The 72089-nt window shown below is 43.1% G+C and overlaps 1 protein-coding gene across 1 annotated transcript; it reads left to right on the forward strand.

The window, feature by feature from the left end:
- Positions 1–10925: 10925 nt before the first annotated feature.
- On the forward strand, positions 10926–53655 carry LOC121399249 (receptor-type tyrosine-protein phosphatase F-like; the record flags this gene model as incomplete). Its single annotated transcript, XM_041579296.1, has 23 exons — positions 10926–11076; positions 15028–15138; positions 15426–15491; positions 15993–16053; positions 26067–26322; positions 28254–28293; positions 29860–29971; positions 31503–31570; positions 32956–33095; positions 33454–33541; positions 33651–33721; positions 34337–34373; positions 34738–34835; positions 35463–35579; positions 42778–42932; positions 43166–43301; positions 43739–43888; positions 45090–45183; positions 46533–46612; positions 47794–47928; positions 51789–51914; positions 53225–53373; positions 53640–53655. Coding segments are annotated over exons 1-23 (2358 nt in total), but the record flags the coding sequence as incomplete, so codon positions are not given.
- Positions 53656–72089: the final 18434 nt, after the last annotated feature.

Below are 72089 nucleotides of genomic sequence, written 5' to 3' on the forward strand. Positions count from 1 at the left end.
TGGATGTAGGATCTTATATATTTCTATATTATAATGAATATACCCTGTATATTATGAGTTTTCCCATAAATATTTTCTATATGAATATAAAATATAAGGGGAGATAACAAATGAGCTATTCCAGTATCACATGATTAATATTAATAGTGACTATCCCAGCTTGTCCATTTACAGTAGAATAAATGAATGTAAAACCAGGGAAGTTCTAAGTAAAATAAAGGGCCCCTCACCTTCCTTAGCAGGTTGGTTCTCCATTTCCCGCAGATGCTTTTTAATCTGGGCCCTGATGCTCTTGTTAGAGGGCAGCCCAGTAATAAATGGGTGTTTCAGTAGCTCTGCAGCACTCCACCTGGCTTTGGGGTTCTTTTGGAGGCAACATGTAATAAAGGACTGGAAATGTTCTGACCTGGAAAAGCAGAAAAGTGACTCTTAGCTCAGATTAATAAAGAAGTGATTTCCTCAATGGGATCTTGGAACCTTCATTTCCAACAGCCAAAATACACAGAGACCCATATAGAAAGGCCCCACCCATTGTGTACCCTGAATCACTTTCCCCCAAACTACACACAACTTCCCACCCAATGTATGGCTTCTGCTGCAAATACAAGTTTCGGGTCACTATACAGGGTGCCAATGTGACTATGGGCAACCATCAGTGAGTATGGGCAACCATCAGAGTAAGGAATGGCTAGGGGAGAAGGCCAGTTGCCTCAGGGCTACTGTTTAAGGAACAGTCTTTTCCATTGATAGCATTGGTGATGTATATACAGAAATGTGTCTGGATGACTATGACATTTAACATGTAGATAAAGTATTGGTAGTATGTGGCCTTTAAATCTGGATACGTATAAAAAGGCCATGCTGTGTGGCTGGAGAATAGGTGAGTTACTTGTAGCTGACAGTTAAATGATGCCCAGTGATAGTGAGCTGGGAAATAACTCACCAAGCCTTGGGTTTAAGTGCCGGCGCAGGGCTTTTTCGTATGAGCTCTGATGGACAGTCCACATTGGGGTGAGCTAAAAGGGAAAAGAGACATCAGGACCTGCAAACTGCTCATTATACACAGATTCATATGAGTGTTTTACTGATTGCCGCTTAGTACAGCTTGCCCAATCACTGCCCTGGCAAACACTCCTACGGCAGAGCTGGAAGTAGCGCTTACTTACGTGGTTCTCCCTCGGCCATTTCTATTGCGGTTATGCCCAGTGACCAGATGTCGCTCTGCAAAACAAACCAATAGGAGCAGTGTTAGCGGATGATTGACAGGCAGTGCCCGTGCTCTCCCAATGGCAATAAATGAAGTCGAGAAAAGACTCACTTTGGTGTCATATGCCACTGGGCTCCGCTTGATACTCGTGACCTCGGGCGCCATCCAATGGGGCGTGCCATCACACTCTCTGCACATGCCCGTTATTCCGTCTAGTTGGTGGCACAGACCGAAATCAACTGAAATGACAGATTATCCACATGAGGGACAAATTCAGTTTCCCAATAGGATCAAATAAAACGATGGAGAATTCATTTGTATGAAGCAACGGACTGAACTATGAATCCCTCTCAGTCCATATTGACACTTACTCAGTTTGACTTTGGCTTTGGAGCTCAGCATAATGTTCATACTCTTTATATCCCGGTGTATGACCCTGTTCTCATGTAGATGCTTGAGGCCCTGGGGAGATGGAGAAGGGAACGTTCATAAGAATAGAACCAACCAAAGGAAGACATTTAGCCAATAAGAGAAAAGTCCGATCCTAGCGGGGCTCAGAGTGGGTTAAGCTGGACTTACCTTCAGGGTCTCCTTGCAGATGTAACCAATCCAGTTCTCAGGTAGGGATTGGCCCTCGGTGTTCTCAATGAGGCTCTGCAAGGAGCCACCCCCACAGTACTGCAGGACTATCTGCAATAGAAAGAAAAGCTTTAGGAAATAAAGAAGCAGGTGGCACCCAGAATGGATATAATATCTCCTTGTAGATCTCTATGGTACCTGAGCACTTACTGCTGTACAACAAGTTCTTACCTCAAGCAGCTCACATGACATCTCTGTGGGCGGGGCTCTGTAATATGCGCCATAGAATGAGGCAAAGTTCTTATGTGTGGCGTATTTCTGGAGGAAATGGAGTTCACTCCATACGGACTCTTCGTCCTGAGGGAGAATAAGAGAAAAGAGTTCAGCTCCCATAAATCCCACACAAGGGAAAGAGAGGGAGAGAGAAACTAGAGAGATACGTTACCAGCGAGATGTTAACCACTTTGACCGCCACTTCGCCTCTTCGATGGTGGTGACCCTGTAATACAGACACAAAGGTTTGTTGGGGCTTCTCAGTGATTCAATATAAGATTACAATGACTGCTCCCAGGGCCGGATTTACATAGTAGGCGCCCCTAGGCCCACTGCGCTTTGTCGCCCCTGTCCCCTCCCCTTTTATCATCTGGACCGGAGCAATGGGGATTGGCGCACGGGAAATGTAACAAAATGATTGTTTTTGAATCAATGTGGGTGTGGTTGGACAGCATGCCGCCCCCCTAAAATCCTGCCACCCTTGGCCCGGGCCTAGGTGGCCTTTCCACAAATCCGGGCCTGACTGCTCCCTCTTAACAAAGGCCATTTGGCTCAATAAAGGGAATCTAATTCCACCCTGTACTTACTGACTGTCAACTGAGTCAAAAGTCTGGTATTAGCGGTCTAAACATGCAAATATCACTCAGCTTAAAACAGAAATGAATATAAACTGGAAAAGGGCTCAGAGAAACACCCTGAGTAAGTTCCCATGAATTCATTTTTGGGTTGAGATCCCCTTTAAAGTGCCCAGAAACATCTTCTCCTTCAATCTAGTTTGGTTCTTGGTGGCCCAGCAAGTTCCTTCTATTGGAGACCAGTCCCTGAAATGTGTAAATGAGGTGTAGGCCAAGAGTGTTTAGTGTATGAAATAAAAGGCAGTTGTTTTCCTTTAGTGCAAAGAACAAGCAGGATATTATGTTGGGAGGGAATCAGGTGCAGAGCAGGGACAGTGACAGCCCCCCATGTTGCACCATCCTCCCCCCAATCTCTAGCTATTTGGTTGGTCCCTTACCTTAAAAACATCACCGGAGCCTCCCTTGCCCAGGTGCTCTCCTTTGGAGACATGACCCTCAGGAGGCTGAAAAAGAAAACAGGGGGTGGTTAGAACTTCTATCAGTCAATTAGTAATTGCATTTTCCAGGGGGGGAAGGTTACAGGGGCTTTTGGGGAGGGTGAGAAATAGAGAGGTGCTATGATAGGAAGGAAAGGCAAGGCTTGGAGGTTCTTATAGATAGGTGGGGGTGGGGGGAGCAAAAACATTCCCTCCCATCTAGAAGCCCCTACTGTTGACCTTTTCTGCTCACCTTATAAAGCTGGGACAGGGTCTTGGCTTTCTTCCCCTGAAAGAAAAGAGAAAAATCTTCTAAGGTTAAAAGAACATGAGACAAGAGTAGCCCAGTAACACAATGGGAGCAGCAGGGGATGGGCATAGACTGGAGGGGGATTTCAGCTGTGCAAGGCTTGGCTCCTGTGCTTCATCATAATATATCAATGGTACAACACACTCAGTGTTACACATGAGCCCCCCCTTCATGTGAGGAGACACCTGGATATTGGAGCAAACTGGGTTTTCCTGCTCTGTAGCCATAGGGAGCCTGTGTTCTTACCTGTCGGAAGATGTCCCACAAAGGCATTGCGCCTAAACCTCGGGGCTCTTTAGTCACGTCAGCAGATGGGGTTTTAGACGTCACAAAATATGAAATGATGTTATTAGCAGATCTTATTGCTCTCAGTATAGTCTCGGATAAATAACTATATAATCGCTTGATATATCTCGGAGGCAAGTTCACTGTATGGGGAGAAAGAAAGAAGAGATTGTGAGCTCTCATGAGCCAGGCCCTCCCTGCCATTCACATCACTATATATTGGGGTGACCTGCATGTTCCCATAAATAACCAGCCATCAGTAGGGCCTTTAAGGTCAAGAACACTCAATAGAAGCTTTAGTTAATAAAAACTGATTGTGCCGGGAAAGAAATCTGCTCAATCCAACCCCTAGTCCAAAGTGTAGTGTTACATTGGGAATTAGGGAAATTAGGGGACCATCCCAAAGAAATTGACTTGGAATGGATGATGGTGTTCCCCAATTTCAAATTACTGTAGTAGTCAATGGCTTAACCGCTGAAGATCAAAGCTTGGACGGTAGCCGTAGCATTTGAGGCATCAAAGATCATGGAAACAAGACATTTCTCCTGTAAAACCCAACAAAATGTTGTAAGAAATGTAAGTGAACAATTTGATAAGATTTCTATTTGATTTAGATGAGAATTTCTGTTCATTTTGTATAAATATGTGTCCGTGCTCCACTTACCTCTGACAGCAGAAATAAACTGGCCAATGTGTGTTTGTGCCCAACCGACCAAGTCAACTCTGCTGATGATGTCACAATAGCGCCTCATTGTTATCCTGTAATGCTTCGGCCAATCAGAGCTAGCCTGGGATTGATGTCATAATACATAGCTCGTAGCATCACACGCTTGCTTCCTACTGAGCTGTGATTGGCTGCAAGGTTAGAGATATGCAAATGAGGCCAAATAACAGTTGGGAGTCAGTACTGGAAACATGGAAAAGAAACGGTTGAACAAGTCAACAAGATGAAGCCCCACACACACCATGTATCTGTATGTGCATCTGGGATCCTTAGCCTGGGCCCCTTGCTGTTTGCAGCACTATACATCATATGATTTAGGGGATGCTGGGAGTTATAGTATTGGGATAAGGCAGACAGGCAATGGGAACCAGTCAAAGCCATAGAACATGACTAAAATGAGATGGGGAGTCCAATGAGCAAATGATCTTTTATCCATCATTGTATCTATCCCTCCATATGTGCAACCTCCCCTGCTTCCCTACTCTCCCCTCCCAACCATGCTCAGGGTATTAGGAAAGAGCATGTGACCAGTCAAGGCCAATGGTCCAAAAACAAAATGACCAATGGCAGGGATGAAGGCCAGGCAGCACACAGGCAGTATGTTGACTTGTCAGAGGTGAGGCTTAGAGATGACACATATTATAACACACACACTCACACAACTGACACCCTCACTTGGGAGCTAGAGAAGGGCCCTAACCCTAAAGCTCCTTCTACTCATTGGTGTAAGTGTGAGCTATAATGTGTGTGCAGCTCTATAAAAGGCTCCCCCAAACATGCCGCAGAAAATCCCCCCTACACACTTATATAATATTATATGTTATATCAACCTTCACTGTGTCTCCTGCTCTTAATCAACCTCTTTGCACTCTCCCACCCACTCACCAACCACCCACTCCCACCCAGTCACCCACTCCCACACACTCCCACTCAGTCACCAACTCCCACCCACACCCACCCAGTCACCCACTCCCACCCACACCCATGAGTCACCCACTCCCTTGAGTCACCCACTCCCACCCACCCACTTCGTTGATAGGTTGATAAGGGCAAATCAGGGAACAGGAGTCTGGGGCTGGGCCTACAGGAAAGGGGGTTAAATAAAGAGAGAACTAAGAGGGAAGGGAAATTAGTGGGGCCAATATTATAGGAGGCAGCAGGAAGGGGTTAATAGGGTGATGCAGCAGCAGCAGGGAGACCCCCAGTGTCACAACAAGCTCCTCCCACCATCCTTTCCCACAAGCCATTGGCTTCAGGGGGATTCATAAAGAACAGTTCTAGGCAGAAGGCCCGCCCCAATGGAAGTGTGATTGGAGGATAGGGAAGAAGGTGTGGCCTGTGAAAGACAGGAAGTCGTGGTTGGTGGGTGGAGGAGACTGGAGTCACATGATTAAGTGGGTGTGTGTGAGACACAAGGGAGGAGCCTGTGTCTGTAGGAAGGTAAGGGGGGGACATAGAGGGACCCTGACGTGTTTCTATTATTTGCCTACAGCTCCCAGAATCCCTTGCTGCACGCTGTTTGGCCTCTTTAGCATTTTCTCTAGTAAATGGGCTGATCCCTTGCGTTTATTGCAACATTAAGACTTGGGGGCGGGGCAGTGTTAGGAAGGAGGAGTCACTTTATTGGCAATTGGGGGCTGGGAATATGTTTCATCCACAGAGGGAAATTTGTGCTGATGGGGGTAAAATGATCAGCAGGTCATTAGGGATCAACTTGTAAGAGGGAATAGGCCCAAATCTTCTTGCTTTGCTACTGGGAGGGGGAATAACATTTATAGTTCTGCCTTTATTGTACCAAATACAATTCTGTGGATCACACGCGCTGCTGCCATCAGCTGAGTTGACAAACCGGGGTCACTGACCCCATCTAAAAAACAAACACTCTGTAAGGCTACAAATGTTTTGTTATTGCTACTTTTATTCCTCATCTTTCTATTCAGGCCTCTCCTATTTATATTACAGTCTCTTATTCAAATCAATGCATGGTTGCTATGGGGATTTGGACCCTAGAAACTAGATGACTGAAATTACAAACTGGAGAGCTGCTGAATAAAAAGCTAAATAAGTTTTATATATATATATATACATACAAATTGTCACAGAATATCCCTCTCTGCATCATACTAACAGTTAATTTAAAGGGGAACAACCCCTGTAATATTAATATTGCTAATATTGCCACCCATGTGCTCAAACTGTTGTACAAAATATTAAAAAGGGAATGTGTAATGTAGTGCAGTTGTGGAGTTGGCCTGTAGATGACACTGCTTTATTTAGTGTTTCACAGGACACACTTGCTTGTTCCTATGATCACAAATCCTGCACTGGGAATAAAGCTCATTACAATTTGTTACAATGTTCTATTGCCCCCACACCAGTTTGATGTTGTAGAGTAAAGGTTTTGCTGAACTACACTTAGCAACACCCTAGACTGTTCCTTCCATGGTTTGAGCCATTCACTGCTTGAGCACAAGACTTCGGATCCTTCCCTTTAACCCTTCCAACTCTTTTCATATTTACTTTATGAGGCCCCTGTGTAGTGTTCCCAATGTCTACCCCATGAATGAAAGAAACCCCCCACTGCCCCCCACTGGCCATAGACCATGAAGCAGATGTGTGTTTAACCTGTACAGAGAAATCTGATGAAATACTGGGGGCACTGCTATTGTACTAAGCACAGTTAGGCACAAACACTTGTTATAGTTCAGCAGCTATTGGGGAGCACATGAAAATCACTAGTGATCTGAGTCTTTATCCAAACAGACAGGTGCATGATGATGATGATGTTGATCATGATGGTGATGATGATAATGATGATGATGATAATGATGATGATGATGGAGATGATGATGATGATGGTGATGATGATGTGGTGGTGGTGTTGATGGTGTTGATGGTGTTGATGGTGTTGATGGTGTTGATGGTGTTGATGGTGTTGATGATGATGATGATGATGATGATGATGGTGATGATGGTGATGATAATGATGATGGTGTTGATGATATTGATGATGGAGATGATGGCGATGTGGTGGTGGTGATGATGAAGATGATGGAGGTGATGTTGATGATAATAGAGATGATGATGATGGTGGTGGTGGTGGTGATGATGGTGGTGGTGATGATAATGATGATGAATACATATAGGGGCCTATATGTAAATATCTTCCTCCTGTAGCCTGAAATGTTTGGGGACAGGTTGAAGGCATTACTGGGAAATCCTATGAGTAGTAATGAATGAAACTCTTCATAACATTATCTTGATATCCCATCAGTAATAATCCAATGAAAGGACATAGATCCCCCCACCTTCACCCACATGTGTTTCTGTGACATTGTCCTGGGAATGAAGAAGAGGTGCAACATGTCAATGGACTATTTCATTTAGAAGTGGAAAACAGCTTCTCATCCTTGTGATCAGCCCTATTAATGATTCCTATACTTTCTTCAGCAGGGACTGTGCAATACATGAAGCTTTTACATTTATTGCAGGGACAAAAACAGAAATACAATTCTAAGATAAATAGAAAAAGTTGGAGTATTAAGAGCAATAGAGGGGGGTGAATAGGCAATTAATTCAGGGAGTTGGTATCTACAAAGTATTGTACCGTGGATTAACTAAATACCTATCAATTGCAATTTTAGGAAAAACTGTTGCTTAAAATAATGAATTATAAGGATTACACCTTCTCCTCAGAGATATAAGAGTATAGACTGTTACTTGGAGTCACAACTATGATGTCAATGAAAACGTCAGGACGACCCCTGATTCCCTGTGACCCCAACACTTGTTACCCTGCACTCAAATGACAGAAGAATTAATAGTTTTTACACAATAAAAGACAGTGACACTCAGGGTAACTAAAGCAGGATCTAACTGTCAGTGAATATCTGACACCCAACTGCCGCATGAAGAGAGAATGAAGAGAAACAGATGCTGAGAGAGGAATAGTGAACATAAACTTGATTATTTCAGAAACAATGCAGAATATTTAATTGATTATATTTCTTATTTCAGTATGATGAAGCTTATATTTCAATTTTCAGTACTTCCCCTTAACAAAGCTTTTACCCCAAAAATGGTGTCAGATTTAAGAACAATGTTGCAGTTGGTGAAACGTTGAATTTCAGATGAAGAAACATTCATGACACAACCCAAATTGTACCACTTGGGCCCCCAGTCCTATTCTCTCTGTTTAGAAGAAGAAGCCAATGGAAAATGTCAGTGTATGGGAATGGTTGTGCCTTTCATTGGCCCTGGTGGGGTGGGAGATATACAGTAATGGATGGATAGAGGGGTGGGTAAGTGATTGGGAAGGGGCTTCTAGTCACTTCTCCCCCTGACTTTGCTGGTTGTGGAAGTCTCTGCACATGACAGAAATAAGCAGCAAGAAGTGACAAGTTCAGGTCTATCTCCTGTAACAACAGCAGCAGGGGGTGAAAGTGCTCATCTTGCTTCTCTGAGTGTCAGTTCCTGTGTCAATGTCTCGTTTCTGCTCTCAGTCCCATCACTGGGGAGTCAGAACTGACTAAAACAAGAGCAATGGCTGAACCCTCAACCTACTCCCAGTTCTACTGGTCAGTCAGCAAATCCAAGAAGAAAGAGTCACCACCCCAACCTCTGGCACCAGGTTGGATCTGCCATATTGTTTCATGGTGGGGTTCTGGGAACAGCTGGTAGTACCTCAGGGGAGGAGTCAGGGAAATTCAGTGAGTTATAGCAGATCTAATGTAACAGGGATGTGAGCCTCAGCACTACTATATAAATGACACTATATACACACAGTACATACACGTAATAGTAACACAATCACTTAGTAACACAGTTTGGAAGTTGTGTTGGAAAAAGACACGTCCATCAAATTCATCCTTTTTACCTAAATGAAACCTGCGCAACTGCCAGTTTATCCCTTTTCCCATTTATTACCCCCCTGAGCCTTTCTTGTCCAATACAGAATATCCAACAACACAAGGGCCCCACTCAATCAGCTCATCTCTTTATATCAACATATTCAAACTGCTGTTTAACAAGACTGTCAGTGTATGAAATGTGGGGTCTCTGTTCAGCCCCTCTCACCCCAATTGCGATGTTTCTGCTGTTTCACTGCTCCCCAAGTTCTACCCCATTCATTTCCCTGAGCCAATATCTGCCACTGATGCCAGTTACACAGACGGACACTGTATGTGAGTTTGGCTCTAGGGCTTCTGGATACTTGGCCAGAGGGGAGATTCAGGAGATATTTGCATGTCTCCGCCCATAATTCCATATGTGACAGTTAAGCGTCTAATTTGTGGGTGTAAAGCAGAGCTAGGGGTGTAGCCTGGGTGTGTGATACTTCTATTAAAGCTCCACTGCAGCTTTAGTGACACTTATTGACTTTATTCAGTTGGCAACAAGCTTCTGATTTAGCTCATTTATATGCAAAACAGAGGGAATCCTGGGAATAGCCCATAGGCTGAACCTCATCCACTGGGACTTATTAGAGATATAAAGGATCCCCCATGGGTATGAATTCTAATAGCAGTGATTTGTATGGATTAGTGAGTGGCCCTACAAGAAACCAGAGGCAAATCAGTGGGGGTACAGCACACAAGCCCAGCCCCAGTAACACCAGTTGTTATTGATTATTGACTGATCTACAGATATTGGCCAATGGAGGGATTGGAGGGCAATGTGTTAGTTTTGTATAATGAGTGATGTTCCTCACATTGTGTCCAGCAGATATGGGCCCTTCTTGCCCATGTGGGGCTTTCAGAGTCAGGGTAAATACTAAAGGCAATTTGACATACGACTCCTCCACAACTCCCAGCAGTCTCACATAGGCCAATGGCAAGTGGGAGCTTTTCCTATATGTTGGGAGAGTCCATTGTAGCACTGGGGGGGAGGGGTATTATTATTTGGGCACCTTGGCGCTGAGCATGGCCAGTTGTTTCTGGTGAGTCCCAGGACTTGTGTATTAACCCCTCACAAACCATCAGTTGGAGATTGTTGGGTGGCACATGAATGGGCTCAGAGACCATCTGCAAAGCGACAAGAACCAACAATAATGTGACAATACCAAAAATAATAGTGACAATACCAATACAAAATAATAGTGACATAACATATAGCCAACAAATAATAGCGACAATACCAACATAGCACAACAATAATAGCGACAATACCAACAAATAATAGTGACAATACAACAAATAGGACAACCAACAAATAATAGTGACAATACCAACTATAATAGTGAACAAAAGTACCAAACAGATAATAGCGATAAAACCAATTAATAATAGTGAAGATGCTGTATCATTGGGCACCATGTTGGCACCATAGGGCAGTGCCCCCATACAGTCACTGTGTGTAGCGCCCCCATGTGGAAGGATTGTGTCACCCTATGTAAATGGGGAGCTGTGTTTTCGGGGACAGTTCTACACATGCTAATGCAGCCCCCCTGCTCCTCATGCAGAAATGAAGCTGATTGGCTGCTCGGTGCAATGAGGAAACGACTACTGAATATTTGTAGCTCAGAGCCACAAGTATAGAAATAGCAGCTCCACTTCCTCTCAGCACTGACACCAGTACTTTTGTCTCTCTGCACCAAAACATGTCTGATCCGTGTGACTTGGAGAAGGAGATCCGGCCTCTCCCCATATCAGGTACATTCAGGTACATTCCTTGGAAGGGCTGGGGGCCTCACGTTGGACTCTGGTGGGTGGGTGAGGGCTGACAGTTCACTCATTAGGGTGTTTGTTGGGCTGAAAAGGTCTTTCTGTAGGGTGACGGTGCCATTGTCAGTACAGTAGCTCAGTTGAATGTCCCTGGGCTTGTGTAAGAGAAGGCCATTCATACCCAGAGAACACGGACGCTACAAGAACTGCAACTATATGGCCATGACTTTCTCTATCAGACCTGCCAACTGGCCTGGTTTTCAGCTCCCAATATTGACAGTTCATCCCCCAGTCCCAGGTTGTTACTGAAATGTCTCGACTTTCTCTTTGATCTCCTGCACTGAACAGCCAGAAATAGATACAAAGTTTCTAAAACTTAATTGGCTTTTGGCAGAGAGCCCAGAATACGTCGCAGCTGCACTTAGATACATTTGTAATAATTTAAGATAAGCAAAAGAAACCATTGTAACAATTTAAGATAAGCAAAAGATACATTGTAATAATTTAAGATAAGCAAAAGAAAAATTGTAACAATTTAAGATAAGCCGGTCTCTTGGAGAAACTGTGACTTGCAGCTTAAAGAGCAATTCACCTTCATTAGCAAAACTGCAATAACACATAAAAACCACAGAAATGTGTTAAACTTTCATACCTGAAACTTTTGTAAAATGAACATGTAATTAGGGGTGTGGCCACAAAAAATGGGATGGCAAATCTTTTTTCCCCTTTTTCTATTTCCAAAATTTGGAGGTAAACTCTAGTGGCACAAGCTACAACTCTTCTGGTTTTATTGAGAGAATTGTGGACAAATAGATGAGCAATTGTGCTGATTCAATTTATAAACAAACAGGTGAGGCCCAATATACAGAAGCTTCTTCTTTGCCTTTAAATCCAGAGCCAAAGAATTGGTACAAGCTGGTGCCACACCCACTCCCAGCAGTGCACTGACACAAGCCACACCCTCTGCACCTACAAGTCACTACATGATTGGCCAGTTTGTTCCTCTTCACACCATGTGACACTGACTGATCCTAATGCTCAGGGACAGGTATTGAGTGTTATATATAATTACTATTAATAGGACACTCTACCCCTCCCTCCTTCCTCTTAGTCTTTTCACACCTTGTCACTATGGGACTATTTATACCTAATGCACCTCATAGTCACATCTTTACTCACTTGCTAAAAAAAGCATCCGACCCTTCCTTGTACCTAATGTATCAGCCTGTACCACTGATTCACTTCCCAGCTCTCCCTTACACCCCTTTCCCTCCTCTAATCTCATTGGCTCCCTCCTGTTTGCTGGGAGGAGCTACTGGTGAATAAAGCATCCGACCCTTCCTTTTACCTATCTAATGTATCAGCCTGTACCCTGATTCGCTTCCAGCTCTCCCTGTAACTCCCCTTTCCCTCTCTAATCTCATTGGCTCCCTCTGTCTGCTGGAGGAGCTACTGGTGAATAAAGCATCCGACCTTCCTTGTACCTATCTATGTATCAGCCGTAGCACTGATTCACTTCCTCAGCTCTCCCTGTAACACCCTTTCCCTCCTTTAATCTCATTGGCTCCCTCCTGTCTGCTGGGGAGCTACTGGTGAATAAAGCATCCGACCCTTCCTTATACCTATCTAATGTATCAGCCTGTACCCCTGATTCACTTCCCAGCTCTCCCTGTAACACCCCTTTCCCTCTTCTAATCTCATTGGCTCCTTCCTGTCTGCTGGGAGAGCTACTGGTGATAAAGCATCCGACCCTTCCTTTACCTATCTAATGTATCAGCCTGTACCTGATTCGCTTCCAGCTCTCCCTGTAACTCCCCTTTCCCTCTCTAATCTCATTGGCTCCCTCCTGTCTGCTGGGAGGAGTACTGGTGAATAAAGCATCCGACCCTTCCTGTAGTACCTATCTAATGTATCAGCCTGTACCCCTAATTCATTTCTCAGCTCTCCCTGTAACACCCCTTTCCTCCTCTAATCTCATTGGCTGCTTCCTGTCTGTCTGTCTATATTTATATTAAGTGTCTCTTCTCAGTATAACCAATCCCAACTTGCCTTTCCCGATAATTGATCCCTTCCATTCCCTTTATCAGCTTTGTTGCTCTTCACTGTACTTTCTCTATAGCAGGGTGAGTGTTACCCCAATGTTTCTATATATCTGTAACCTTGTTATGAGCTAAGGGGTCCAGTCTGAAGGTCAGTTAGGGGAGATTTGGGGTGAGTGCTTATTTGTACCCAGGGTACCCCTGGAACTATAGCAGGGTGACTGTTACCCCAATGTTTCTAGTATACTGTAACCTTGTTATGAGCTAAGGGGCCTAGTCTGAAGGCCAGTTAGGGGAGATTTGGGGTGAGTGTTATTTTACCCTGGGTACCCTGGAACTATAGCAGGGTGACACCCCAATGTTTCTATATATCTGTAACCTTGTTATGAGCTAAGGGCCCAGTCTGAACGTCAGTTAGGGGAGATTTGGGGTGAGTGTTTATTTGTACCCTGGGTACCCCTGGAACTATAGCAGGGTGACACCCCAATGTTCTATATATCTGTAACCTTGTTATGAGCTATAAGGGCCCAGTCTGAAGGTTCAGTTAGGGGAGATTTGGGTGAGTGTTTATTTGTACCCTGGTACCCTGAACTATAGCAGGGTGACACCCAATGTTTTATATATCTGTAACCTTGTTATGAGCTAAGGGGCCCAGTCTGAAGGTCGTTAGGGGAGATTTGGGGTGAGTGCTTATTTGTACCTGGGTACCCCTGGAACTATAGCAGGGTGATACCCCAATGTTTCTATATATCTGTAACCTTGTTATGAGCTAAGGGGCCCAGTCTGAGGTCAGTTAGGGGGAGATTTGGGGTGAGTGTTTTTATACCCGGGGTTTACCACTGGAACTATAGCAGGGTGACACCCCAATGTTTCTATATATCTGTAACCTTTGTTATGAGCTAAGGGGGCCCAGTCTGAAGGTCAGTTAGGGGAGATTTGGGGAGTGATTATTTGTACCCGGGGTACCCCTAGAACTATAGCAGGGTGACTGTTACCCCAATGTTTCTATATATCTGTACCTTGTTATGAGCTAAGGGGGCCCAGTCTGAAAGGTCAGTTAGGGGGAGATTTGGGGTGAGTGTTTATTTGTACCCTGGGTACCCTGGAACTATAGCAGGGTGACACCCCAATGTTTCTATATATCTGAACCCTTGTTATGAGCTGAGGAGCATTATGAACTCCGTGTAAATCATGATTTATTTATTTATAAAGTGTCAGCAAGTTACTCTGAACTTTACTTTGATTTATAAGGAACGGGGTCTTCCAATAATGTAACAAACAAGGGATACAGTAAAACATATCAGAGGGGCTGATCACATGAGAAGGAAGAGGGTTGAGTCCATGAGACATTAGATAGGGGAGACGTTCAGCTTGTTGTGCTTCTTTAGAGCACTATTGTTGTGCATGAGAAATGTCTCACTGTGAGTTTTCCATTCAGTAATTCAATCCCAAAACCCTCATAGAGTTCAGCAGTTCCACAGTGTGACCAGGTATATTCAGTAACATGTGCTGCACTTGATGGAATTGAACACATGTTACTGTATACAACTGGCCACACTGTGGAACTGCTGAACTCTATGGAGGTTTTGGGGATTAAATTGTTTGTCTTCGGTTGATTCACCTGGGGAAGGATTATTGAATAGGGAAACATCTCTCCTGTATAATAAACACTGTGTAAAGAAGCACGACAAGCTCTCGGGAGGTTTTTATTGTTTATTTTTGAATATTACAGAATCTCTACAGGTTTGGCAATGACAGTAAAAAGCTGACAGTTAGAAGATGACAGTGAGGAGAGGAGAATTAGTACTGACAATTGATATTGAGAGAATTATTGAGAGAATGTAGTTGTACGGTGCCATGTGTTGATATTAACTCAGCTCCATGTCTCCTTCTCCATCAGAAATCAAACATGATAGGGTGGAGCGTGTGACCACCATGTTGTTAGTCCTCCTGCTTCTCATCTGTGTCCTCCTGCAGCTGCTGAGTATTGGCCTGCGACTCACAATGACCAGTAAGTATCTGTTATGGCCACCATGGGCCTGTGCTAAACCTTACACGGGTCTAACAGGGACTAGGAATAATGGGGAGAATAAAGACTCACAGACTAAACATTGAGTATCGCTGTATAGCAGTGGCGCAGAATTCAGCTCACAATGTGATGCACCTGTGAAATGTTCTGTCACTGGCTGAGAACTTTGGCTTCTCTAGTGACATCTGGGCCTGTATTATCCAATCACAAGACTTGTCCTCATGCTGAATATCAGGGACCCAAAATAATATTTTGCTGTTTCTTAGCAGACCCAGAGCTGCTGGGAGAGAACAGACAAATCACAATGTGGCCCTTCTGCACAATAAACAGGACAGGTAAGTGCTACCTTGTTCCCATAGCCCATAGCTGGGACACCCGTGTTTGGGTGCTCTATCTTAAATATAGAGTCAGAGTCACTATACAGGGACACCATTGGGGAGAAGTTTGGGTGCTCTATCTTATATTGAGACAGAGTCACTATACAGGACACCCATGGGGAGAAGTTTGGGTGCTCTATCTTAATATGAGACAGAGTACTATACAGGACACCATGGGGAGAAGTTTGGGTGCTCTATCTTAATATTGAGACAGAGTCACTATACAGGGACACCCATGGGGAGAAGTTTGGGTGCTCTATCTTAATATAGAGACAGAGTCACTATACAGGGACACCATGGGGAGAAGTTTGGGTGCTCTATCTTAATTTGAGACAGAGTCACTATACAGGGACACCCATGGGGAGAAGTTTGGGTGCTCTATCTTAATATTGAGACAGAGTCACTATACAGGGACACCATGGGGAGAAGTTTTGGGTGCTCTATCTTATATTGAGACAGATCACTATCCCGGGACACCCATGGGAGAAGTTTGGGTGCTCTATCTTGATATAGAGTCAGAGTAACTATACAGGGACACCCATGGGGAGAAAGTTTGGGGGGCTCCATCTTAAAATGAGGCAGAGTACTATACAGGGACAACCCATGGGGGGAAGTTTGGGTGCCTCTATTCCCTCAGGAACCCTAAATTGGGAATATAGAGGGGAAATATACAGGGACACCCATGGGAGAAGTTTGGGGGCTCCATCTTAATATTGAGGCAGAGTTTACTATACAGGACACCCATGGGGAGAAGTTTGGGTGCTCTATCTTAATATAGAGACAGAGTGACTAATACAGGGACACCCATGGGAGAAGTTTTGGGTGTCTAAACTTAAAATTGAGACAGATTCACATACAGGGAACACCATGGGGAAAGTTTGGGTGCTCTATCTTAATATTAGAGACAGAGTACTATACAGGGACACCCATGGGGAGAAGTTTGGGTGGTCTATCTTAATATTGAGACAGATTCACTATCAGGGGGCACCCTGGGGAGAAGTTTGGGTGCTCTATCTTAATATAGAGTCAGAGTAAATATACAGGGGACACCCATGGGGAGAAGTTTGGGTGTCTATCTTAATAAGAGCAGAGTGACTATACAGGGACACCCATGGGAGAAGTTTGGGTGTCTATCTTAATATTGAGACAGATCACTATCAGACACCCATGGGGAAGTTTGGGTGCTCTATCTTAATTTTAGAGCAGAGTAACTATACGGGACCCCATGGAGAAGTTTGGGTGCTCCATTCTTATATATGAGCAGAGTCACTATACAGGGACACCCATGGGGAGAAGTTTGGGTGCTCTATCTTAATATTGAGACAGAGTACTATACAGGGACACCCATGGGGAGAAGTTTGGGTGTCTATCTAATTAGAGACAGATACTATACAGGAACACCCATGGGAGAAGTTTGGGTGCTCCTATCTTAATTAGAGCAGGTCCCATACAGGGACACCAGGGGAAAGTTTGGGTTTTTGAGTCTTTCTTAAAATATTTGGGCCAGATTCCTATACAGGGACACCCATGGGGGAGAAGTTTGGGGCTCTATTTTTAAAATATAGAAGGGTAGAAGTCCCTTTTTAAGGGAAAAACAACACCCATGGGGGAAGTTTGGGTGTCTATCTTAATATAGAGTCAGAGTGAACTATACAGGGACACCCATGGGAGAAGTTTGGGTCTATCTTAATATTGGACAGATTCACTATACAGGAACACCAGGGGAGATTTGGGTGCTCTATTTTTAATATGAGACAGAGTCATTTCAGGGACACCCATGGGGAATTGGGACTTTTAACAGGGGACACCCATGGGGGGGGGAAAAAAAAATTTGGGGGTTCCCCTCTTAATATAGAGTCAGAGTCACTATACCCCGGGGCAACCCATGGGGAAAAAGTTTGGGGTTTTTAGGGGTTTAATTAGGGTCAGAGTAAATATACAGGGACACCCCAGGGCCCGCCAAAATTAGAAATCACGGGGGGCCCTACAACAAAAATTTTTGGGGGGCCCCCGGGGCCCCCCCAACTGACGACCAAGCTCCCCCCATAATCCCGCCCACATCGGGGGTTAAAAAAACCAAAACAGACATCAAATGCTAAAAAAAAAAACCCCCCCCCCCCAAAAATTGTTTTTAAAACTATTGGAATTTTGGCAGGGCCCCCGTATAAAAAAAATTGGGGCCCCAAAAAAAAAAAAAGTTTTAAAAATTTTTTTTTTTTTTTTAAAAAACTTTGGGGGGGGAGGGGCCCCCTGTTAAAAAAAAATTGGGGGCCCCCAAAAAAAGAAAAAAACCTAAAAAAAATTTTTTAAAACCCCAAAATTGGTGGGAGGGCCCCCCAAAATTAAAAAACCCCAAAGGGGCCCCAAAAAAAAAATTTTTAAAAAAAATTAATTTTTTTTTGGGGAAAAAAAAAAAAAAACATTGGGGGAGGGGCCCCCCCTTAAAAAGTTAAAAACAAAATTGGGGGGCCCCAAAAAAAAAATTTTTAAAAAAAATTTTTTTTTTTTTTGAAAAAAAAAAAAAAAAACAATTTTTGGGGCAGGGGGCCCCCCTTTAAAAGTTTTAAAAACAAATTGGGGCCCCCCAAAAAAATTTAAAAAAAAAAAAATTGTTTTTTTTAAAAAAAAAAAAAACGGGGCAGGGGACCCCCTTTCAAGTTTAAAAAAAATTTTGGGCCCCCAAAAAGAAAATTTTAAATTTTTTTTTTTAAAAAAAAACCCCCCCAAAAAAAAAAAAAAAATGGCAAGGGCCCCCTTAACCCAGGTTTAAAAAAAAAATTGGGGCCCCAAAAAAACAAAGTTTTTTAAAAAAAAAAGAAATTTGGGGGCAGGGGGGCCTATAAAATTTTTAAAAATAAAATAATTTTTGGGTTTTGGCCCAGGGATTTAAAAAAAAAAAAAAAAAAACTGGTGTTAGTTTTAATTTAAAACATTTTGGTTCAGACTTCAACCCCTTGCCTCCCCCTTTTTGACTTTTGGGCTTTTTTTCGCCCTCGGGCTTTCCGGGCCCTTTTTCCCCGGCCCCCTTTCCGGGGTTCGGGCATGAAGGGCCAAAAATTTTGGGGCGGGCGGGGCTAAAAGGGGGGGCCCCGGGGCTTCAAAAAATGCAGCCTGCCCGGGGGCCCCCCTTATGCCCGGGCCCCGGTTTCGGGGTTTTCCCCCTGTCCCCCCCCCAAAGGGGCCCGGGGACACCCATGGGGGAAGTTTTTGGGGGTCTATCTTAAAAAAGAGTCAGATTCCCCCAAAACAGGGGGACCCATGGGGGGGAAATTTGGGTGCTCTATCTTAATATTGAGACAGAGTTTTTTTACAGGGCAAAACCCTGGGGGGAAATTTTTGGGCTCTATCTTTTTTTTTAGATCAAAAATTACTTTTTCAGGGGGACCCAGGGGAAGAAGTTTGGTTTTTCTATCTTAATATTGAGACAGAGTGACTATACAGGGACACCCATGGGGAGAAGTTTGGGTGCTGTGTTGGGCTATTGAGACTCTATAGGGGGAATTCACAAACGTGTCAGGAACGAAAAAATTTCTTTAAAATGTCGTAGAAAGTGTTGTAGACACAGCCGACAAATTCACAGAGCATTTCTCCGCCAATTTTCCGACATGTACGACACTTTTGAATTAGTGTAGTTAAAAGTGGGCGTGGTTTTTCGGCGCATCTTTTCCCGACATTTTTATGAATTACTCGTAAACTCATTTTTTTTTACCGACAATTTTTCAGACACTTTAGAAAAAATTGTCTTTTGAAAAGTCTTGGTAAATGTCGTTTGTACGATGAAAAGATAAACGAGATTTTAGAAAATTGTCGGACTTACGAGACATTCAGAGACGGTAACATCTGCCTTTGTGAATTTGCCGCTCGTACGACATTTTACGAATTTGTCGACCGCCACTTCTAGGGTGACTTATTTTACCGACACTTTTGTGAATTCCCCCCAAAGTCTCTTCTCACAGAGTTTGTGGCCCTTGGTTTCTCCATGAACTTGACCCACAGGCACATGAATGTGTTTATAGAACAGCCACTAGGGATGTCGCGGACTGTTCGCCCGCGAACTAATTCGCGCGAACATCAACTGTTCGCGTCCGCCGAATGTTCGCAAACGAAGCGCGACGTTCGCCAATTTGGGTTCGCCTTAGCTGGCGCTTATTTTTGACCTCTCACCCCAGACCAGCAGATACATGGCAGCCAATCAGGAAGCTCTCCCTCCTGGACCACCCCCACACCCCCTGGACCACTCCCCTTCCATATATAAACTGAAGCCCTGCAGCGTTTTTTCATTCTGCCTGTGTGTGCTTGGAAGAGCTAGTGTAGGGAGAGAGCTGTTAGTGATTTGAGGGACAGTTGATAGTAAGTTTGCTGGCTAGTAATCTACTTGATACTGCTCTGTATTGTAGGGACAGAACTCTGCAGGGATTTGAGGGACATTTTAGGTTAGTTAGCTTTGCTGGCTAGTAATCTACCTTCTACTGCAGTGCTCTGTATGTAGCTGCAGTGGGCACTGCTTCTGATCTCATCTGCTGACTGCTGTAATAACCCAATAGTCCTTGTAAGGACTGCTTTTATTTTCTTTTTTGTTTTTTACTTTGCTACTGTAAGAGCCCAGTGCTATTAGTCTAGCTGTGTTGGGAGTGGGACTGGTGTGCTGCTCCTAGTAGTTCAGCACCAACCAGAGTAATTTTTTTTTTAATATACATATATATATTTTTTTATTTTACTTATCTTACTGTTCTTTAACGTGTCCAGTGCTGTTTGCTGTTCTTCATAGTAGTGCACCAATAGTAGTGCACTTGCAGGCATTGTTTGCCCAGTGTGTTCTTCAAACAACTGCCACCTAGTTGTGTGAGCTTGTTCACATTCTGTCTAAATATCAATAATAATACCGTCTCCAGAAACACCACCTGAGTGACGTTTTCCAAGCAGCAATAATATATTCCGTATCCACTGCTGTAGTGTATACGTTGACCTTGCAGGCATTGTTTGCCCAGTGTGTTCTTCAAACAACTGCCACCTAGCTGTGTGAGCTTGTTCACATTCTGTCTAAATATCAATAATAATACCGTCTCCAGAAACACCACCTGAGTTGTTGTTGTTGTTTTAAAAAAAATGCCAGGCAAAGGCAGGCCGCCACGCAGAGGCACTAGGGGCCGTGCTGCTATGCTATCCTGTGGCCCTAGGAAATTGCCCAGTTTTACAAAGGCAATTACCCTGAACTCCCAAAATGCTGAAGAGGTAGTTGACTGGCTTACACAGCACACCCCATCCTCTACCGTTTCAACATCCTCATCCTCCTCTGCTATGGGCACCCCACGTAACACTTCCTCCACCACCGGCGCCCCTTCTTCACTGGAGTCAGAGGAGTTATTTTCACATGAGTTTCTTGAACTGAGTGATGCGCAACCATTATTGGCAGAAGAAGATGAAGGCGATGAGGACGTTACACCAGATTTAATTCTGGCAGAGAACACAACAGAGATGGACATAATGAGTGATGAGGAGGTCCCCGCTGCTGCTTCCTTCTGTGAGCTGTCAGAAGAAATTGATGCATCTGAGGAGAATGATGATGAGGAGATTGATGTTTTGTGGGTGCCCAGTAGAAGAGAGCAAGAGGAGCATAGTTCAGATGGAGAGACGGAGAGTCAGAGAGGCAGGAGGAGAATAAGACTTAGAAGAAGCAGGGAGGACAGCTCGCAGGGAACAGTAGGGCAACAACATGTATCGCCACCTGTGGTCAGCCGGCCAACGCACCCGCCATTGCCGCCAACTTCTACTGTTACCGCCAGATTGCCAGCTTCAAATAGGTCAGCAGGGTGGGATTTTTTTAATGTGTGTGCCTCTGAAAAAAGCGTTGTAATTTGCAATGAGTGCAGTCAGAAACGGAGTCTTGGGAAGCCCAACAGCCACATAGGTACAACTTCTATGCGAAGGCACATGAACGGCAAGCACAAAGCACTTTGGGAGCAACACCTCAAAGGCAACAGACAAACTAAAAGCCACACTCCTTCTGGTCCAGCATCTTACTGCTCTACCTCTGCTGTCCTTGACCCGTCTGAACCACCCTCCACTCCGCCTTCCACCTTGACCACCAGTTCCCATTCCCAGTCATCTGCCCCCAGCCAAGTTTCTGTGAGGGCCATGTTTGAGCGTAAGAAGCTAATGTCTGTGAGTCACCCCCTTGCCCGGCGTCTGACAGCTGGCTTGTCTGCACTCTTAGCCCGCCAGCTTTTACCATACCAGCTGGTGGACTCTGAGGCCTTCCGCAAATTTGTAGCAATTGGGACACCGCAGTGGAAGGTACCCAGCCGCAATTTTTTCTCCAAGAAGGGAATACCACACCTGTACCACCATGTGCAGAGCCAAGTCACCGCATCTCTGTCACTTAGTGTTGGGGCAAAGGTCCATATGACTACTGACGCATGGTCCTCCAAGCATGGTCAGGGCAGGTATGTCACCTACACTGCCCACTGGGTGAACTTGCTTATGGCTGGGAAGCAGGGAATGCGTGGCTCAACAACAACAGTGGAGTTGGTGTCACCGCCACGGATTGCACGCGGTTCTGCCACCACCTCTACTCCTCCTTCGCTCTCTACCTCGTCTTCTTCCTCTTCTTCGTCCTCTGCTGCTGGGTCCTCCTCCTCCACACCTGTGCACCCCCAGCTCCCCCTAGGCTATTCGACGTGCCAGGTACGCCGTTGTCATGCTGTCTTGGGGATGACGTGCCTGGAAAGCAGAAACCATAACGGATCTGTACTCCTGTCATCTCTGCAGTCACAGGCCGATCGGTGGCTGACCCCACACCAACTGAAGATCGGAAAAGTGGTGTGTGACAATGGAAGCAATCTGTTGGCAGCGTTGAGACTAGGCAATTTAACACATGTGCCCTGCATGGCACATGTGTTAAATTTAATAGTCCAACGTTTTGTCTCAAAGTACCCAGGATTCCAGGACGTTCTCAGGCAGTCCAGGAAGGTGTCGGCCCATTTCAGACGTTCCTACACAGCCATGGCACGCCTTGCTGACATTCAGCAGCGCTACAACATGCCAGTCAGGCGTTTGATTTGCGACAGCCAGACTCGCTGGGATTCAACGCTCCTCATGTTGGAACGTCTGCTGCAACAACAAAGAGCCGTCAACGAATACCTGTTTGAACTGGGTGGTAGGACTGGATCTGCAGAGCTGGGGATTTTTTTCCCCCGTTACTGGGTGCTTATGCGCGATGCCTGCAGGCTCATGCGCCCTTTTGAAGAGGTGACAAATATGGTCAGTCGCACCGAAGGCACCATCAGCGACCTAATACCCTTCGCTTTATTCCTGGAGCGTGCCGTGCGACGAGTGACAGATGAGGCTGTAGACCAGCGTGACGAGGAGCAGGAAGCGCACGATTTCTGGTCGGAATCACCAGAACGAACCCAGGCACCTGCTGCAACGCAGGGAGAGGTGTCAGAAGTGGAGTCAGAGGAGGAAGGTGGCTTTGTGGAGGAGGAGGACCAACAGGAGCAGGCTTCCCAGGGGGCTGGTGGTGACCTTTTGGGGACCCCTGGTCTTGTACGTGGCTGGGGGGGAGGAGACCGTGGATGATGCAGTCCTTGATAACGAGGAAGCGGAGATGGATACCTCTGCATCCAACCTTGTGAGAATGGGGTCTTTCATGCTGTCATGCCTGTTGAAGGACCCCCGTATCAAGAGGCTTAAGGAGAAGGACCTGTACTGGGTCGCAACTCTACTAGACCCTCGGTACAAGCATAAAGTGTCAGAAATGTTACCAACATACCACAAGTCCGAAAAGATGCGGCATTTACAAACCAGCCTGCAAAACATGTTGTACAATGCTTTTAAGGGTGATGTCACTTCAGGAACTCATCAACATTCCAGGGGCAGAGGTGCCAGTAATCCTGCCACGAGCACACCTGCAAGGACAAAGCCCTTTGGCCAGTCTGTAACGTCAGACATGCAAATGTTTTTCTGTCCAAGGCAGCGCCACAACCCTTCTGGATCCACCCTCAAAGAACGCCTCGACCGGCAGGTAGCGGACTACCTGGCATTAACTGCAGATATCGACACTCTGAGGAGCGATGAACCCCTGGACTACTGGGTGCGCAGGCTTGATCTGTGGCCAGAGCTGTCACAATTTGCCATGAACCTCTTGTCTTGCCCAGCCTCAAGTGTGCTCTCAGAAAGGACCTTCAGTGCAGCAGGAGGGATTGTAACTGAGAAGAGAACTCGCCTAGGTCACAAAAGTGTCGATTACCTGACCTTTATTAAAATGAATGAGGGGTGGATCTCGGAGGGTTACTGCACGCCGGAAGACTTGTTCTGAGTTTCTGACTCCCATGCAGCTGTCCTTCTCTGCACGCCTCATGACTCCACATACAGCTGTCCTTTAGCGTCCTCCTCCCTCCGCCACCGTTACAAACTAGGGTGCAAACCCTACTGGTTTCATTTGAATCCAGGTAAATCCTGAGTTTTTCTGGCCTCTGTGCTTCAGTGGCTGCGACAAAATTTTTTTATATTTTCAGCATTTATATGGCATATTTTTTCTGGCCTCTGTGCTTCAGTGGCTGCAACCAAAAAAAATCATATTTTCAGCATTTACATGGCATATTTTTTCTGGCCTCTGTGCTTCAGTGGCTGCGACAAAAAAAACATAATTTTTCAGGAAAGTACACATGCCTAATTTTTCAGGGTTCTGCAACAGTGGCAAAATCGCATCTTTTATGGTCACCGCAGGTGATCAATAAAGTAGACCAAAACTGGGCCCACACTGCAGAATGAGTGTTTTTTGGTTCACTTCACTGTACATTGAATTACCTCTGCCTGACAGTGCACGTGCGCACAAGCACGGTGACTGCTAAACACACCACTACAGAAATATTGCCACCAACAGGACGAACATCCTGGAGGTGACAAGCTCAACTAGTAATTAACAACTATTATTTGCTCACTTGACGGTATCATTCATAAAAATTGTTACAAAGTATCTTATTTGCACCTGTTAGCTGTTCTGAGCTCTCTGCCAAAAGCTAATTAAGTTAGAAACTGGTTTTTTCTGGCTGTTCAGTGCAGAGAAAAGAGGGACTTTCCAGTACAAAAGAGGGACAGGGGGTTGAGTGGTCAAAAGAAGGACAGTTGGGAGGTATGCAAGTGCCACCTAGCTGTGTGAGCTTTTTCACATTCCGTGTCCAGAAACATCACCTGAGTGACGTAGTGTGATTTCTGCCCTTTACAGCACAAAACGCAGCGCTGTGTCAACAATGGATTTTTTAGAAACATATTTGCCCTTGATCCCCCTCTGGCATGCCACTGTCCAGGTCGTTGCACCCTTTAAACAACTTTAAAATCATTTTTCTGGCCAGAAATGTCTTTTCTAGCTTTTAAAATTCGCCTTCCCATTGAAGTCTATGGGGTTCGCGAACATTTTTTCCGACGTTCGCTACATCCCTATTGGATAGACCCGAAAAGTCATAAAGTAACACTGCCACAGGTAACACTACATATAATAAGAATCATTTGGGGTAACACAGGACAACACTATGTAAAATCCTTTGTTTTGGGGGCTATTGAATTATACCCTATGTATAAATGCCTCTATCCCCCAGGGAACAAGTGTTGCTAAGGGGTGCAAAGCTGAGGTCATAAGTGCTACTCACCCCATCCAATCAGCAACTTTAAATATAAATATAGAAAAATGGTTTATATGGGTAATTCCAAAGGTGTTGTGTGTTGCTATTGGCTCCTGTTATTTTTATATTGCCAAAAAGTCACACATCACACTACCCAAATTATTGATCAGTCCCTGCCCCAATGGATCCCTATCAGGCCCAGACTGACAATCTGTGGGTTCTGGTAAATGACAGAGGTGCTGCTGTAAGATGCCATAGACATTCACTGTTTATTGGGCTGGTGGGGCCTGATTGGGCCTCTGTCTACTTGAAATGCCAGGGCCTATTTTGACTCCCAATCCAAACCTGGTTCCTTTTCCATTCCCATCTGTCTCTGTCCCAGTGAGCTTACAATCTAAGGTCCCTATCACATTCCCATCAGTCTCTGTCCCAGTGAGCTTACAATCTAAGGTCCCTATCACATTCCCATCAGTCCCTGCCCCAGTGAGCTTTCAATCTAAGGTCCTTATCACATTCCCATCAGTTCCTGCCCCAGTGAGCTTACAATCTAAGGTGTATATCACATTCACATCACTCCCTGCCCCAATGAGCTTACAATCTACATTACTTTGTCTGGTAGAGGAAAAGATCTATCTTCAAGGATACAAAAAGAATTGATTGAAAAGGGGGGTCTGACTTACATCAGTATGTACAATTTAATAAAGAAAGCAAAAGAACACCCCTTATTTATCAATTGTTAGTACTGTGTTTCTATTGAAAAGGTCTTGATAAAATATATTAAACAAGGCTGGCAGACTTGGGTTAGTGTTGTGAAGAGCCAATTAACCTTCCTTTATGTGTTTGGGGTGTGGGTGCTTCTGTTTTGCACCTCTGTCCTGTTGTTGCTACTCATTATATCTCATTCCCTCCCCAGTTCCTATGAGATAATCATCAGCAGGGGATGGAACGGGAGCTTGAGTCCTTTCTGCAGCAGTTACAGCAGCACAAGATACAACTCCAGCCATACCCCGAGTCTGTACACGGCACTGCTACTCCCAGCTGAGAATGTTACAGGGAGTAGGAGTCTGACCCTCGGGGATGGGCTGCACTATGGCAGCTTCTACAATGCTCCCCTGAGCCCACATCAGAACTACACGGTGTACCTGAGAGTCACCAGCACATGGAAGCAGGTAGATCTCTACTACACTGAGTTTATTCCAAGAGCTGCATTGGCTGATGTTCTGCTTCATTTTTATTCCCAGCCTTGGTCTCAGTGACTAGGAGCAAGTTCACTGGGTCAGAACCGACACTCGCTGATCACTCAGGCAAAGCTGGGAATGGAAGTGACCATAGAGGGAGCATCAACTGCCCAGCTCTGTACTTCATGAAACAGCTCATTTTGGAACTTTCAGCCCCCCCCCCAATGAAAAACCAGGGGTCACCAATATATTCACAGCCCTCCCCCATAGTCACAGGGTCTATCTCCTCTGGAGACTGGAGACAAGTGACCCCATTACTGCAACACTGACTCGATGGTACATGTAGTCAGAACCAGCAGTACAGAATAGAGAAAGGGACAGATACAATGGCGGTTAAGGTGGCCATACGTGTAAAGCGGGAGATGAGCTGATCAATATTGGCAGAAGATTTGGATATCGCTCGGCTCGTCAGTTGGGCTCCTTGTAACATTCTGATTGGGGCCTTGAAGGGACCTGAACATCGGCCATTGTTACTGCTGAATCATCAGATACAGATAGAATTCTATTGTTTTTATATGTTTTTATATGTATTTATTCAGCTCTACACGTGTGTATTGAAATGAATGATCTTTTATGGAAACATTGTCATTGTAACGTGTATGGCACCTTTACACTATAAACCCAGTGAGGATGGAAACGAAATTTAGAAGGTGATTAGAATTAGATTTGACTGAATTAGACAATATTCTCATTAGGAAATGTTTGTCACCAAATCTACATCTGATCTGAGCTGAGAGGATTGAGGACTGGGGTCTCTCTGATCTCTCTTCATCTTTTTCTTCTTTATAAAGATATAAAACTATGAGTAACCATGGAGTAGTGTCAATAATAATGTCCCAAACGTAAAGATCCCCAATAAACATCAGAGAGAAACATTACACTGTGGGGCACATTTACTATTGGTCGATATCAAGGGTTAATTAAGCCTACATATTCGACCCTTGAAGTTAAATCCTTCAACTTCGAATATCGAAGTCAAAGGATTTAGCGCAATTCGTTCCATCGAACCATCGAAGAAAAAATCATTTTGCTCGCTTGAACGATTAAATCGATTTAATCCATCGATCGAACGATTTTCCTTCGATCAGAAATTGGCTAGAAACCCTATAGGAACCTTCCCCATAGACTAACATTGGTGCTCGGTAGGTTTTAGGTGGAGAAGTAGGTGGTCGAAGTTTTTTTTAAAGAGACAGTACTTCGACTATCGATTCGTAGTCATAGTCGTAGTCGAAGGTCGAAGTATTCAATTTGATGGTCGAAGTAGCCAAAAAATACTTCGAAATTCGAAGTATTTTTTATTCTAACCCTTCACTCGAGCTAAGTAAATGTGCCCCTGTGTGTCTCGGTTAGGGAATCCACTATTTGGGATTTGGCCAAATCCTTTGTGAAAGATTTGACCGCATACTGAACCGAATCTGAATACTAATTTGCGTATGAAAATTAGGAGCAGGAAAGGAAAAAGTGTGAACATTTTTTTCACTTCCTTGTGTTGTGATAAAAAGTCACATGATTTCCCTCCCCCATCACTAATTTGCATATCCAAATTAGGATTCAGTTCGGCCGCATCTGAATTCTGCTGAAAAAGGACGAATCCTGAGCGAATCCCGAATCAAATCCAGTATTCGGCGCATCCCTAGTCTCTGTGAATCCTCTTGTAACTCGCTCCTCCCTGGAGTAAGGGGCAGCAATTAGAATTACAACTCCACTTCTGTTGGGCTTTAAAGGGCAACTGAACTTCCATTAGATAATTTGTTGATTTAAAATGATTTGGGAAATATCAGTTTTTATCAGCGTGTGTGAAATGGAGAAAAACGGAGATCATAATGTTCTCTATGAATTGATGTTTCCTTGTTCTTTGACAGGTGAATAAATCCTCCTGCACCAGATTTGATCCCTTCCTCAGTAAGTTGCTCCTCTACATTCTCCCAGTCTACTCACAGGCCAAAATATTCATATGGAAAAACACAAATCTTAAAAAATAAGAATCTCTACTGGTTTTACCCTTAATTTAATGAAATAATTCATTAATACATAATTCATCAGTAAATAAGCCATTCTTATAATTCATGAGACTAAAGTGCAATGTCAGCAGCTCATATATGTCCCCATCAATCTATATGAGGCCCACACACCTATAATGTGGTGAGTTGCAGTTCAGCAACAGTCTTTAATATGCAGCAACAGAGATGAATATCCACAGCGGACAATTTGTTAAATAGATTATACGGGAGGATATTATTAGGCTAACATTAGAGACTTCTTCGGAAGCAGTGTAAAAGCTTCAGGAGAAAGAAAGAGGCTGATGTTCTTCTGCTTAGGAAAGATGTGAGAAAGGTTTCTGATTTTATTCCTAAGCAGAAGAACATCAGCCTCTTTCTTTCTCCTGACAACTTCCTTGACTACTTGCTGGTCAGACTGGTGGGAAACTGACCAGCAGGTGGCGCTGTTGTAACACAATTCATTCATATTAACAGCACATGTATCCCTTAATATCTTGGAATAAAAACAATATAAATAATGAATGTAAATTACAAAAGTACTTAGAATAGACCCCTCATCAGTTTTACATTCACTTATTTTAAAGGTTTACTTACCCTTTAATGCTTACAATTACACATTTTAAGGCTATAAGTTGTTTAATAGCAGTAAGGACAACAGATATTACAATTTATAGTTAATATTATAAAAGGTATATTAGTGCATGAGACATACACTGTACATTAAAATCATCACAATATAAAATAAAAGAGAAAAACATAGAAAACCTGTACTTATACCTACAGTATACTAAATATAGACTTTCCTGGTTCTGGGGGCAAGGGGAAACCAATGGGATGAACTCTCAACAAAAACTGGTCCTCCAAAACAAATTTAGTTTTTGGGCAGAAGAGCTGACTATCTATTACAGATAAAGGGCATCAAGTAACTGGATAGGTAGTGGCAGAGCAGTTTGAGTGTTTTTATAACCTCTTGTGAGTATGATCAGGGGTAATAATATAATGACGATATATGGAACATAGAGAGAAATTAATATAATATATATTGACCGGTCATTGTTTTTGGTACTAGTTCCCTACAGACCAATATCTGTGTGACCTGCCCCACTGCCCACATATTCCTGACACCCCCAGTATCAAACCCAGTCATGTTTGGACTCCTTTGGAAGCTAATATTGTACTGAACCCATGAGCAGTTTGTAATACAGTTGGTACAACACGTATGGGGGTCTGGGATGATAAAAGTGTTGAGTTCCGTTATATTATGACCTACACATCACCTATAAAGGGTCTTGCAGTGAACTATGTCCCCCCTCCATGGGCTTCATTAGCTGAGCTTAGAGCAGGGCATGAAAGGCTGAGACCCCTTTATACACGGCTGATTCCAGACCTTAGTGAACACGTTCCTTCACCAGCACAATTTATTTATTTACATGACCTGTATCATGACGGCCTCTGTCTTTGTCTTTAGTCGCAGGAAACCAGCCCCTCCCACCTACACTGATTGGAGGACTTGCAGGGGGCGGGGCCCTACTGCTGCTCCTGGTGGTCCTGCTGGCCTTCTGCAAGCTGGGATTGGTCAGGTTGGTAGAGTTTTGTTCTAACAGTGAATAATAATAATATCACAGATGATGATTGAAGAGATAATTAGTAACAAACAAGGAGAGAACTGTGTGTTGCCCCCAGGTACCCTATGTGCTCTGAGCAACAAACTCTACCACCTTCCTCAGGACCCCAATAATGTTTCTGCTATCAGACAAGGTCAGAATTAGGGGGATCAGCCAGTTCTGTTGCTGAGTGACCTGCCCCAGGGATAGAGGGAAGTGACAGGTACTGGGGGGAGGTAAGAACAGTTTATTATTGTATTGTGCAACTATTGTTATAGCACCCCCAAAACAGGGTGAACATAGCACTTGAGTAGGGTCTTTACTGTCAGTACTGGGGACCCCTCCTGTATATAAAGGCAAAGCAAGGGAGGGGCAGTCTGTAGGGCCACTGTATTGGGCAGCCTTGGTGCTGCTATGGAGGTACCAAAGTAAAATACCCAGGTAATTCTGTTATTCAGATCCGTAGAACTGGCGATATACTGAGTAAGACTTGGGGTGTTGTACCTGGTGTGAGGATTTTGGATCACCTGTGTGAGATGAATCCACACCATGAATAGACTCACTGACCAATGATTGTGTCCCTGACAGATTTTATCAATTAATACTTTCCCACTAATCAATATTCCTGTGGGGGGGGTCAATAACAATGAATGTAACCTGAGAGTTCCTCTCATTTCTGGTTCTGTAGTTGGGGCACCCCAATAACCCACTCATGTCAGGCTCAATGTCTTCTCTTGCAAACTCAGTGCCTATAGGGGGCAGCACCTGCTCTAATGTCTAATGTCTGTCCCCAAAAGCAACTCAGTCATTGGATCAGAACCTATATAATATATGTATACTGTATAATACTATATAATACTATATAATACTATATAATACTATATAATATATGTATACTGTATAATACTGTATAATACTATATAATACTATATAATACTATATAATATATGTATACTGTATAATACTATATAATATATGTATACTGTATAATACTATATAATACTATATAATACTATATAATATATGTATACTGTATAATACTGTATAATACTATATAATACTGTATAATACTATATAATACTATATAATATATAGTTAATACTTTAATACTATAACTATATAATACTGTAACCTCCAATGTGACACCCACCCAGACAATGCAGAAGAAGAGCAGTACATGGACCTTCACTATAAATATCCCCAGATGATGTTCTAGTCCCTACACTGCCCCCTGTGGTAGGTGTACCTGTAAAATGGTATTAACCCTTAGATAAACAGGCGGCTGGCACTTTTATTAGCAGTTAAATTGTACTTATAATTCAGCCATTACTCCCTGTGTATGAGTATCCTGTACCTTCTCTAGTTCTGTTGGGGCCCCTTGGGCCATATCTTGTTATTTAAATAAGAACTGTCTGTCAATTTGATACTCTCAGCCCCTTCTCCCAAGAGCTTACACTGGGTCTTCCCTTTATATTTATACTAATTATGTATGTCATTGATAATTCAGATCTGCAATGTGTCAGTCTTCTTTTGGCATGTCCAATTGGATCCCAATGGGCAACAGAAATGCTCATGGTGAGTGAGTTCAAACAGCACTTACATCTGCTATAAGTATCCATACTGTAACCTACTAATAGCTATACTCTTTACCCATACCCTCATCTGGTTGTATCCATACTCTCATCTAGTTGTACCCATACCCTCATCTAGCTGTACCCATACTCACATCTAGTTGTGCCCATACTCTCATCTAGTTGTATCCATACTCTCATCTAGTTGTACCCATAATCTCATCTAGTTGTACCCTACTCTCATCTAGTTGTATCCATACTCTCATCAAGTTGTACCCATACTCTCATCTAGTTGTATCCATACTCTCATCTAGTTGTACCCATACCCTCATCTAATTGTACCCATACCCTCATCTGGTTGTATCCATACTCTCATCTAGTTGTACCCATACTCTCATCTGGTTGTATCCATACTCTCATCTAGTTGTACCCATACCCTCATCTAGTTGTACCCATACTCTCATCTGGTTGTATCCATACTCTCATCTAGTTGTACCCATACCCTCATCTAGTTGTACCCATACTCTCATCTGGTTGTATCCATACTCTCATCTAGTTGTACCCATATTCTCATCTAATTGTATCCATACTTTCATCTAGTTGTGCCTATACCCTCATCTATTTATACCCATACTCTCATCTAGTTGTATCCATACTTTCATCTAGTTGTATCCATACTCTCATCTAGTTGTATCCATACTCTCATCTAGTTGTACCCATATCCTCATCTAATTGTACCCATACTCTCATCTAGTTGTATCCATACTCTCATCTAGTTGTATCCATACTCTCATCTAGTTGTGCCCATATCCTCATCTAGTTGTACCCATACTCTCATCTAGTTGTACCGATACTCTCATCTAGTTGTACCCATACCCTCATCTAGTTGTAACCATACTCACATCTAGTTGTGCCCATACTCTCATCTAGTTGTGCCCATGCTCTCATCTAGTTGTATCCATACTCTCATCTAGTTGTATCCATACTCTCATCTAGTTGTACCCATACTCTCATCTAGTTGTACCCATACTCTCATCTAGTTGTATCCATACTCTCATCTAGTTGTACCCAATACATAAGTAAAACCTGTAATACCCAATACATCTATATAACCCTAACCCCAATAACCCTGCTTAGTACCCATACTCCCATCTGTTTGTACCCGCATAAATCTCATCTGCTAGTATGTATACTGTTATGTGTTTTTAGCTATACTGTAACCTGCTAGTAGCAGTACTCCCATCATATCTTTGTTGCTGTATAAACCCTTCCAGAGACTAATTAAATAAAGGGTGAGTAAAACTGTCACATCTTACAGCTGTGATCCATTTCTTCTCCTCCATGGAAACTTATTTGTGGAGTTCTTGCCTGTGTCTCTGATCTGTACAGGTAAGAAGAAGAGAGACATTCCAGTCGACGATCTACTTGAGGTTGTAAAAAGGTTTCGGAATGAGGAGCTGTTGGTCAATAAAGAGGGTGATGAGGAGAATTCCAACATGTTACCTGTGGGGCGTCCCAAGGAATACAAGGTGTGTAGGACAAGCTTTTCCTAGGTGTTTCCCTAAAGTTACTCTTCATACTGACCTTATATAAAAAGGGAATTGTGACTTGGTATAAAGGGGTCAAATGAGCAGATTTCTTTCCTAGGGCCCAGAGATCACATCTCAACGCTGATACGGTCCTCCATCCAACGGGAGTTCTAATCCTACCCAATCAACATCTGCCCGATTTCTGGCCAGATATTGATCGTGGAAGCCCATCTGGGGCCCCATACACTGGGCTGACTTTGTCTATAGGCAGCTTCTCTCAGCCTGTATATGGTCTCCTTAAGTGTTGTCTGGGATTTGTACTCTCAGCTTTATTTGTGATATTTGCCTACATTTCCAGGAACTGCCCTCGGGCCCCTTGTACCCCTGTGCCGCTGCCTCATCTGAGCAGAACAAAACTAAGGACCGATACAAAAATGTTATCCCTTGTAAGTACAACTATGTGTAATGTGAAATAGTAGGGTAATTATCATAGATCTGTAACTCTGTGGTACCCAGAATGCTCAGCAGCTCTCATGCTCTGTGTTTGCTCCTCAGATGATAACTGCCGTGTGATTCTGCGATCAAACCCCTCAGGGTCGGATTATATCAATGCCTCGTACATAGATGTGAGTACAGTGATCCCTTGATACACAACCTCAGTACCAGACTGACCCCTCGCTCTACTCATAGTAACAACACTCTGCTCAGCCCAATGTCTTTTTGTACAGTATTTGTTCTATTAAGAATGTTACTTCAGCAACAGAGTCTTGTCCCACACACCTGCCTGTGTCTTATTCCCAATATAAAGTTATGAGTATAGATCACCCTGCCTGCCCAATGTTCCTAACCCAAGGGGGTGGATATAAAGTTGCTCCTCTGTTTACTGCTACAATTGACCCTACTCTTCTGGGAAGATCCCACTAGATGTTTTTGCTGGGAGTTGCTGCTGGGAGTTGCTTCCACTAGTGAGTCGGGACTCAGCTCTGCCGCTGAATTGTTGTTGATCATGGAGTGTAGGCCACAGACTGTCCAAACTCATTGACAAACACCCCTGGGAACTGAACTTGTTTCTTCTCTCTCCACCTTTAGTGCCAAACTCATTGTCAGACAAGGAATTGGATCTCCAATTGGTGCAATTAAACATCTGATTCCTCTATATAGTCTTTATTATTTGTATTGTTTCCATTGTTGTATATCCACAGCAAATACATTTCCCTCATGCCACATTCTATTCATTTCAGGGATACAAAGAGCCCAAATTCTTCATAGCTACCCAAGGTAAGTCTCTTCCCAACCTCAGCCTTGAACTTAGACTTTTATAATGATTTGGCCAACGCTACAGCCTGAGTCTCTGATACATTATATCTTTATAAAACACACGTTTTAGTTGTGGTCACACATTATAGTCACACATTATGGGAACAGTTATTGTGGGTAAAAACCATGACAATGGGTTATTAATGAGCCCATTAGTTATTGTGTAGGGACACCATGAGTACAATAAACTTCCTCCTGAGCTTAGTGATGAGGTTCATCTGACCAGTAGGAGTTGGGGTGAAGGAGAGGGGTTTAATCCTGGCACAGGTTTATCTGCAAATAATGTGGGGTTCAGTAACATGAGGGGTGCATGTGTTGGTCCCAGGTCCCCTCCCAGAGACGTTGGCAGATTTCTGGCACATGGTTTGGCAGGAGAAGAGCTCAGTCATTGTGATGCTGACGGCTTTAGAGGAGCAGAACAAGGTGAGGAGATACTGGACTTTCTGCAAATGTGCTGCTTTGTGGTTGGTACCAGTTTTATGGGATTTTCCTTTGGCCAATTGTGGATGTTTGGCTCAACAATAGACACAAGGGCAAATATGTCTCATCATCAGAAAATCTGTTTCTTCCTATTGGATCACCCAGAGTGTTGGAAGGATGTGGCCCTGAAAGGGATTTAGTGGCCCGTAGCCTGATCCAGGAGTCCAGCGACTTGCTTGGGTCACATCGTAATCTCAATAGGAATTCTGGGAACATGTATATTGAATAATCTTCTCACTAGATGGGAAAAGTGGGGAGGAGAATCCATACATTTTTGACTTCTTCAAATGTTTCCTAAAAGGTATTTTTCCATATTGTGACCAGTCAGTGTAAAGTTCCTTCCCATAGGAAATACAAGGAGAGTCATGGTGCTGGCTGGGAATTCAGGCCAATAGATAAAGACAAGAGTCAGCCCTAGCCAGGGGCCACTGGTGCTCCCCCAGTATGTGTCTGTATAACTGTTACTTTCTGGGGGGCTTCCTAGATAAAGTAAAGAACCAGCTCCAGCCAGGGGCCACTTGTGCACCCCAATATCACTCTGTGTAACTGTTACTTTTTTGGGGGTTCCAGGTAAAATGTGAGCGTTATTGGCCAGAAGAGATCCAGACATATGGAGACATCAGAGTTTCAATAGAAAGTACGAGCCAGACAGGAGCTTTCATTAGCCGCAGCTTCACCCTACAGAAGGTACAGTATTCTGGGTTAGTACATATGGACAGACATGGACAGACACTGAGCTTTACCACTGCCTTTAGCAATAATTACCCTAAATGCCAGTAAGATCACTGCAGAAATGCATTATGAGCATTAAAGTAGTTCTTCACCTTTAAATTAACTGTTAGTATGATGTAGAGAGGGATATTCTGAGACAATTTGCAATTGGACCATTTTTAATTATTTTTGGTTTTTGACTTATTTTGCTCTTTATTCAGCAGCTCTCCAGGTTGCAAGTTCGGAAGTCTGGTTGCTAGGGTCTAAATTCCCCTAGCAATGTAAATAAGAGACTGGAATATGAATAGGAGAGGCCTGAATAGAAAGAGGAGTAATAAAAAGTAGCAATAACAATACATTTGTTTTTTAGATGGGGTCAGTGACCCCCATTTGAAAGCAGGAAAGAGTCAGAAGAAAAAGCAAACAAAAAAACAAATACAATACTATTAAAAAGAAAAAAAATGTACGTCAATTGAAAAGTTGTTCAGATTTAGCCATTCTATAACAAACGAAAAGGGTAAGGGCACACGGGCAGATTCGGGGAGATTAGTCGCCCCAGCAATAAATCGCCTCTTCTTCGGGGGAACAATTTCCCAGAAATACCTTCCCCTACCTTCCCGCCGGCTATAATGAAACATCACCACTAGGATGGCACTCGCGGCCCAATGTTGCCTCACACTTCGGGCGACCTCACAAAACGAAGCACCGCGAGTGCCATCCCGCTGGCGATTATTCATTATAGCCGGGGGGAAGGTAGGGGAAGGCAGTCCTTAAATAAGGACAGACGGGCAGATTCGGGGAGATTAGCCGCCCCCGCGACAAATCACCTCTTCTTCGGGGCGACTAATCTCACCAAATCTGCTCGTGTTTCCTTAACCCTAAAGGTGAACCACCCCTTTAACTAAATCCAGACATGGCAGTAAGATCACTGCAATAATGGACAAAAAACAAATCAACCCCAAATATGTCAGTTAGATGATTGCAGAAAAAGGAGAGACTGAAAGCATTTGCTGGCAGAATATAAGAGCCTTCTTTCTTAGTGCTGCCATACTGCTTGCTGGCTCCTGCCTCCTGCAGAGCTCAAACTCCCTAAATGATTCAAGATGGACGTCAGTTCCACAGTGGAACACACGGCCATCTTTAAACCATTTCATCCTAAGGAGAGAGTTTTTGGGCAGTGAGCAGCCAGCAGGGCCCAACAGAACCAAGAGAGATGAGGGAGTGTCACGATCGCCGCCCGGAGCAGGACCAGGAGCTCCGGGCGGCGCAACTACCTCTTCCGACGCCGCTCCCAAAATGGCGGCGCCCATGGCCGCCACGTGGGTAGCGGCGCAGAGACGCCTGCGCGCAAGTGCGCAGGCGTGAAGACATCACAACGGCGCGACGGACGCAGGCGCAGCGCTTCGGTCGCAGACGTGCTGACGCCGACGCAAGGGCGCCAAAAATCCCCTTTAAAAGGACGCCTGAGGCGCCAAGATGGCGCCCGAAAATAGGATCTTGTTCCTGAGTAGATTCCTGGGTTCCCTGTTGCTATTGCTGTTATCCCTGAGGATATTCTTGATTGATCTCTTGTTGTTGACCCCCTGCCTGGACTTTGGACTCTGTTTGTATTCTGCCTGCCTTTTGACCTGTTGCCTGAACTCTATTACCCCTTCTGCTTAATCCCTGGATACCACGATCCTGATCCCTCCTGAGGGGCTTCCTCCTAGATCCAGACAACCTCCCCAGAGGGAACTCCAAGTTCCCTGACATTATTTTCGGGCCATGGATCCCACTGAGGAAGCTCAGCCTGATTTCGGCAGGGCCTTTCGGGGCCTGCATTCCTGCATGGAGGCGTATGAAGCCCGGCAGAATTACGTGGGACACACGCTGGAGGCGATCCTGGAAAAGCTCTCCTTGTTGACACCAGCGACCCCCCTGCCGGCACCTCCTCCGCAAGCGGCTGCTGCCATGGCTACCCAGTCTTCCACTTCTGGTGCACATACTCCTGCTCCGCCTCTCTACGATGGCGATCCTCAAGCCTGTCGAGGATTCGTGAATCAGTGCCAGATTCGATTTGCCCTACACCCCACTGAATTTGACTCTGAACGTGCCAAGGTGGGGTTTGTGATTACTCGTCTGGCAGGGAAAGCTCTCGAGTGGGCATCTCCACACTGGGAGAAGCAGTCCCCACTGATGGATGACGCAGAAGCATTTCTCAAAGAATTTCAAAAAATTTTGATGCTCCCGGCCGGGTGACATCCGCTGCTTCCCGTCTGTTCCAAATCCGCCAAGGGAGTCGCAGTGTAGCGGAGTATGCTATTGAATTCCGTACACTTGCTGCTGAGACTCGTTGGAACAACGACGCATACCATACTGCATTTTATAATGGTCTCTCCCTCCGCATCAAAGATGACCTGGTCTCCCGTGAATTACCCACGCAAGTTGAAGACCTCATCGCCTTGGCTGTTAAGGTGGACACTCTTCTGAGAGAGCATCAAACCCTGAGAGATCGTGTCAGGAAGTTTCAACCCACGTTGGCACCCCGCTTCCAGAGGCCTCTCCTGCAGGCTCCTGTCACCCCGCCTGCCCAAGCATCCATTTCTCTCCAGGAGGAACCCATGCAAGTGGGAAGAACTCGCCTCACTGAACAAGAGAGACTCCGCAGACGGATGTCAGGCCTGTGTCTGTATTGTGGCGGACATTCCCACTTCGCCAATGCCTGTCCTGCAAAGGCTAAGAGTTTTGTACCCCGAGGTATGTCTATGGTAACTCATGTAGGGGGCACTACTCAAAAGTCTCAGGGGAAGACCCAAGGAAACTCACACAGGTTTCTCCTTCCCTTCCAGATTCGTCTGACTGATAAGACCGTCTTCGGGAATGCTTTCCTCGATTCCGGAGCCGGGGGTAACTTCATGGACGCTCTCTTTGCTAAGTACATGGGAATCCCCCTATTTCCGTTGCCTTCTCCCATGAGGATTGTCGCCATAGATGATAAACCCCTGGAGTCTGTACTCACGATGACCACTGGCGAACTACTTGTGCAGGTTGGGACCCTGCATAAAGAGAGACTTTCGTTTCTTATTATCTCTTGTCCCGCTGTTCCTGTTGTTTTGGGTCTCCCCTGGCTGCGCCTGCACAATCCCACCATAGACTGGTCCACAGGGCAGGTTTCTCGTTGGAGCCCATTCTGCCTACAGCATTGCCTTCCTGCTAAACCCCTCAAGAAGGTAACTATCTCCTCAACCGAGTTAAAGTCTCTTCCCTCCTGTTATAAAGAATTCTCCGATGTGTTCTGTAAGAAGTCTGCGGAATTCCTTCCTCCACATCGCTCTTACGACTGTCCTGTCGAACTCCTGCCAGGAGCCATGCCCCCCAGAGGCCGCACTTACCCTCTCTCTCCTGCTGAGACTACCGCAATGAAGGAATACATCCAAGAAAATCTCCAGCGGGGGTTTATCCGCCCTTCTACCTCTCCTGCAGGGGCTAGGTTTTTCTTCGTGGAGAAGAAGGACGGAGGCCTTCGACCATGCATAGACTACCGGGGCCTGAATAAAATCACTGTAAAAAACAGGTACCCTCTGCCCTTGATCGTAGAGCTCTTCGACCAGCTGAAGGGGGCGAAGATATTCTCTAAGTTGGATCTCCGGGGGGCGTACAACCTCATTCGCATCCGTGAGGGTGATGAATGGAAGACGGCTTTCAACACTCGTGACGGGCACTATGAATATCTCGTTATGCCCTTCGGCCTTTGCAATGCCCCTGCCGTCTTCCAGGAGTTTGTTAACGATGTGTTCCGGGATCTCCTAGGAAGGTTCGTAGTCGTGTACCTGGACGACATCCTGATCTTTTCTAAAGACCTAGAAAGCCATCGCTCCCAGGTGAAGGAGGTACTCTCTCGTCTGAGGAAGAACTCTCTCTTCGCCAAGTTGGAGAAGTGCGTCTTCGAGGTGTCCAAGATCCCCTTCCGAGGATACATTATCTCTCCTGAGGGATTTGAGATGGATCCCGTGAAAGTGTCTGCCATCCAGGAGTGGCCTCTCCCGCTGAGTACCAAGGCAATCCAGAGATTTATTGGATTTGCTAACTACTATCGGCAGTTCATCCGGGGGTTCTCTTCCCGCATTGCACCTATCCTGGCCCTCATCCGGAAAGGGGGTAAACCCAGCTTGTGGCCTCCATCTGCCATTGAAGCTTTTCAGTCCTTGAAAGAGGCCTTCACGTCCGCTTCTGTCCTCCGACACCCCAATCCCGAACTACCCTTCTGCATCGAAGTTGATGCTTCTGAAGTCGGAGCCGGAGCCATCCTGTCTCAGAGACACCCCGCTGATGGGAAGTTGCACCCCTGTGCTTATTTCTCCAAGAAGTTCTCGTCCGCAGAGCAGAACTACGATGTCGGGAACCGAGAACTCTTGGCTGTTAAACTTGCCCTTGAAGAGTGGCGTCACCTCCTGGAGGGTTCTCTGATTCCTGTTCAGATTTACACCGATCATAAGAATCTCGAGTTCATCCAGTCCCTCAAGAGGCTAAACCCCAGACAAGCAAGGTGGGCTCTCTTCTTCTCTCGATTTAATTTTATCTTGTCTTATCGCCCAGGCTCCAAGAATCAGAAGGCCGATGCCTTGTCTCGTAGCTTCACTCCGGTGGACCGCTCTCCTGAGAGACAAGAGCCAATCATCCCTCCAGTCAAGATTATTGCCTCCCTGTATCCACAGTTTGCCGACCAAATCCTTGCTGGTCAGTCTTCTGCTCCTTCTGATACACCCATTGGAATGGCATTTGTTCCTCCTGAGCTGCGTCTGCCTATCCTGCAACAGACCCATTGCTCCAGGCAAGCCGGACACCCTGGCCCAGCTAAGACTCTTGAACTCTTACGACGCCTGGTTTGGTGGCCTGATATCCGCAAAGATGTGAAGGACTTTGTTGCTGCTTGTAATGTTTGTGCCACATCTAAGTCAAGCCACTCTCGCCCCAGTGGGTTACTACAGCCTTTGCCGGTTCCTTCCCATCCCTGGACCCACCTGTCCATGGACTTCATTGTCGAACTTCCTCCCTCTTGTGGGAACACTGTGATCTGGGTTGTCATTGATCGATTCTCCAAAATGGCCCATTTCATCCCCCTGAAGAAGTTGCCCTCTGCGGTGGAGTTGTCCCAGCTATTTATCCAGTACATTGTTTATCCAGTCCGCCTGCATGGTTTCCCGGTGGAGATCGTCTCCGATAGAGGCACCCAGTTTACTGCCAAATTCTGGCGTTCACTATGCAAAGACTTGGGAATTGTTCTTCAGTTTTCATCTGCATACCATCCGCAGACGAATGGGGCAGCTGAACGTGTCAACCAAGCCCTGGAACAGTTCCTGAGGAACCACGTATCCCTCTGCCAGGATGACTGGTCTGATCTCCTCCCATGGGTGGAATTCGCTCATAATAATGCTTGTCATTCCTCTACAGGAAGATCTCCGTTCATGTCGGTGTATGGGCAGCATCCTCAAGCTTTTCCCCAAGACTTTGTGCTATCTGACGTCCCGGCTGCTGACGATTCCGCAGCCCATATGTCTGCTATTTGGGCTGCTACTAAGTTGAACCTAGAGAAGAGCGCTCTTGTTCATAAGACTTTCGCGGATCGTCGTCGAAGATCCTCTCCTCCCTACAAGGTGGGTGATAATGTCTGGCTCTCTTCCAGGAATATCCGGTTGAAGATACCATCTCCCAAGTTGGGTCCAAAATTCGTGGGTCCATTTCCCATCTTGGAGATAATCAACCCTGTGGCTGTCAGACTCCAGCTTCCACCAGAGATAAGAATCCCCAACGTGTTCCACGTGTCTCTGGTGAAACCCGCCATCACCAACCGGTTCTCTGGCGGTCAATCTCCTCCTCCTGCCATCTCTGTGGAGGGTCAACTCGAGTACGAGGTGGAGAAAATCCTAGACTCCAGGATCTCCAGAGGGTCCCTTCAGTACCTCATTCAGTGGAGGGGCTTTGGCCCTGAAGAATGCTCCTGGGAAGGACACCGTGATGTTCACGCTCCTCGTCTGGTGAGGGATTTTCACGCCAAGTTTCCCCAGAAGCCTTGTCCCGGTGGTCCTGAGGCCCCCCGTGAGGGGGGGGTACTGTCACGATCGCCGCCCGGAGCAGGACCAGGAGCTCCGGGCGGCGCAACTACCTCTTCCGACGCCGCTCCCAAAATGGCGGCGCCCATGGCCGCCACGTGGGTAGCGGCGCCGGCGCAGAGACGCCTGCGCGCAAGTGCGCAGGCGCGAAGACATCACAACGGCGCGACGGACGCAGGCGCAGCGCGTCGGTCGCAGACGTGCTGACGCCGACGCAAGGGCGCCAAAAATCCCCTTTAAAAGGACGCCTGAGGCGCCAAGATGGCGCCCGAAAATAGGATCTTGTTCCTGAGTAGATTCCTGGGTTCCCTGTTGCTATTGCTGTTATCCCTGAGGATATTCTTGATTGATCTCTTGTTGTTGACCCCCTGCCTGGACTTTGGACTCTGTTTGTATTCTGCCTGCCTTTTGACCTGTTGCCTGAACTCTATTACCCCTTCTGCTTAATCCCTGGATACCACGATCCTGATCCCTCCTGAGGGGCTTCCTCCTAGATCCAGACAACCTCCCCAGAGGGAACTCCAAGTTCCCTGACAGGGAGCATCAACAGTCCAGTATAGGAGCCAGTGAGTGGGGTCACCTGTTTGACGACAGGATTTTACCTCCCAAAATTTGAACATTTTCTGTGGCGGGAAGTACAGCAAAGATTTATTGGCCACATCCACTTTGTGGAAATAACCCTTTATACCACACCATATATTTATCCCAAAATGTTACCAGATGTGCCAGTATATTTACTACAGAAAATGAGTAACAAGTCCATTAACCCCAGACATGCCAATATAATTACTAGAAAAAATAATTAATCATTTCATTTGTCGATGCCCATGCTTATCTGTCCCACATAGGGTTGCCAAATGGACATTTTTAAGGGGCTGTCGGGTTCAAAACCTCCTGCTTGGTTTTAAAGTGTTAAAAACCAATGAAACATTAGCAAGTGATAGTGAGTAATATGTCCCAGCCCTGCTCTCTGACATTACCAACATCAGGAGAAGCTGCAACTCTGGTCCCACCTCTAATCACTGACTGGCACAGGTAGAATGAGATACACTGTCTCTTTAACCCAAATCTCCCACATTCGGCAGGTGGGAGACTCAGCCCAAAGGACAGTAGAGCATCTGCATTACCTGCAATGGCCGGACCATGGAGTTCCCAGTAAGCCATCTGGGCTTCTGCAGCTGATGGACCAGATGAATAAGTGCAAGCTTCCCGGGTCAGGCCCAGTTATAGTGCATTGCAGGTAAGATCCCATGTTCATTGGGGCTATAGACAGGGTTCTATTCTGGATGATTTGAAGCTGACAAATAGGAAACCCCTTTATAAATACCCTTTAAATGTTACCTAGTGATGTTATTGGACATTATGTGGATTGTAAGCTCTCCGGGGCAAGAATGTCCTCCTTCTGCTGTCTCTACACACTGAGCATTCTGTATGTTCTGTGCATAGTGAAAGTGTTTTGGGTTAAATTTGCAGTGCAGGGATTGGTCGGACGGGGACGCTGCTGGCGCTGGACATATTGCTGAAGAGGGCACGGGCCGAGGGCAAGGTGAATGTCTATGACTGTGCCCTCCAGATGCGCAGGAGACGACCCAATATGATACAGAACCAGGTAAACTGACAGCTTTGTACCTTGTGAGAAGAGAGAAACTATAACAATTAACCCCATGTAACCAAACTGGAAGCTCCTCTGCCCCTTTTATCTGCCAGTGTCACTTATTCCTCTTCTTTTCTTCCCAGTTTAAATGAATCTCCTTGTCACATGATGTCCCCAAACCTCTTCCCCATTACTCTGTGCAGTGACTGAGACGTTTCATTCAGTAAATTAAATCATTGTGGTTCCAAAAATAAACCTTTTAGTTGAGCCTGTAGGACTGGCCAGCCAAGTGCATGGGAACAACTCTTGTACTTCTTGCAGGAGTCGCATTCAGCTGTATCATCGTTTATTTTCTTTTTCCCACATTTGAAAATGCAAATTAGGTTTCAGGTTGAGTTGTGTATTTAGGCAAAGGCCAATGAGTTGAGAGTCTCTTTGGTTACACATTGCAGGGTCAGTACATGTTCCTGTATGACGTGTTGCTGGAGACACTTGTGTGCAGTTCCACCAGTCTGCCAGTAGAGGGAGTCCTGACTCACATGCGCCACATGCAGACCCTGGATCCTGGAACCAACACATCCGGCTTCACCAGGGAATTCCAGGTTGGTAGATCCTTCATTTGCTATTTCTCATTGGCCCCTGTGCCCCACCCCCTATACTTACTGTGTCAGATGGGGGCGCTGTGCAGAGATACCTCTGTTTTTCTTTTTCACTTGTTCCAACTGTAGCTAGAAACTTATTACATTCTTGAGAGGTACCTCGAGATACACACACATACCTGGGATGTACCTCAAGATACACACCCAACATATACTATGGAAGTACCTCTGATACCCACCCAACATATACTATGGAAGTACCTCTGATACCCACCCAACATATAGTATGGAAGTACCTCTAGATACCCACCCAACATATACTATGGAAGTACCTCTAGATACCCACCCAACATATACTATGGAAGTACCTCTAGATACCCACCCAACATATACTATGGAAGTACCTCTAGATACCCATCCAACATATACTATGGAAGTACCTCTAGATACCCACCCAACATATACTATGGAAGTACCTCTAGATACCCACCCAACATATACTATTGAAGTACCCCTAGATACCCACCCAACATATACTATTGAAGTACCCCTAGATACCCACCCAATATAGACTATTGAAGTACCTCTAGATACCCACCCAACATATACTATGGAAGTACCTCTAGATACCCACCCAACATATACTATGGAAGTACCTCTAGATACCCACCCAACATATACTATGGAAGTACCTCTAGATACCCACCCAACATATACTATGGAAGTACCTCTAGATACCCACCCAACATATACTATGGAAGTACCTCTAGATACCCACCCAACATATACTATGGAAGTACCTCTAGATACCCACCCAACATATACTATGGAAGTACCTCTAGATACCCACCCAACATATACTATGGAAGTACCTCTAGATACCCATCCAACATATACTATGGAAGTACCTCTAGATACTCACCCAACATATACTATGGAAGTACCTCTGATACCGACCCATATACAGGGGGGGTATTAGAGTCAGAAATGGGCACTAATTTAATAATATATATATTTATATTTATAACAACATTTCAGAAGCCTCACACATTTTGTGCCGGGTGCATCAGTGGCCTTGTGCCCATTTCCCATCATTGTGACTTTCCATGTGAGGGGCACCTGGACAACATCTGTAATTTGGGGGGGGGTTGTACCTACTTCCTGGCTCCCCACTGTTTTGTTCATCACATGTTAACCCTTTCAGGCTGTGGAGAAACTAACAGAACTGTATAGAATCTGCTCGTACAGAGAAGCCCATGAGAATCACTGCAAGAATCTTCATCCCGACATCATTCCAGGTCATTCCATTAGTCTTGATCCCTATAATCCTTACAGTGGTACCCCAACTTTGTCTTTCTCTTGTAGGCACTGAAATGCAGCACTTTATGTAGAAACCCTCAGTACAGCTGCCCCACTGCGCCCCTAGTTCTCTAATGTCAATGCCCCAAACAAATCATTACTGATGCAACTGACCAATGAGAATGCTGCTTCCCAGCGGCCATCTTGCTCTTATGCTACATGGGGAGATGTGGCCCCAAGATATGACATTGGAATGAGGCATCAGAAGGGACGACACTCTGCTGTTTACTTGTTCTGGGATAAAGAAGCCACGTTTAACCCTTCGAGTTGCAGGAACAAAGAACAGATTCACACAGATCAGCTGGAATTCTAATTGGAGGGTTCCTTTCCATATTAATAGCGACACTGACCCTGGAGAGACGGGGAAACGTTTTATTAAAGGGTTGTTCACCTTTGAGTTAACTGTTAGTATGATGTAGAGAGGGATATTCTGAGACAATTTGTAATTGGTTTTCATTTTTTATTATTTGTGCATTTTGAGTTGTTTAGATTTTTATTCAGCAGCTCTCCAGTTCCATCAATTCCATCAATCTGGTTGCTAGGGTGCAAATTCCCCTAGCAACCATGCACTGATTTATTAAGAGACCAGAATATGAATAGGAGAGGCCTGAATAGAAAGATGAGTAATACAATTTAGCAATTACAATATATTTGTAGCCTTACAGAGCATTTGTTTATAGATGGGGTCAGTGACCCCCATTTGAAAGCTGGACAGAGTCAGAATAAGAAGCCAAATAATTAAAAAACTATTAAAAATAAATAATGAAGACAAATTAAAAAGTTGATTAGAATTGGCCATTCTATAACATACTAAAAGTTAACTTGAAGGTGAACCACCCCTTTAATCAATATTTACAACATGAATGGTGCTGAACTACAGCTCCCAACATTCCTTAACCTTGATAAAATGTTAAATATATTGTGGTTTTGGCAGTGCAAGAATAATGGGTAAAGTATGGGGGAACAGCAGTGTTTATCTTCCCTTTAATGGGTAGGTAAATGGGTAGGTCAATAGGTAGGTTAATGGGTAGTTCAAAATTTATAAACAGCCCTATAAAATTGGGGTGTGACTGTATTTCACCTAAATAAAAAATCCCATTATACTGTGCTGCCTAAGGGAAACCATATGGCAGCTCCAACCCAAATCTATGTCTATAGATACTGAAGGAAGGAATGTTCCATGTACAGGATAATCTCCTCCCTCTCCCTGTACCATTCTGGGTGTGGCCTGTTTGTATCAGTTCCTGATTGGCTGTCACGTATATAACAATAACTTCTGCACCCTCAGGTGATCACTGTCGTCCAATCCTAATGTCTGTGATGGACCAACATGGCGCCCCTGGTTACATCAATGCTGTGTTTATAAATGTAAGTATATTGTACAGTTATTATATTCTATATAATGTCCCGCCCCAGAGGGACCCTAAATACCCACGTATTCATTTGTCCCCCTGCCAATAGCCTCTGGGACAGACAAGAAGTGCCCCTGGGGTGGGATAAACCAGACACAGCCTCCAATAAACCAAATAACTTGTTATCTAGTGAAAGAGAAAGTTAAACCAGACACAATAGGAGTTATTTTCTTCAGGGAAATATTCCCAGTGGCCTCCAGTTCTACTTCCTGGACCCCATTATAGTAGTAATCTTACTGGTATGTCTGTGGCTAATGTGCTCACAATCCATGTACTGCAGTCATCTTACTGGTATGTCTGGGCTTATAGTGGCCCACAGGGGCCCAGGTAGCCTAGTCCAACACTGGCCACTGACCTCCAGGCTCCCACATCATGTCCTGTTATGACCAACTCATGCCCCATTGGCCAAGACTCCGCTCCATTACTCACTGATCACACCCCTTGCTCAGCCTTATAGTTACTCGCCCCATTTAACAGTAATAACGAGTATTCCCAGAAATAAGTTTAGGGTCACTAACGACCATCTGGAAGAATGGAAATATTCTGTATTGTGGGTAGATAATAGGGCGACTCTGCTATAATATATATATTTATGTCCCTATAACCTTCTATACTGGGGCCTTCACTTCTCATGGGCCTGTCCATTGGTTCTGGTGACCAGTCATGTGACACTGTGCTGTATTTATAAGTTATATATTATATTGTTTGTCTGGTACATAATACTGATCACACGGATGTATAAAGTGCTGTTAAGGAGTCACATAAAATGCATAAAAGTACAATATACTGTAAATGACAGTACAATATACTATAACAGTAGAATATATAAAAGTACACAATAAATACAATAAATATACACAGTACACAGAACTCATATAAGGACACAGAGCTTAAGTGTTATGGGGTAAGGGACACAGTAGCAAGTAGGTCCCTACCCAATAGAGCTTACAGTCTAAGTGTTTAAGTCACATGTTTGAGAACCCCTGGTGCCCATATATGTGTTTTAGGGGGCACCCCAGAACCTAATGCACAACCATCTCTGGATGGACCCTGGGGGCATCTGTACCAATGTTCTGTCTTTCCCTTGAAACCCCGTGTTCCTTGCGTGTTCCTTTCATGTTCCCCATTTTCCCCCAGTCCAACAGCCAAGAGGATCAGTTCATTGTCACTCAGCTCCCCAAATTGGAGACACTGCCGGATCTCTGGTCCCTGGTGTGGGATTACAGATGCACCTCCATCATTGTGATGCACCCGGCGCAGGACATACGGCGGGTTAGTGGCACCTTCAGTTTATACAGAAGAGTTTATATACAGTTTATACAGAGTTTCTATACAGTTTATACAGAGTTTATATTATACAGTTTATATAGAAGAGTTTCTATACAGTTTATACAGAGTTTCTATACAGTTTATATAGAAGAGTTTCTATACAGTTTATACAGAGTTTATATTATACAGTTTATATAGAAGAGTTTATATACAGTTTATACAGAGTTTATATTATACAGTTTATACAGAGTTTATATTATACAGTTTATACAGAAGAGTTTATATACAGTTTATACAGAGTTTATATTATACAGTTTATACAGAGTTTATATACAGTTAATACAGAGTTTCTATACAGTTTATACAGAGTTTATATTATACAGTTTATACAGAGTTTCTATACAGTTTATACAGAGTTTCTATACAGTTTATACAGAGTTTATATACAGTTTATACAGAGTTTCTATACAGTTTATACAGAGTTTCTATACAGTTTATACAGAGTTTCTATACAGTTTATACAGAGTTTCTATACAGTTTATACAGAGTTTCTATACAGTTTATACAGAGTTTCTATTATACAGTTAATACAGAGTTTATATACAGTTTATACAGAGTTTCTATACAGTTAATACAGAGTTTATATACAGTTTATACAGAGTTTATATACAGTTTATACAGAGTTTCTATACAGTTTATACAGAGTTTCTATACAGTTTATACAGAGTTTATATACAGTTAATACAGAGTTTATATACAGTTTATACAGAGTTTATATACAGTTTATACAGAGTTTATATTATACAGTTTATACAGAGTTTATATACAGTTTATACAGAGTTTCTATACAGTTTATACAGAGTTTATATACAGTTTATATACAGTTTATATACAGTTTATACAGAGTTTATATTATACAGTTTATACAGAGTTTCTATACAGTTTATACAGAGTTTATATACAGTTTATACAGAGTTTATATTGTACAGTTTATACAGAGTTTCTATACAGTTTATACAGAGTTTCTATACAGTTTATACAGAGTTTCTATACAGTTTATACAGAGTTTATATTGTACAGTTTATACAGAGTTTCTATACAGTTTATACAGAGTTTCTATACAGTTTATACAGAGTTTATATACAGTTTATACAGAGTTTATATACAGTTTATACAGAGTTTCTATACAGTTTATACAGAGTTTCTATACAGTTTATACAGAGTTTATATACAGTTTATACAGAGTTTCTATACAGTTTATATTATACAGTTTATACAGAGTTTATATACAGTTTATACAGAGTTTCTATACAGTTTATACAGAGTTTATATACAGTTTATACAGAGTTTCTATACAGTTTATACAGAGTTTCTATACAGTTTATACAGAGTTTCTATACAGTTTACAGTTTCTATACAGTTTATACAGAGTTTCTATACAGTTTATACAGAGTTTCTATTATACAGTTAATACAGAGTTTATATACAGTTTATACAGAGTTTCTATACAGTTAATACAGAGTTTATATACAGTTTATACAGAGTTTATATACAGTTTATACAGAGTTTCTATACAGTTTATACAGAGTTTCTATACAGTTTATACAGAGTTTATATACAGTTAATACAGAGTTTATATACAGTTTATACAGAGTTTATATACAGTTTATACAGAGTTTATATTATACAGTTTATACAGAGTTTATATACAGTTTATACAGAGTTTCTATACAGTTTATACAGAGTTTATATACAGTTTATATACAGTTTATATACAGTTTATACAGAGTTTATATTATACAGTTTATACAGAGTTTATATTATACAGTTTATACAGAGTTTATATACAGTTTATACAGAGTTTATATTGTACAGTTTATACAGAGTTTCTATACAGTTTATACAGAGTTTCTATACAGTTTATACAGAGTTTCTATACAGTTTATACAGAGTTTATATTGTACAGTTTATACAGAGTTTCTATACAGTTTATACAGAGTTTCTATACAGTTTATACAGAGTTTATATACAGTTTATACAGAGTTTATATACAGTTTATACAGAGTTTCTATACAGTTTATACAGAGTTTCTATACAGTTTATACAGAGTTTATATACAGTTTATACAGAGTTTCTATACAGTTTATACAGAGTTTCTATACAGTTTATACAGAGTTTCTATACAGTTTATACAGAGTTTCTATACAGTTTATACAGAGTTTCTATTATACAGTTAATACAGAGTTTATATACAGTTTATACAGAGTTTCTATACAGTTAATACAGAGTTTATATACAGTTTATACAGAGTTTATATACAGTTTATACAGAGTTTCTATACAGTTTATACAGAGTTTATATACAGTTTATACAGAGTTTATATTATACAGTTTATACAGAGTTTATATACAGTTTATACAGAGTTTCTATACAGTTTATACAGAGTTTATATACAGTTTATATACAGATTATATACAGTTTATACAGAGTTTATATTATACAGTTTATACAGAGTTTCTATACAGTTTATACAGAGTTTATATACAGTTTATACAGAGTTTCTATACAGTTTATACAGAGTTTATATTGTACAGTTTATACAGAGTTTCTATACAGTTTATACAGAGTTTATATACAGTTTATACAGAGTTTCTATACAGTTTATACAGAGTTTATATTGTACAGTTTATACAGAGTTTCTATACAGTTTATACAGAGTTTCTATACAGTTTATACAGAGTTTCTATACAGTTTATACAGAGTTTATATACAGTTTATACAGAGTTTCTATACAGTTTATACAGAGTTTCTATACAGTTTATACAGAGTTTATATACAGTTTATACAGAGTTTCTATACAGTTTATACAGAGTTTCTATACAGTTTATACAGAGTTTCTATACAGTTTATACAGAGTTTCTATTATACAGTTAATACAGAGTTTATATACAGTTTATACAGAGTTTCTATACAGTTAATACAGAGTTTATATACAGTTTATACAGAGTTTATATACAGTTTATACAGAGTTTCTATACAGTTTATACAGAGTTTATATACAGTTTATACAGAGTTTATATACAGTTTATACAGAGTTTATATACAGTTTATACAGAGTTTATATACAGTTTATACAGAGTTTATATACAGTTTATACAGAGTTTCTATACAGTTTATACAGAGTTTCTATACAGTTTATACAGAGTTTCTATACAGTTTATACAGAGTTTCTATTATACAGTTAATACAGAGTTTATATACAGTTTATACAGAGTTTCTATACAGTTAATACAGAGTTTTATACAGTTTATACAGAGTTTATATACAGTTTATACAGAGTTTCTATACAGTTTATACAGAGTTTATATACAGTTTATACAGAGTTTATATACAGTTAATACAGAGTTTCTATACAGTTAATACAGAGTTTATATACAGTTTATACAGAGTTTATATACAGTTTATACAGAGTTTCTATACAGTTTATACAGAGTTTATATACAGTTAATACAGAGTTTCTATACAGTTAATACAGAGTTTATATTATACAGTTAATACAGAGTTTCTATTATACAGTTAATACAGAGTTTCTATTATACAGTTAATACAGAGTTTCTATTATACAGTTAATACAGAGTTTCTATTATACAGCACATAGTTACACAGTAGTTTAGGTTGAAGAAAGACACAAGTGAGATGTGTGTAACTGTAGTGGATCCAGAGGAAGGAGACAGAAAACAACAGATGCCTCATTACACTGGGATACAGGTGTGTCTGTGAGCGCCAGATGCATCAATTCAACTCTTCTGTCCCCAGTTATTATTGGTCACACACATGTATCTCTGACATCTCTTTCCCCACAGCTTTGTCCGCACTTCTGGCCGGTGTCTGGGGAATCAACTTACAGCAACTTCCAGGTCAAGAAGATTTCCAGCCTAAGAGACAGCGGCTTCTCTGGGGCGACACTTCACTTGCAGCATAAGAAAGAGGTGAGCGGTGCAAACAAAGAATGGGGATGGGGGTATATGGGGTAACGGGTATATATACAGTATACAGCAGTACTTATATACACAGCACCAGGGTGAGGAAGTCAAATTGCCATCAATGTCTCTGTGCCGAGTACAAAACAAAAACTGTGGGACCGTGTTAGCCAATAGCACAAATAACAAATAAATACAAAAATGATACCTATGTAGCGCTGTAATACATTGAGTGGAACCGTCTCTATAATCAGCTTACTTTCAAATATATTTGTGCCACGGTTGAGACGGATTTTCTCAGGTGCAAGCCCTCGCAACAGTGTGGAGGCAGGGTGTAGTGCAACTGTAACAATGTGCTAATGCACAAGAAATGGGCGCCAGTGGTTTACAGCACAATCCACAATGGAGTTCATAGGACATATAGTACATATAGTACAAAGGATAGCACATATACTCACAGCACTAAAGAACAGCTAGATCCCTGCAGGCAAGGGGAAGTTACAGCAGTAGTTAAGCAGCAATTGAGAAGCTACTCCCAGCTTTCAGCCTGTACCCTAAGTGGAACCCAGGAGAAATTCTATCATCCCTAAGTCTATGCACTTCGTTCCTACTTCTGGGTTATCAGTATGCGGGATCTGAATCCCTTGTCGGAGTATAGCTATCCACTTTACTAGGGCCTAAGCTCCTAGGTTCCACTGCCCATTCCCTACCTGCCTGCTGGGTAAGGGCTAAAGCAATGGACCCAGAGCACATGGTTTCCTAGACCTTTATACTGTAGCACAGTGCCATCTACAGTACACTGTGAGAACTACAGGGGCTTACATAAGCAGAGCAAGGGCACAAGTCCCCATCAGGACCCATTTAGGTATCTAGAACCTTAAGGATGTGCCTGCCAATATTATGTGAGGGTGTCTAAATTGTCACATCCCTGCACCTATATGGGCTACCAATAAAAATACATTGCAAGCCACTCAGCAGAGACATTACAGGGAGTTGCTGTAGGTTTTGCGCACTTTAGTTTATTTCAGCAGGAAAATGTAAAGTTAGTGTGTCTCACAATGTAAGTGCGGCGGTGCCATGTAGTGTTGGGTAGTTTGTTCAACTGAACTGCAGAACTGCAGCTCCCATACTGTAAGTACAGTCTTTGTGTAAGAGCGTTGCATGCTGGGAATAAGTTTATTATGCTGGGAATAAGTTTATTATGCTGGGGACCCGGTACCATATCATGGTGGGGTTTCCTATTCTAGTGAACAGTAGGCAACATTGAGGGAGAGGGATACCCTGTGCCACCTAAAACTGTCACTCCTGCTCTCTGTCAGCCCATCCTTGAGGTGCAGCTGTGGCATCTGGACTCTTGGCCTAAAGACAAACCTGTTCCACAGAACCCGGGGGCCATCATTAGCCTCATTGGCAAAGTGGAGCGGCTGCAGCAGCAGGACAAAGAGAGTCATGTACTTGTGATCTGTAGGTAAGTACCCCAGCAGGGGGCAAGAGAGGTTTATTCTAGTGATCTGCAAGTACCACAGGGAATAGAGAGCTGAATCACATTTTTGGATGGCAACCATAAGCCAGAGCCACTGATGCCCCCTCCTACTGCAGTCAATAGAAAATGACCTGCAATACTCACTATATATTCTAAATGCCCCATATATTCTGGTCATTATGTGAAAATATTTAGTAACTAATGAGGATTGTCATGGAGGCGAATAACATCCCATCTCTATATATTCCCAGTGATGGGGCAACCCGGTCGGGGCATTTTCTGTGCTGGAGTTTAATATGTGACCAGATCCGCAGCGATGGATTCCTGGATGTTTCCCAATCAGTGAGATCCCTCAAGAAACGGAGAAGACAACTTATTCCTAATGTAGTAAGTACATACTGTATATATGTGTCCCCTGTATAACCCACCCTGCAGCCTTGTGCCTTTATATGGTCACAGAACAACCCCTATATCCTTATCATTTACAGTAGGGGGTACATTATCCCTTATAATACATGAGTGATACTCAGAGTTCCCTGTATAACTCAGCCTGCAGCCTTGTGCCTTTATATGGTCACAGAACAACCCCTCAGTGACTTCTAATATCCTTATCATTTACAGTAGGGGGTACATTATCCCTTATAATACATGAGTGATACTCAGAGTTCCCTGTATCACTCAGCCTGCAGCCTTGTGCCTTTATATGGTCACAGAACAACCCCTCAGTGACTTCTAATATCCTTATCATTTACAGTAGGGGGTACATTATCCCTTATAATACATGAGTGATACTCAGAGTTCCCTGTATAACTCAGCCTGCAGCTTGTGCCTTTATATGGTCACAGAACAACCCCTCAGTGACTTCTAATATCCTTATCATTTACAAGTAGGGGGTACATTATCCCTTATAATACATGAGTGATACTCAGAGTTCCCTGTATCACTCAGCCTGCAGCCTTGTGCCTTTATATGGTCACAGAACAACCCCTCAGTGACTTCTAATATCCTTATCAATTTACAGTAGGGGTACATTATCCCTTATAATACATGAGTGATACTCAGAGTTCCCTGTAATAACTCAGCCTGCAGCCTTGTGCCTTTATATGGTCACGAGAACAACCCCTCAGTGACTTCCTGAATAATCCTTATCATTTACAGTAGGGGGTATGTATTGTCCCTTATAATACATGAGTGATACTCAGAGTTCCTGTATAACTCAGGCCTGCAGCCTTGTGCCTTTATATGGTCACAGAACACCCCGTCAGTGACTTCTAATATCCTTATCATTTACAGTAGGGGGGTACATTATCCCTTATAATACATGAGTGATACTCAGAGTTCCTGTATCACTCAGCCTGCAGCCTTGTGCTTTATATGGTCACAGACAACCCCTCAGTGACTTCTAATATCCTTATCATTTACAGTAGGGGGTACATTATCCCTTATAATACATGAGTGATACTCAGAGTTCCCTGTATAACTCAGCCTGCAGCCTTGTGCCTTTATATGGTCACAGAACAACCCCTCAGTGACTTCTAATATCCTTATCATTTACAGTAGGGGGTACATGATCCCTTATAATACATGAGTGATAGTATAATTTATAAATAGAACAGTGTATATAAGTGCAGGTCAGTACACACAGTGAATGTATAATGTTCTGCAGGATCAGTACTCGTTCTGTTACTCACTGGCTAAGACTTATTTGGACTCCTTTGAGACCTATGGGAATTTCCAGTAGAATTCCGGAGCTGTTGGACATGGGAGAGAACCAGGAACTGCCGGTCAGTCTGACCTGAGCCGCACTGCTGACATTTAGTTCTGTATATCTAAAATGTTCTGTATATTTCTAACCAATAAGAAATAATATTTCAGAAAATAAAGACATTAAATTATAATAAAGTTATTTTATGGATTTAATTATAAGATGTTGTTAAAGTCTTTAACTAATCAGTGTAATTGTCTCATTAATTCTGTTACATGAACCTTTGATTAAATGAACAGAACCAGATCCAATGGCTGCAGTTCTTCCATATGAATTCTATGAATCCCCCTTATTTATTTATATATAGTGATATATTATAATATCCCCTTATATATTTATATAGTGATCATATCCCCCTTATATATTTATATATAGTGATCATATCCCCTTATATATTTATATATAGTGATCATATCCCATATCCCCTTATATATTTATATATAGTGATCATATCCCCTTATATTTATATATAGTGATCATATCCCCTTATATATTTTATATATAGTGATCATATCCCCTTATATATTTATATATAGTGATCATATCCCCTTATATATTTATATATAGTGATCATATCCCCCTTATATATTATATATAGTGATCATATCCCCCTTATATATTTATATATAGTGATCATATCCCTTATATATTTATATATAGTGATCATATCCCTTATATATTTATATATAGTGATCATATCCCCCTTATATATTTATATATAGTGATCATATCCCTTATATATTTATATATAGTGATCATATCCCCTTATATATTTATATATAGTGATCATATCCCCTTATATATTTATATATAGTGATCATATCCCCTATATATATATATTATATATATAGTGATCATATCCCCTTATATATTTATATATAGTGATATATAGTGATCATATCCCTTATATTTATATATAGTGATCATATCCCCTTATATATTTATATATAGTGATCATATCCCCTTATATATTTATATATAGTGATCATATCCCCCTTATATATTTATATATAATATATATATATATAGTGATCATATCCCCTTATATATTTATATATAGTGATCATATCCCCCTTATATATTTATATATAGTGATCATATCCCCTTATATATTTATATATAGTGATCATATCCCCTTATATATTTATATATAGTGATCATATCCCCTTATATATTTATATATAGTGATCATATCCCCTTATATATTTATATATAGTGATCATATCCCCTTATATATTTATATATAGTGATCATATCCCCTTATATATTTATATATAGTGATCATATCCCTTATATATTTATATATAGTGATATATATATTTATATATAGTGATCATATCCCCTTATATATTTATATATAGTGATCATATCCCCTTATATATTTATATATATAGTGATCATATCCCCTTATATATTTATATATAGTGATCCTATCCCCCTCTGTTTCATTACAAGTGATAGAGGAAAGTCAGATAAAGGAACAATAAGTGGAAGGTTTAGTTTTATTGTCGGCTCAACTCAGTACAAATACACAGTGAGAAGGAATCATGAAGCAATAACAAGACACGTTACATCTCTGTGTGGATAATAAAATATTGCTGATTATCTTTATCAAACTGATTCGGTTCAACCATTACAGATGAATTTATATGTGGAACAAACCAAACACTTGAGATTTGCACTTAGACTCGGCTCAGGGAAAGACCAAGAAACGTGTTTTCAAACGGGGTCCTACTGTTTAACCCTAATTGCTCTTTCCAACGGAGATTTCACAGGGATACAGAGTCCTTTTACAGACATTAGTGGCAGCAGTAAATTGGGACATTAAGTTAGAGAATATGTTATATTGAGTCTTAGACTGCACTTGCAATACCCCCTGTAGAGAAGCAAGATTAAAGGGGAAGCAAACCTTTAAAATAAGTGAATATAAAGCATTTTTGTCATTTACATCCATTATTTATTTTGTTTTTATTCCAAGATATTAAGGGATACATGTACTGTTAATATGAATGAATTTTGTTACAACAGCGCCACCTGCTGGTCAGTTTCCCACCATTCATATGTGTAAGAGATTATCATGGAGTGGAAACACGGCAGAGAAACATAAGGGAGCCATTAAAATGCAGCAAAGTCTCCTTCCATTCTGCAAATGCTGTTAAATACTGTACCTGTGTATCTTCATTTATTGGTCTTACTGAGCTAATCGCATGGGAATGGTGCTTATTAAAGGGGTTGCTGGCCCTTTAACTGGTTCTCTGTGTGTGGCTGAGACATTTACAGGTGATCCTAATGCTCCTGGACTTGAGATTTGCTCCATTACACTGGGTCTCCAACCTCATAGATACACTCCTCTGGGGCATCAGCCTCTGCCTCTGACTTCTCTTCCCATCCCTGAAATACAACAGAAATACATTTGCCCTGACATTATACACTCACATTATAGGGGGCAGTGCTGGGAGGGGCTTATATAGGAGAGCGGAGAGGTGATTGGCTGGCACAGCTAAGCAGGGGTGGAGAGAAGGCAACTCAGGGGAGGAGCTGATGAGACCATGTGACACAGGTGAGGTAGAGCCCCTCCCCTCGGGCCTCCTATCACTATATATAACCCCCCCGGCTTTGATATTTCCAATCTCACATTTGAATCGAGGTGAAACTACAAAACCTCAACTCTAGAGCAGTATATTTTTTATTCACTAATATTTTTTAATCAATTTATTAGAACTTGCGCTTTATTTTTGTTGCTGAATGATTTAATCACCTTAATCTCATAAAGGAAATTGTGAATCGGGTAATGAATTCGATTTTTGCCTAAATGTGAAAAAAAGAACTAGCAGTTTAGATTGAGGCACCAATTATCTTTATTTGCTGATGAATTTAGGTAAAAATTTGTAAGAATTGGGAATTGTTCTCTCCTTTTTCTTGACGGTGTAAATGTTAAGAGGCCCTTAGTTTTTGTTGAACTACACAGTTAAGGGCAGTTTCTGACTGTACAGTTCAACTACACCTCATGTGGGGGTAGAGAGCAGTAAAGAAAGACTGAAGCTTTTTTGGAGCACAAGTCACATGAATGAGGCACTTGGGAAAGTGAGAAAATAAAACTTTCAATTAAATATGAAAAAATCTGTTTGTTTTTTTGAAACTGATTTCAGTGCTGGAATCTGTGGGAGAAGCCTCATTAACAGATGCATTTGTGATAAACATGTGAGGAGGGGCAGTAAGTGCCATATAAGAATAATAAATGGGAAAGGACTTACCTGTCGATACACATTAGAGACTGCGCCTTCTCTCTCAACCTTTCCCACACACCTGTATATAGTGAATATTGTACATCAGAAACACTGTATATACTGTATATACCCCAGTCATGTCTCTTATATACACCTGTTTATAGTGAATATTATCAGAAACACTGTATATACTGGTTTATAGTGAATATTATCAGAAACACTGTATATACTGTATATACCCAGTCACATCTCTTATATAACCTGTTTATAGTGAATAATCAGAAACACTGTATATACTGTATATACCCCAGTCACGTCTCTTATATACACCTGTTTATAGTGAATATTATCAGAAACACTGTATATACTGTATATACCCAGTCACATCTCTTATATACACCTGTTTATAGTGAATATTATCAGAAACACTGTATATACTGTATATACCCCAGTCTTATATACCTGTTTATAGTGAATATTATCAGAAACACTGTATATACTGTATATACCCCAGTCACGTCTCTTATATACACCTGTTTATAGTGAATATTATCAGAAACACTGTATATACTGTCATGTCTCTTATATACACCTGTTTATAGTGAATAATCAGAAACACTGTATATACTGTATATACCCCAGTCATGTCTCTTATATACACCTGTTTATAGTGAATATTGTACATCAGAAACACTGTATATACTGTATATACCCCAGTCACGTCTCTTATATACACCTGTTTATAGTGAATATCATCAGAAACACTGTATATACTGTATATACCCCAGTCATGTCTCTTATATACACCTGTTTATAGTGAATATTATCAGAAACACTGTATATACTGTATATACCCCAGTCACGTCTCTTATATACACCTGTTTATAGTGAATATTATCAGAAACACTGTATATACTGTATATACCCCAGTCACGTCTCTTATATACACCTGTTTATAGTGAATATTTATCAGAAACACTGTATATACTGTATATACCCCAGTCATGTCTCTTATATACACCTGTTTATAGTGAATATTATCAGAAACACTGTATATACTGTATATACCCCAGTCACGTCTCTTATATACACCTGTTTATAGTGAATATTGGAGATCAGAAGGTCCCAGGCATCTTATATACAGGGAGGAATCATTACCCACAACTGCCGCTTCTGTTTAAATAATCAGACTTATCACTGGGTCGATCCCCTCAGGTAAAAACCTTTCCCATCTCAAAAAGGAACCCCTGTACCCCACATGCAAGGAATGCCCCAGGGCCCGGCTACTAAATGCCCCATGGGGGGAAACAGATGCCAATAGTAAATGTGCTGGTGGCACTCAGTAGAGTTGCTGATAAGGCCACATTGCAGGGCAGTGCCAGGGAGTCCCTATGGATCCTGGGAGTTGTAGTGATCTATTGGGAGGGTTTAGTGCAGCCATGAATGTTTCAGTACATGAGATATACAGACTGCAGGTAGGTACCTTGCTCCTCAGTGGAACTGCATCTCCCCGTGTCACACAGGAGTTTCCCACCCATGGGAATGAATATCAGGAACTTCAGGAATATTCCGGGCAGGAGGCCGATGGTCAAAGAAGCCAAACTGAAGCTGCCAAAGAAAGGGATCTTCATCATTTCCTGCACATTGTAACTGAGTGTCAGCTCATGGGCCCAAAACCCCTCATACTGATAAGGTACCACTGCCCTTGTGTATCAGTAGCCCATACAGATCCAGATTGTCTTCTTCTCACAGGTCTATAGGTCTCTGCTCAGCATTAGCCCAACTTCTAGGCCTCAGCTTGGAACTTGTTCTATTTATTGTCTGATTATATTAAGAGAATTGGTTTATTTTACCCTAAGACTAGAGGGAGAAGAGGGGTTCCCTCAAAATAACAGCCCCCCACACCAACAAGTGCAGAGTTATCTTCCTCCCATTTACTGGATCTGAGAGCAGAAGTGGAGCTGAACTGTATAAATAGGGGCCAGAGAGTAACATTAGTAGGTGCTGTGCCCCTCAGTAAGGCTGAATAGGTAAGTGCCTAGGAATCATTAGTACTTACCTCCATAAAGAACATCCAATTGAGTTAATGGACGTGAGGTTAAATTCGGCTGTGGAGAGAGATGTAGTTGGGTTACTGTGTTGCTATGGGGGGAGATGTAGTTGGGCTACTGTGTTGCTATGGGGGGAGATGCAGTTGTATTACTATGTTGCTATGGGGAGAGATGCAGTTGGATTACTGTGTTGCTATGGGGGGAGATGCAGTTGGGTTACTGTGTTGCTATGGGGAGAGATGCAGTTGGTTACTGTGTTGCTATGGGGGGAGATGCAGTTGGGTTACTGTGTTGCTATGGGAGAGATGCAGTTGGGCTACTGTGTTGCTATGGGGGGAGATGCAGTTGTATTACTATGTTGCTATGGGGAGAGATGCAGTTGGATTACTGTGTTGCTATGGGGGGAGATGCAGTTGGGTTACTGTGTTGCTATGGGGAGAGATGCAGTTGGTTACTGTGTTGCTATGGGGGGAGATGCAGTTGGGTTACTGTGTTGCTATGGGGAGAGATGCAGTTGGTGTGTTGCTATGGGAGAGATGCAGTTGGATTACTGTGTTGCTATGAGGGGAGATGCAGTTGGGTTACTGTGTTGCTATGGGGGGGAGCTACTAACAAAACAAACACAATACCACCCACAACTAAAGGCAAAGTAATGCCCCGCAATATGTAAAGACTTTTTTGGGGACACTCCTCATTTTCCTCTTTCATATTTGCCCTTTACAATAGAATAAGGGAGACAATGGGGCTTCATAGAGACAAGTAGCCCCCAAGTCTCCTCTTATTGCCCCGTATTCAGCTGCACAAACAGAAGCCCCCGGGGGAGACGTAGGACTGAGTGACGTCTGTGGCTCTTCCCTGACACCAAAGTTCATTTTATTTCTCCCCTTTACAATTGTGTAAAATCCTTTAGTAGAGACAATTCTCAGTGTTGCCCACGGCAGGGAATTCCCTGGAGTTTTGTGGCCTCAGCAAGTCCTGGGCAACAAGTGGCCCCCGTGTGGCTTTGGCCTAAAACAAATGATTTGTGTCACCAGCAGAAAATGCAGGAGAAAGGGGGGGGGGGTCAGTGTTTGATTCATAAGTTTTATCCGCAGAGATTCACTGACACCAACACAAGAGAAATGTCGGGGGGTTTGTTGCACTCGTTTCCCCAATGAGCCGTGACACTAAATGGGAGGTTTCCCCACTCGCTATCACACAGTCGGTACCAGCAGTGATATTGGCCCAAAGCAGAGCAGCATAGAGACTGTCCCAAAAGCGGGAGCTGCCATACAGCTATAAGCCCACTGGTGTCGGCCCCTCAGTCTATGGTTCTTGCTCAGCTGAAGCTCTAACTGCCCCGGGGGGGGGCTGATTCTGGGCAGTTCTGGGGAGTGTGTGAAACCCAAAGGGCTAAAAGGAGAGGCTGTGGGTTTGTGGGTGACGGGGGGCTGAGCTTTCCCCACTTCTCTCTCATGAGACACAACACTGACTCCCGTATCAGCTGAAATTCACTCACCACTTACAGGAAATGCAAAAACCTAAAAATATATTTCATTTAAAAAACCTACAGCCTCAAAAAGAGTCTGAGTATTAAGTGAGTATTTTATATATTGTACTTAGTGCCCCAGTAATGACCCAGGACTTTGCCCCAGCAGCTCCCCATCATGGATCTTGTTAGGCGTCATTTGTGGGTCAGCGGCACTGCACATGCTCAGTAGGCTCTGGGGTCGTGTGAAATCATCCAGCACAGAGTAACATTCTCTGTCATAAAAGCTGATTATTATATTCTGGTGCAGACTGCGCTGGATCCTATGCTGCCATGTAATGTGAATGTGAAGTTGTTACTAATCAGCCTTGTATTGTGACATTTACAGTGGGAGTCATTTACAAACACTGGGCACATTTGCACCTGGGCAGTAACCCATGACAACCAATCAGATGATTGCTTTCAGTGCTCAACCTGCAGCTGGCTGAAAACAAGCTAATTACTGACTGGTTGCTATAGGTTACTGCACAGGTGCAAATTTGGCCAGTATTTATGAATCAGCCCCGTCTGATACTGTATATGGTGAGTTCAGGTAAGTGACAGCAGCCCAGAGTATGTGCAGTGAATCAGCAGAAATGTACCTATTGGGGCACAGATGTTCCCTGCTAAAACCTACTTCAGTAGGGAATCCCACCCCTTCCCATTGCGCAGTTCACCCCTTCCCATGCTGATAATAAACCGCCGTTCCTCAGCAGTTTGAGCCTTACTTTGGGAAGGGCCGAGGGGCTCACAGGACACCTGGGTGACATTCCAGCTGCTCGTGTTCTTGTCCCTTATACACTGAATGATGGAGTCGTTGGGTTTATATCCCGCAGGACACGACAGCTCCACCAACTCATCTGGCCCATAATATTCTTCATCTGGATTAAACGTCAGATCCGGATCCCACTGATCAACTTTTTTGCATTTCTCTGTAAGTAAAAAAAACAGTAGATGGAGGCAACTCATAGGCAACAAGTTGGGGTCTTTCCCTTGTAGTTTTGTGATGGAGACAGTGACAGAAGGGGTATAAGGTGGGAGGAAGTTTAGGGGGGCTGTGGCTGGAGATCAGTGACCTCTTCTTGGGTTTTGGTGCTTCTGTTAATCATCTGCCTTATCCATCCATTGGTAATTAAATCACATACAAACGTTCCCTCGCGCAGGGTTTTCAGGCTGAACTCTTTGGTTGCCTTAAGGTCATCTCTTCTCCAGGTACGAGACCTTCCTCCACCTCAGCTTTGTATTATTTTTTAGTAAGACAACATGCGCTCAACCTGATGGACCCCTTGAATCCCCTACAACCCTCATAGCTCATTCTTATGAAGGAATAGGAATTTGAAAGAGTAAGAATGAGAAGAAAGAAGAATAAGGAAGATGCCAATGGCCAATCATATCACATGACAAGTAGATGTCACCCAGATGTTCCTCACCTACACAAGTTGTCTCCTCAGACCGTGAGAAAAGCTGGAATTCATGGGATACCTGTCTGCACTCCAGCCTGAATGTCTTCTCCACAAACTGCTTCCGGCACGAGACAGTCACCAGATCCTTCTCTTTAACAAATATAAAGTTTTCTGGAAAGTCCACCATTTCCACCCAAGGAGCAGTCTCCCTACAGACACCTGGAAGACAATCCCACCCGGACAGTAATGTGTAAACATTTACTTCTATGTCTGCTGGAAAGTTGCTGATTATTGTTATTAAAGGTGAGTTTTATGCAATCCCTTCTTTATTAAATATAATACAGAGACTCTAGGTGCATGGCCATATGGGTATAAAATCTCACCAGTGTATATGTGGGGTCTGGGTGCACTTGCCCCAGATCTACAGCTCCAGGTGGAGGTATCAAACCAAATGACAAGCACTCACAGATCCCAAAGAGAAGTACAGAAAATGCAGATTTTAATTAGGAAAACAATAGATGTTCAGAAAACCTTACGCATTTCATGCACTTGGACACTTAATCATAGGCCTATGAATCAAAATGACTCTCTTCCCTCAACACAGTTTGCTATAACATACCATATCCTTGCCGGTAAGAGTGCCAGTACCTGGTAGAACAGTGACAGTGATAGGGTGCATGGCATCATTGCCAGTAAACTCGATGCCACACTGATATATATCAGAATCCTGGGGCTTCATCCCGGCCATTGTAATGGAGAAGCTGGTCATATTGTCTTCTATAGAGAATCTCCCATCAATCACCTTCATTGTCCCATCTGAAGAGATGAGTATGTGGCAAGATTTCCTCCCTGCCCCTTTACACAGGTACTTCTTATAGCTGCTGTAGCCCCTGTAGTAGCCACACGTCACTGTTAAGGCTTCACCATGACGCACATCCACTTGGCTTGGAGAATTAAATCCAAATTACAGCTGGATAACCCATAAAACACAAGCCCATTATAGACACTAAAGAAGAAGAAGAGCAGAAAAGACCAAAAAAAGTAAAAGCTTTAGAAAGTCTCTGGGTTCCACCCTGGGGCCACAACATTTAGCTACAGAGGAATGAAGCTTCAGCCACACTATATGTTCCCCAACATGATGAGGAACCTCTGCCATATCAGCAGCGATGGAGACTTACATCAACAACCATTGTTTAGGGTTTTAGGAAACTACAGATGTGGGTGGTCTTGGGGAGCCAATCAGGGTGAATGCCTATAGGGCTACTGGCCAAATGAGTGAAATGCCAAGATAAACCATCCGGCTCAAACTATAGACTGGCACCTCCAGCCAAAAAATTGGTCTTGGAAAAGTGTCTCCTGAGCAGTACATTGGCATTGGCCTACACATTGGCCCTACACATTGGCCCTACACATTGGCCCTACACATTGGCCCTACACATTGGCCCTACACATTGGCCCTATGATCTTCCCCAAATATGGCTCTGAGTATAAGGGGAAGAGTCACATGTTAAAGGGGTGGTTGACCTTAAAATTTAGATTTTTTTTTTTTATTCAGATTCATTTTGTGTTGAACTTTTGTGTTCAGCATCTCCGCAAGGTAGAGTGTGAGCTGATTGCTCAGCCATATTCAGGGTGGGAGGCAGAAGAGGACGAGGACTGGACAGAAGGAAGAGAATTATAGGGGGAGAATGAAGAGAGAAATGTAGCCCCAGAGTGGATGTAAATCAGAGATATGAGATATATTGATTGTTACAATGAGTTAAAAGTGAATTTCTCTCTAAAGGCCCAATGTTATCTACAATTTCCTGCTGAATTATTCTCCAAAGGCAATGAGGATATTCCTGTTTTTAAGGTATTTTGGCAATTAAATTGCATTTACTGGGTCACATTTAATGCTTAGAAGTAATAAAACCCCACTCTGAGCCCTGGAGATGTGACCCCTCAGGGAAGGGAGAATACACAAGGCACTGGCCCCCCAAATTAGCACAGAAAAAGCAGAGATTCTGAACTGTTATTTTTCATCTCTCTACACAAATCAGAAACCAATGAATGAAGGTTTCCTTCTTAATAGTCCCAATACAAATAATATAAGTATTGATAGATGAGGAAATTCATAAGAGACTTGAAAAGACTTGAACTTGAACAGGGAAACAATGGTCTCGGACTGGATTATATTCATCCCTAAACGAGCTTAGCTTTGTGATTGCCAAACCTCTTTACTTCAGGATTCATTGAGATCTGGTATTGTGCCGAGAGACTGGCGAATTGCTAATGTGGTGCCTCTATTCAAAAAAGGATCCCGTTCTCAGCCTCAAAACTATAGGCCAGTTAGTCTGACGTCAGTGGTAGGAAAGCTTCTCGAAGGGTTAATAAAGGATAAGATACTGGACTTCATAGCAAATAACAATACTATGAGTGTGTGCCAGTATGGTTTTATGTGTAATAGATCTTGCCAGACTAACTTAATTTCTTTTTATGAGAAGGTGAGCAGGGACCTGGATTCTGGGATGGCAGTGGATGTGATTTACTTAGACTTTACTAAAGCATTTGATACAGTGCCACACAGAAGGTTACTGGTTAAATGAAGGAATGTTGGCCTGGAACATAGTATTTGTACCTGGATAGAGAACTGGCTAAAAGATAGACTACAAAGAGTGGTGGTAAATGGAACATTTTCTAATTGGACCAGTGTTGTTAGTGGAGTACCGCAGGGCTCTGTACTAGGTCCCTTGCTTTTCAACTTGTTTATTAATGACCTGGAGGTGGCCATTGAAAGTACTGGTTCTATTTGTGCAGATGAGACTAAATTGTGCAGAACTATAGGTTCCATGCAGGATGCTGCCACTTTGCAAAGTGATTTGTCTAAACTGGAAACTGGGCAGCAAACTGGAAAATGAGGTTCAATGTTGATAAATGCAGGTTATGTTGGCAAAATAATATAAATGCAAGTTCTACACTAAATGGCAGTGTGTTGGGAGTTTCCTTAAATGAGAAGGATCTTGGGGTCTTTGTAGATAAGAAGTTGTCTAATTCTGGGCAGTGTCATTCTGTGGCTACTAAAGCAAATAAAGTTCTTGTATAAAAAAGGGCATTAACTCAAGGGATGAAACATAATTGTGTCTCTTTATAGGTCCCTGGTGAGGCCTCATCTGGAGTATGGGGGCAGTTTTGGACTCCAGTCCTTAAGAGGGATATAAATGAGCTGGAGAGAGTGCAGAGACTAAGTGCAACTAAACTGGTTAGAGGGAGGGACTGCTACAAACACAAATGATCGTGAGGAAATACAGAGGAGACAGCAGCCCCCCTCATACTAACAGCAAGTGATACTTACAGACCCCCTAGTTCATCACTTACCCACCACACAGAGAGGAGCCCAGAGAAGAAGCTGCTTCATGACAATGATTCTGGGTTGTGGGTTCAGAGGCAGCAGAGAGGGAGCCCAGAGACTGGTGTCAATGGGGAGACGTGAGCTGAACACTGGGAAACTAATGAGCAACTTGCTCTAAATAGAAATATAGAAAATAGAAAGTGATAATAAAAGGGATTTGGGCTCTGGGCCTTTCTGTGGTGCAAATGTTCTGCTGTCTCTGACCACGAGGAAAGAGGGGAAATAACATCACAAGCCAAACCCCAACTTCATGTTAAAGCTCAAAACTCCAATCGAGACTTCTGGGGGATTAGGATCCAGCCTTTTGAGGGTTTTTCTGAATTTTAGATTTAAAGGTGGAACAGGGGCCACACAGGGGAATTATTACTGGGCTTGTTATGGACACTGACCCCATTAACCAGGGAGCGTTACCAGCAATTTTCTCTTGTTCACTTTTTTGTCTCTGCAAATTTTTTTTGCAGTGGGTTTTTTTTTGCCCGAGTTTTGCGACAGAAATTTGCAGATGCCGAAGTGCAGAATTTGGCAGAGAATCCGGTGAATAAATTGGCTGCTCACAAGTCGCTGTTAGTGAAAAGAACTGCAGCAAATGTTGCTCCTATTACAGGCCCCTGGGGGATTCACTAAAATGCACATTTTGTTTTTGTCACTTGATAAATGTCCCAGAGGCTTGCACTCTATACAGAGGGGATTATGAGTGTGAGACAACAGGACTGAGGAAGTAGAATAATATTGTGGATTGGCAGAGACATTGGCACAACTGCTCTTTTATTAATAGTGATGAGAGGAATTTTCTCCAAGTTTCTCCATGAAAATGTCGCCCATAGACTGTAATGGGTAAAAAATCTCTTACACAATTTGTCGCCCGTCAAACTAAATATTGTCGCCCATTGACTTCAATGTGTTTCAGTGAATTTCCAGAGAAGCAGAACGGGTCTAATTCACCCATCAGAGCCAAGGTAGGAGCAACACCCATACACTATATAAGTACAGCTATGGGATCTCTTATCTGGAAACCCATTATCCAGGAAGTTCCCAACTACACAATGGCCGCCTCCCATAGGCTCTAGCCTATTGGGTTTATTTTATGTTTATATGATTTTCTAGTCGACTTAAGGTATGAAGATCCAAATTATGGAAAGATCTGTTATCTGGAAAACCCCAGGTCCCAAATATTCTGGATAACAGGTCCCATACCTGTAGAATCGTTCAAAGATATTGTTTTAAAAAGTAGGTGGAGCCACCAACAACCAATCAGATTGTCCCATTGATTTTAATGGGGACATTTAAACTGCTGTCATTCTCACACGTTTAACGCCAGTGTCCCCAAATTTGTCACAGTTGGTCACTGAGGGACTAAGGGTAAAGGTTGGGGAAAGTGGGTGGAGCCACAAACAGCCAATCAGGTTACACCTGGTAAATGTCATTGGTTTATATTAAACTGCTCCTTTCTCACGGCATTAATTGCAGGGTCCCCACACTGTGCAGAGTTAGTTACTGGGGGGCTGCAGTTCATTGTTATACAAAGTGGGTGGAGCTACCAACAGCCAATCAGGTTTCACCCTTTGAATATCAATGGTTTAAATGTAAAACTCTGCCATTGTCACACTATTTACACCATAGTTCCCATACTCAGTGCTGTACCATCTGTCAGTGTAGAAAAGTGCCCACAGGGAGGATAAGCCTTATAATATAGAGACATTAAGTGCCATGTAGTAAGAGACACAGTAAGAAGGAGGTCCCTGCCCCAAGAGCTTACAATTGGGTGGATAACATACAGAGAGATATTGGAGGACAAAAAGTACACTGGGTCTGGCCATTGGCCGGGGACTGGACTACATTATATAACATTCTGATCTTTATGAAGAGATTGAGAGAGTGTTCCCTGCGAGGGAATTCGGGGCTGGAATCCCAGAGGAGAGAGAGACGACATCACGTAATAACAGAAACACATAAAAACTCATGAATTCATTTGCAATATAACATTTTATTTGTACATTACACAGTTACACAGTTACAATATTAATGACAATCCTCTCCCATTCCTTCCATGGGAAACAAAGCAGCACCAGGGGGTGGTACAGGGGCAATTCATAGAAGAACAGGCAGAGCCAGACAGACATGGACCTAATGAGGGGCGGGGCTATTCAAAGAATGGAAAAGAAGGTGGAGCCATACAGGCATGTACCTCCTTAGGGGTGGGGCTATTCAAAGAATGAAAGGAAGAAGGAGGCGGAGCCTTACAGGCATTTACCTCCTTAGGGGTGGGGCTATTCAAAGAATGAAAGGAAGAAGAGGCGGGGCCATACAGGCATTTACCTCCTTAGGGGTGGAGGCTATTTAAAGAATAAAAGGAAGAAGGAGGTGGAGCCATACAGGCATGTACCTCTGGGGTGGGGGCCATTGGAAGAACAGGTGGGAGCAGAAGTCAGTGCTATTTGGGGCACAGGGGCAATTCCAAGAAAGAGATAGAGGAAGAGGCGGAGCCGTACAGGCATGTACCTCCTGAGGGGTGGGGCTATTCAAAGAATGAAAAGAAGGCGGGGCCATACAGGCATGTACCTCCTTAGGGGCGGGGCTATTCAAAGAATAAAAGGAAGGAGGAGGAGCCATACAGACATTTACCTCTTTGGAGGCAGGGAGTGATTTGAAGAAGAACAGGTGGAGCAGCCAGTGCAGGCCAGGAGCGGGCATTAGAAAGGTCACTGCTATTTGGGCAAGGGCAAATCTCCAAGACAATAGATTCAGAGAAGAAGCCCGGAGCCACATACAGCATGTACCTCCATAAGGTGGGCAGTCAAAATAATGAAAACAGAAGGACGGCACATACAGCCATGACCTCCTTAGGGGATATTTGAAAAGAACAGCGTGGAGCACCAGTGCAGCGACCAACAGCATACCCTCCCTCTTAATATTACGGCGCGAGGCCACTTCCAAAGATTAAAAAAGAAAGAGCGAAGCCATACTGGCATTTACCTCCTACGGAGCACTATTAAAAAGACAGAAAAAGAAAGCAAGAGCGACCCGACTCGCATTTACCTCCTGAGAAGGAGTGATTAAGAAAGAACAGTGGGACCACCCCAGTCGCCAGGCGACCATACAGCAGTACCTTCTTAGGGCGGAACTCATTAACTAAGAAAAAAGAAGAAGGAGCGAGACCATACAGCATATACCTCCCTGAGCCAGGCAGTGAGTCGATTTTGAAAGAAAACAGCCTGGACAGCAGCCCAGTGGCAAAACCCATACAGCATGTACTCCTTAGGGGGAGCTATTCCAAAGAATTTAAAAGAAAAAATAAAAAAAAAAAAAAAAAAAGAAACAAAAACATGAAGAAATGAGCCAACAGCACTTTACCCCTCCTTAGGAGGCCGGACCATTCCAAAAAAAAAAGAAGAAAGAGCCGGCACCACAGCATTTACCTCCTAGAGTGCAGGAGTGATTGAAGAAGAACAGGTGAGCACAGTCCAGGAGTGAGCCATACCCAGTCGCATCGCTACTCTTCTTAGCGCGGAGGCATTCACAACGAACTAAAAAGGCAACGAGAGGCAGAGCCATTACAGGCATTTACCTCCTTAGGGCGGAGCGCCATATCAAAAGAACTAAAAAGAAGAAGACGGTGCCATCACCAGGGCATCTACCTCACTGAGAAGGTGAGGCTATCTCAAGAAATAAAGGTAGAATGATCGGACCCATACAGGCACTTTAAACCTCCACTGAGGGCCAGGAGTGATTAAGCAAGAAACAGTGGAGCAGCCATTCGCCACCGAGCGACAGCCATACAGCATTAACCACTCCTTAGGCAAAGGCTATTCAAGAATTAAAACGAAGAAGGAGCGAGACCCATCTCAAGCATTCACACCCTCCTTAGTGGGCCCGAGGCTAGTTTAAGATCAAGAACCGAAAAAACAGAAGACAGGCAGTGGAACCCATACAAGCATTTACCTCCTTCAGCGGCCAGAGCTCATTTAACAGCGAAAGAAAAAGAAAGATGCCGCGAGCAACCACCGGACCATTAACCCTCCCTGAGATCAGACACTGATTTGAAGAAGAACAGTGGAGCAGCCCGCTCGCCAGGGCGAGCCATACCAAGAATGTCACCTCCTTACGCAGCGAGCTATTCAACAGAATTTAAAAGAAGAAGACAGCTGACCATCAGCCATGTACCTCTCTTAGAGGGACCGCCATTCACAAGAATAAAGAAGCAAGGAGCGCGGGGCCATACAGTCACCTTTACCCTCCTGAAGGCAGGACGCATGATTTGAGAAAGAACAAGGGAAGCAGCCAGTGCACCGTGACCATACAAGCATGTACCCCTTAGCGGAGCTATTCAAAGAAAAAAGATAGAAGAGGAGGAGCCATACCAGCATTTAACCTCCTTAGGGCGAGAGCCATTCAAAGAATAAAAAGAACGAATGGACGTGGCCATAACAGATCATATACCTCCTGGAGAGTCGGAGCTCTAGCCAAAATTAAAAGAAGAATAATAGTCGACCCATCACCCAGCGCATTACCTCCTTGACAGGCAGGAGTATTTGAAGAACGAACAGGTGCAGCCAGCCAAGCCACGCGGACCATACATGCACTGTACCTCCTTAGGGGGAGCTATTCAAAAGAAATTAAAAGCAAGAGAGCACGACCATACAAGCAATTATAACCTCCTTAGGTCGGATTAAAGAAAAAAAAAGAAGAAGAGTGACATACAGAATTACTTCCTGACGCGCGGCCAGGCTATTACCAAAGAAGAAAAAAGAAGAACGGAGCGGCAAGCCACTACAGCATTACCCTGAGCGCAGACATTGTGATTTGAAGAAGAACCAGTGGGAACAGGCCAGTGCCACGGCGCAGCCATACAAGCCACTACCTCCTTAGGGCGGAGCTTATTCAAAGAATTAAAAGAAGAAGAAGAAGCCTATACAGCATTTACCCTCCTGGGTGGAGGCCATTATCAAAGAATAAAAAGAAGAAGAGGTGGAGCCTACGTCAGCAGGCATTTACCTCCCTTAGGCGGAGGCTATTTAAACGCCAACGAAAAGAAAGATAGAGCGAGCCATACAGCATTTACCTCCTGAGGCAGAGTGATTCTGAAAAAGAACAGCGAGCAGCCAGCAGGCAGAGCGGACATCTAGAAAGTCACTGCTACTTTGGGCAACAGTGCAATTTCAAAAAGAATAGATCAAGAGTGAGCCATACAAGCAATCCACCTACTGAGCAGTCTAGGCGCTACTTCAAAGAATAAAGAGACAGAGAGCTGAGCCATACAGACAATTTACCTCCTTAGGGCAGGCCTATGCTTACCCACTAAATTACAAAGAATGGAACATGAATGGAGCCCAAACCAGCATTACCCTCCTCTGGGTAGGGAA

Source organism: Xenopus laevis, chromosome 1S (genome assembly GCF_017654675.1).
Source record: "Xenopus laevis strain J_2021 chromosome 1S, Xenopus_laevis_v10.1, whole genome shotgun sequence".
NCBI classification, from domain to species: domain Eukaryota; kingdom Metazoa; phylum Chordata; class Amphibia; order Anura; family Pipidae; genus Xenopus; species Xenopus laevis.